General features: G+C 52.0%; 2 protein-coding genes across 2 annotated transcripts; both read right to left on the bottom strand.

Annotated features, from left to right (window-relative positions):
- Window positions 1-42,663: 42,663 nt before the first annotated feature.
- On the bottom strand, window positions 42,664-48,930 carry LOC147650276 (maestro heat-like repeat-containing protein family member 7). The gene is made up of 15 exons (XM_086853490.1): window positions 47,729-48,930; window positions 47,398-47,462; window positions 47,140-47,289; window positions 46,818-46,966; window positions 46,386-46,533; window positions 45,956-46,143; window positions 45,729-45,866; window positions 45,343-45,457; window positions 45,052-45,189; window positions 44,673-44,849; window positions 44,393-44,548; window positions 44,133-44,234; window positions 43,638-43,740; window positions 43,318-43,374; window positions 42,664-43,024 (listed from the first exon to the last, which is right to left on the bottom strand). The coding sequence occupies exons 1-15, from the start codon at window positions 47,865-47,867 to the stop codon at window positions 42,834-42,836; spliced, it is 2,016 nt and encodes a 671-aa protein (XP_086709616.1). The 5' UTR covers window positions 47,868-48,930; the 3' UTR covers window positions 42,664-42,833.
- A 4,985-nt stretch (window positions 48,931-53,915) lies between these two features.
- LOC147650275 (uncharacterized) lies at window positions 53,916-57,944 on the bottom strand. Its single transcript, XM_086853499.1, has 4 exons — window positions 56,918-57,944; window positions 56,362-56,555; window positions 54,958-55,086; window positions 53,916-54,779 (listed from the first exon to the last, which is right to left on the bottom strand). The coding sequence occupies exons 1-4, from the start codon at window positions 57,023-57,025 to the stop codon at window positions 54,563-54,565; spliced, it is 648 nt and encodes a 215-aa protein (XP_086709625.1). The 5' UTR covers window positions 57,026-57,944; the 3' UTR covers window positions 53,916-54,562.
- Window positions 57,945-69,444: the final 11,500 nt, after the last annotated feature.

Below are 69,444 nucleotides of genomic sequence, written 5' to 3'. Positions count from 1 at the left end.
TTCCTGCCTCAGAACATTCCAGCCCCCTTTTCTTGGTGACCCTGCTCTGCTCCCAGCCTTAGCAGCCAGCCCAGTTTCAGGGCCAGTAGCAGACTTTTCCAAAATCCTTCTGCTTTATTGAGCCAGCACCCCCAGGGTCCCCAGGGAAGGGCTGTGCCCAGGAATTCTGCTTCCACTTCAGTGTTTTGTCCTTGTGTGACCTTCTGGACCCTGGTGAGGCCTGATCTGAAGCTCCTGGATGAAGGAGGTGTCCATCCCCAGTGCGAGGGTCTCCAGTGCTAATCCCTGGCAGAAGCAGGCTTGGCTGCCAAAATTTTCTCTTCAGTGTCAGAGTGTGCTTCTGTTTTGCAAAGGAGTGAAATTTCCATGTGGGCAAAGTCCTGGGCTGATTTGGGTCCAGGACAAATCCCATTTGGACCATCCCACGTGAGCAGGTGAAGCTCCCTCAGTTCCCAGCAGGCTGTGTCCTGGAGGACAGGAGAGGTGCTGGGTGGCCAGGCTTTGAGGAGTGCTGGCCAGGAGGTGTGGGGAGACAATCCTGATGCACAGGACGTGCTCCAGGAAGAGCCCTGCGGCTGAAGGGGTCAGTAAGAGACAGCCAAGGCAGCTGGAGGGAGAATCAAACTGTGCTGCTCCCCCAGGGAAAGCACTTCACTCACGGCCAGGAGGGCTGGCAAACACAGGCTGGGCTTGGGGTCTCCTGCAGCTGGGAAAAACCTTTCCTTGGAGCAGGCAGACTCCAGCCCTGCTCACCTGTGGCTCGGAGCTGGGAGGTTGTGATGTGCTGCTGGTGCTGGGAATCAGCTGGGAAGAGTGGGGCACCCTGCACCTCAGCAGATGTGACCAGAGGTGCCCAAACCCTTCACTGGTGTCCTCCTGTGTGCCTGAGGAGCGCTTGACAGACCTCAGCTTAGCCAGAAGTGGCTCATGGCCCTGCTGGGATGGATCTCTAAAGTTTACATAGGTGGCAGGGGGTTCAGTATTTCCAGGGCCCTCTAGGCAGTACTGAATGTGACAAGCTAAAACTCCATTTTCATGCCTCAGTTACTCCACTTGTGCCCTTTCTTTCATCATTCCTGGTTGTTTTGAAGACTCCCTTGTTCTGTTTTTAGCTGTGGATCTTTTTCCAGAGACAGGAACAGGGAGAAAATGTGTGGGATTTTTGGTGGTGGTAGGTTTTTTAGCCTTTTGTAATAGAAATACACTTGTCTGACTCTGCACATGGTCATTTACCTGGGCAGGGATGGCACCAGCCCCCAGAGAGCCCATTTGTGCTGGTGTTGCTCTGCAGCCCCTGATTCCTGGTGGGATCTGTTCAGCCAGAGCACTTCAGCACGTCCTGTTCCACCTGGGGACACCTCTCCGTGTCAGTGCTGTGAGGAGGAGGAGGAGGAGGAGGAGGAGGCTGCAAGGAGCAGAAGAGCAGCTGTGACCTGCAGGGAGGCACAGGGTGAGGGGCAGGAACACAGATGGATACTCCAAGGCCCAGGAAAAGGGGATGTGCTGGTGCTGAAAGAGAAGGGAGCAGTTTGGGTGAACCCAGACAAGATCCTGCAGCCTCTGGCCCTGGCTTCTCCCAGGGCTGGGCTGGCATCTTGGGGACAACCCTGGGCTTGGTTTGGTGCCATGGAACCCTCAAAACTCTTCATTCTCAATCCCCAAACTCTTCAGGCCTGCAATTATCCTGTTAGATTAAGTCAAATCATCCTCTCTGTCCATGAAGGTCCATTTTTGCTGCTGACCCCATCCCCCAGCACAAAATGGTTCTGTTTTCATGCTCTGTCTAATTTGTAATTTTCATGGGTGTTTGAGCAGCCACTTCCACCTTTCTGGGTGCAGTGTGGAGTGCTGGAAGTCAGGAATGCCAGTGTGTATAACATTGTTAATTTTAGGCATTTCTCTAATCACTGCCTGCCTTTGCTGCTGCCGCCCCTCCAGAACCACAGCAAAAACATCTCTCAACATCCCTAAAGAGCAAACAAGATTTAAATTGTGCTTTGAATTCAGATATGTTCTCCTTCCAACACTCAGAGTGGCAGGGAAAGGGCTGATGAAACCCTGCAGCCACCCCTGCCACGTCCAGCCTCTTTCCTGGTGCTTCCTCAGTGTGTTGATCTGTGAGCTGCCAAATGTGGAGCAAGATTTGGGTGTAATCCTGATGGAAACCCCCAGCAATAACCAACTTTGGGGGTTTTACTGCTGCTTTGACACAGATGCTCAAACTGAAGCTGTGTCCTGTCCATGCCAACCCCCAGCTTATTCCAAGCTGCAGACTTACTTGGGAATCTTTGCCTTGGATTTGGCCCCTTGCTGGCTTCAGTGAATGAATCCCTTTGTGTGCTGGGTTCAGCTTCCAGCTGAAGCTGAGGCAGCTCCTGGGAGCAATTTGAATTATTTTTTATTTTGGCCACGACAGTGGAGAGAGGTGGTGACCCCAGAGGGCAGCAGGACTAATTTGGAGGTTGGAGAGAGCTCAGTGGTGTCCCCACAGCCCCCAGGAGCTCATGGGGACTGAGGGAGGTTGGGTGGGGAGAGGAAATCTGCATCATCCAACTTTGTGTACCTCCAGTGTCTGAGCAAGTTATTCAGGCTTTCTTTGGAGCTGAGAGAGAGACACTGATTTTTCTGGAGTGCCATTCACCAGCCTGGGTTTCAATATCTGAAATGAGTGAGAATGGGTGTCCTGGAAAAGCCTTTTTTTAAAACATGGAACCTGCAAAAGCTGGCTTGGACAGAGCAGTTAACTACAAGAGTAGTTAATATCTAAATTCAGGCAAATTTAAATGTTTCTTCCCTGCCCAGGTATTTCCACCCAGCTAAGGCAGACCCAAGCTCGCTGCTCTTTCCAGTTCTCTTTCCTCTGCCCCCAAACACGATGTGAAACACTGCTTTAGAATGTTTTACCCTGTAAAACAACATATTGCACTGTTCCCTGTTCACTTTCAATTTTATGCAACTTTCTCTGCTGGAATAGGCTCAGTGATCCCAGGAAATAATTGGTGAGCTTGTTAGACTAATGGGATTTTTTATTTTCAAGGCGATAGATCAAACAAGTATGCCTGAAAATTCATTATACATGCAGTGAGCACAAAATAATTATTCCTTCCCATGGAAGTGCCGGAGGAGAGACTGTGATAAGGTGGGGCTTTAAAAAAACCTGCTTGATTTATCATTTGAGGCAAAGTTCCTGTGAGATGCACGAATTCAGTATTGAGTGACAGTCACCTGGCTGGCCAGGGGGCAGGGGACAGCCTGGAAAGGATTTTGACTTTGCTTTTTTGACTTTATTTTTGGTCTGGAGCTAAGCAGCCCCTGAGTTGTGCTCGTCCTTTTCAGCAAACAGCCCCAGGTGTTGTTTGGAACAGCAGAATTTTGTGTTGCTCCCAGGTGGTGAAAAAGGGATGGTTTCCCACCTCCCTCTTCTCCAGGGCTTTGGTTTGCCATCTCCTTCCCCTCTGGGGAAGCCAAGGAAATCTCAGCCAGGAGAGAGGATTTGTTCAGTCCTGCAGGTGGACACGTGAGAAAGGGGATGTCAGCAGTGGAGGATCTAGGCCAGAATAAAATGCTGGATGTTGACTGAGATGTGGGCTGTGCTGCCTCATGTTCAGCCTCACCATCCCGAGCATTTTGGGTCTAAATTGCAGTGTCTGGGGTTGTCCTGGTTTGGGGCTGCTGGGATCTTGCCCACGAGCTCAGCCTGAGCAGTTCCATCAGTTGTGTCCCACGAGGAACCAGGAGGAGATGCTGGCAAGGGAACTGGAGCTCCTTCCCTGTGGGGACAGGCTGGGAAAGCTGAACCTGGAGAAGAGAAGGTTGTGAGGAGACCTCAGAGCTCCTTCCCAGGGTGTGAAGGGGCTGCAGGGAAGTGGGAGAGTGACTCTTCCTCAGGAGCTGCAGTGACAGGACAAGGGGGAATGGGATCAAACTGAAAGAGGGGAAATTTAAGTCAGAAATACACAAGAAATTCTCCCCTGTGAGGGTGGGCAGGCCCTGGCACAGGGTGCCCAGAGCAGCTGGGGCTGCCCCTGGATCCCTGGAAGTGGCCAAGGCCAGTCTGGACAGGGTTTGGAGCAGCCTGGGATAGTGGGAGGTGTCCCTGCCCATGGCTGGGGGAGGAATGAGATGATCTCTAAGGTCCCTTCCAACCCAACCCATTCTGGGGGGGAATTTTACCTTCAGTGTATTTGCAAATTGCAATTTATTTTTGCATCTTTGTTTGAAAATTAATTTGTCTTAAAGATATTTTGTGTGTTTCTTGAGTTGTCCACATATTGCTGCTCTTCAATCAAGTATTTTCCATTTGCAGAGCTGGCCAAAGAATTAATTGTTCACTGAGAAGTTCCATAGAAAACCCCTTTATAAAAAAGCACAAGTGGATACTGTCTTTGTGGGGAAAATTGGTGAATGTTTGGGATATGACAGGAGAGAGAAAAAAGGAAAAGAAGCAAAGACAAGTCATAAAAAGGCTCAAAAGCGCAAGCTGTGACATCTTGGAGAGAAAAATGCTTGCTATACCTTGGAAAAGCTCGAAAACAAATCTCCAACATAACTTAAAAATAGTTCTTCTCGTTCTGCAGGCACAAAGACTAATTGGAAGTGACACCATTTAAGAATGTCACTTCCAGTCTGTCTCATTGCCCTGGTGTTTGTGCCTCCCATCCTGTGCTGGGCTGGGATGGCTCCGTGAGCAGGGAGAGGGAATTTTGTCCCTCAGAAGAGACTGGGCTTGGTGGCCAGCTCCTTCTGGGCAAGCAGCTCCTGATCCCCATGGATGCACCCACAAGTGCAGGGATCTGGACTTGGCATCTCCAAGCCAGCATTTGCCTTTTTGATGGGCACCTCTCACAGCCAGTGTGGTTGGGAAGGTGGTGACCTGACTATCCATTCTCTGGTGGTGGTCAAAAACTTATAAATACTGAGAGAATAAAGGACTCTGTTGCACCACACCTCGAGCTGTGTCCCTGTGACTCATTTTGTGTCCAGCAGTGACACCCATCCTGGTGCACTGAGTGAGGGGAGGATGGACAGGCCAGCAGCAGTTCTGGCTGGAGGATTCCTGCTGGGCTGAGGGCAGTGGCTGCGCCCATTCACTCAGGAAACATCAGTGTGTGTCCAACACCTCCTGAGGGAGCCCCTTAGGCACAGCTTCTGCCCAAGTTTTGCCAACATCTCCCTGGGCAAAGCATCCAGGGCAGTTCTTGCAAAGGCAGCACCTTTGAGGAACCCACAGTTGACAGCAAATTGCACACAATTACTCTGCAGTGCATAAGCAGTAAGTAATCAAGCATGCTAATGACCAGCAGCGTTAATTACTGGCCACTTCCCCCAGCTGTTCCTCACCTCTGGTCCCAGCTGCAAAACCAGCTCACAGTGTGCAACAGCTGCATTTGGAGGCCCAGAACAGCCCTGGCCTTTGGCTGACTGTGTAAAAGTTGGATGACAATTTGTAGCTCCACGTGGGAATTTTGGAGCTTCCCCAATTAACCCCTGAGTGCTGTGGGATTCTCTGCTGGAGGATCTGAGTGTGACAAGCTGCTGATATTGCCTGAGTTGGTGTTGGGGCATCACAAAGGAGCCTGGACACCTTCCCCTATCCCAGGCTGCTCCAAGCCCCATCCAGCCTGGCCTTGGACATTTCCAGGCATCCAGGGGCAGCCACAGGAAACCTGTGCCAGGGCCTCAGCAGCCTCACAGGGAAGAATTGACATAATTAATGTAACTAACATAGTTCCTTCTGAAGGTCCAATGGTGAAAAGCATCCCTGTAGCTTCAGCTGATGAATTTCAACACTGAAAGGCACAAAAAACCCCAGAAGAAATGGAGCTCAAGCTGGCCAGGACGAACATTTCCTCTCCTGCTGCCAATTATGGGGCAAGGATTACATCACAGCGTGTTAGTAGAATTAAATATCTATTTGAACTTTGCTTCTCGTGTACTTTTTAATTTTAATATTATTTATTCTTTGACTTTCAATAATTCATCGAGATGCGTCCATATCGGTAATTAAAACATGTACAGTAAGAAACAGAGCTCACATAAATTATTCCACGGCATTCATTATTTATTTGGCCACTTACAGCTGTGCAAAATTTACAGAGAAAATATGTACATTAATTAACATGTACATTACAATTTCATGAGTGCACTTTTTCGGTGAGTAAAGATACTCAGATATGGGTGGGGGAGCAGCTAGAGAGGTCTTGCTTGTGCCTTTTAAATTATTTAGGTTTAAGAAGAGGTCTGTGGTTGGAATCCAGGAGGAGCTGCTCGGGGGAAGCCTTTCTGCTGGCCTTACACGTGTGGTGGCAAAGTGGTTTTTTCCAAAGCTGCCAGGATTCCTGAGCCAAGCTCAGGGATGGATGTTTGGCTGTGTTGTACAGCCACGGGCACTGAGTAGAGCAAGGGACAAGAGAAAATCTGATATTTCACACCCTCTGGTGTAATTTCCTGTGGTTGAGTCTATCAGGGAGTGCTGGTGCCATGGTGGTCCCACTGCATTTCTTGGCTTGTGTGTCCTGGAGGGTGAGGCTCAGGACAAGGCCCTGCAGAAGACTCTCAGAGGGGTTCTGGAGGCACCACTGTTGATTTTTACCCCCACAGATTCCAGCTGAGGCTGCTGCAAAGTGACTCCAGTTCTAAAACCAGCTCTGGAAAAGGTCCTGTGCATCAGCACTGAGGCACAGCTCAAACAACGAGGAGTTTCTTTGTGCCAAGCGGATTAAAAATACCCAAACCAACCCAACCAAACAACTCACGGATTCTATCGTCGTCTGAAAGGGAAAAGAAACATTTTTATTCAGTGCCACAAAATTTGCATCAATAACAAGTCCAGTAGCACACCAGGAAATTTCCACATGAGTAAACTCCACTCACTGCAAAAAGGCTTGCATCCACTCCTGGAATTTAATGGTTCAGCTGGCATGTGAAAGCTGTTATTTGGAGGTTTAATTATTACGATCAAATTAAATTTCAGCTATTGCAGCAATGAGCAGATGCCAGCTGAGGGATTCCTTGCTGGGGAATGCTGGAGAGGATTTTGGTGTATCCACATGGGAGCCTCCCTGCTAGGAGGATGCTCAGAAGGCATTGTGCCTTGGATAATGAACTATTCAGGAGTTCTGGGAGTCCCAGGGATGCCTTTTCCTGGTTATGAATTACTCCTGGTGAAATCTGGCAATGAACTGCCTCACGGTGACCTGTGGAGTTCCTGGTCAATGAGGGGCTGCTGGAATGAAGGGAATGCTCCACTTCATGGCTATGGAGCTTTTCCTTCCCCCAGCAGGAGCTCTGGCTGGGACTTGTAATGGAAAGTGTGAAGACTTGTGCAGATGAAGAGCAAAGAGAACAAAGACCCTCCAAAACTCACTCTGTCTTTCCAACCAACCCCACAGAATTTGTCTGTGAGCTTTCATAGTTTTTGAATTGCCAGCCACAAAAAACTTTTAATTCTTTTTGGCCAGGCTGTGAGTGCACTCAGAGGGTGGAGCAGATGAGGAGACACAGGTTTGGGGAAGCAGAACACAGAACTATTTGCTTTCTGGAAGGCTGGAGTGAGGTCTTGGGGAAAATCTGCCTCACACAGAGACTTGACAAGAGCCATGAGGCTCTGGATCATCCTCCCCTGGACTGCCCAGGCATGGGAACTCCATCCCTCTGTCCCACAGGGCCAAACTGCAGACCCCCCAGCCTTCCCCAAACACCTGCATCCAGGGCATTTAGGAGCTGATTCCCCAGGGCAGGGCTGCCCTTGCCTCCACCCTGCCATCATTATTAGTATTAGTATTAGTATTAGTATTAGTCATAGTATTAGTATTAGTATTAGTGTTATTATTATTAACTATTATAATATTATGTTTATGTTTATGATGTTTATTTTTACACCCAGGCAATTCACTGTTTTGCAGGAAATGTCAAGATTTTCCACACAGGCACCTCTTTCCCCTGTGCACCCATCTTGAGAGAGAGAAAATGGTCATGTGCCACTTGACCAAAGCAGGGGCTTTGCAAACACACCAAACACTGGAAGTTTGGTAGAAAGAAGCAGCAAATCTCTTTTTTATCTTAGTTTTATCTTCACCAAACCTTCTCTGAACAACTCTGCACCTCCTTCTGCATTCATTTCCTCAAGCTGGGTGTCATGGAGTTACTTTACCTTTAAGGGAGTTGGAGTTGCTGGGAACTGCCTGGAGTCTTTTCTCCTGACCAATTATCGGTCATTGCTGAGAATTGACAGCAGTTTAGGCCATTGAAAAGTGGGATCAACTTGTGAACCCTACCTTAAAGTGTAAAAGCAGAGCTCTCTGGGTTCTCTTTGTTTCCTGGCTGGAAGGGTGGCGGAGCTCCAGGCCTCCCGTTCCCTGCCCAGGCCATGCGGCCGGGCGGGGCCGGGGCCGGGCCTGCCGCGTCTCCTGCCCGGGAGATGGGGGGCCTGGGGAAGGTTTTCCTCGGGCCCGGGCCGGGCCAGGCCGATCTCTGGCTCGGCTGCAGGTTTTACTGTAACTAAATTCACTAGAAACTGCTGAGTGAAGAAGGAGAGAGGCTCTGGACCTGCAGCAAGCAGAGACAGCGACCACACTCTCCAGAGCAGCTATGAAGAACTTCCCATCGCAGACGGCTCCAGCTCCTGTTCGGCAGAGATCACCGAACCATCTACAAAAGCCTGGGCAAGATTTTAACTCTTTCATTACCCAGATGAGACTTGCGAATTAATCTTTTTATCCAGAGAGAGAAAAAGAGAGTGATCAACATGAAAAGAGACTTTATAAACTACCAGTGACAGGAAAGAAAAGAAGCTTCAGAAGAGGTAGAGAATTAAGAAGATGCTTTCATTAAGCTGAAATATCTTTCTGTTAAAACTATGGAGATGGACAATGAAGTCCTGAAAAGAACTCCTTTAATTCATGATACAGTATCTAGGGAGGAATAATAGGGTTCAAAGTGTAAATTGGAGTAAAAAGTAGAGTAATTATGGTATAGTGAAGTGCTGGGAGATTTGAAGCCTTGAGAGGCAATGAGAAAACTGTTTTCTAGTGAAGCTCACAGAAACAGATGAAGAAGACTTTTTTGCCTTTGAATAACTTATCCTTAAAAATGCTATCCCTAGACTCATGGCCCATACACACTTCAGAGTGATGTGAAAATGGGAGGAGTGAGCTCTAATAATAGCAGCTCTGGGCAGCTAACATTAGGGCAATGGAAAACTATAACAAAAATAGTTTTCTTGTGAGAAACTCCATAAATTAACAGGAAGAAACTTCTGTTTCTCTACTACGACTGGTGAAAAGACTGTAGCAAGAAATGGGACTGTTTTAACCATCAAAGTTCCAAAGTTTTTGTCTCTGTTGTCATGTGAACAAGGGAATAGTGGGTGAATAGGGGATGAAAAGGTTTTTCTGGAAGTTTATTCTGGTGTTCTTATTATTGTAGTTTGTCAAAAAACTTTTTTTTTTTTTTCCTTTTAAGTTTTATGCCTGTTATGCTCTTGTTCTAATCCATATCTCACAACAAGAAATAAGTAATTTTCATAGTAATTGGATTAAAACCACGACATAGGACTTTTGTGGGCACAGGGAGGGTGTCAGAAATGTTGACAAGGATGAGAAAAATCTATTTAACGACTCATCTGGACTTCATTTCTGAAGAGGAACCCAGAGATGTCTTCTGGGCTGTGTTTTAAGTCACTTCCTGGGCAGCTGTGGCTCCCCGGGGCAGACAGTGGCCCAGGGGAGCAGCAGCCAAGTGCTCTGAGGGCGTGTGAGCCCATCCGTCTTTGCCTCTTGCCACACAGATGTTGCAGGCAAGTGTGAAACCCTCTGCTCTTTGCTTCTGTGCAGGTGCTGCAGGAAGAGCAGAATGAGAAGAGGGCTTTAACAGAGACACTGCTCCAAACTCGGGGACAGCTCAGCCAAGCGTGCCAGCAGGTCCAGCAGCTCAGGCAGGAGGTGAAAGAGCAGCAAGAGAAGGGACAGGTAAGTCTGAGTAGGCAGGGAATGGAGTGCAGGGCAGGGACAAGGGCACAAAAGGCAGCTCCTGGGAGTGAGGAGGCAAGGGCTGCCTCAGGCTGTTGGAGCACAGAGCCTGGTAAGCTCCAGAGCTCAGGCCAGGAAGGAGGGCTTGCAGTGCAAGCAGAGCTGCGTTGAGAAGCCACAAGAAGTGGCTGAAGGAATGGGATTTGGAGACAGCAAGTGCAAAAATCTGAGCCTGAGGGCAGGTCCCAGGAAGTCACTCTGCATTTTGTTGCCAGACCATCAAGGCAAAGCTGCAGGCTGAGCTGCAGGAAGCTCGCAATGAAATGCTGGCAGTGTAGAGGAGGCACAGGAAGAACTTCAGGGCATCAGAGAGAGGAGATGAATGTCCTCCTTGAGCAGAGGGATGCTCTACAAAAGCAGGTGAGTGAAACAGCAGTGGCACTGCAGTCACCCAGGGAGGACTCTGTGGCCTTCTTGCTTTTCCATGGCAGAGCAGCAGCTGATGGAGTGATCCCTGGGGCTGCCTCATGCTCTGGGGGCTCCATGGCAGCTGCTCTGAAGGACACTCAGTGCTCTGCTGAATCTCAGCTGCTGCCCCCTGGACAGCTGGGCCAGTCCTCTGGGCTGTTGGCCAGCAACCATCAGCATGGACTCCTGCTGGCCTCTTCTTGCTAGCCTTGGTTTGGGAGGTGCTTTTTCAGGTGGGCCACTTAGAGACTTAACCTTAAGTTGTCCATCTCTATTGGGAATCTGCCAGTCCCAGGACAGGGAGAAAGGGAAAGTTTTCCTTTCTCATTCCTAAGTGCCTCTACTGTGGCTGACAGAGGCAGGCTGTGGCTGTCGCCTCTGACTGCTTTGTTCTGTTTGACTGGAGGTGGAAGAGTTGACATCTCAGCTGGCAGCCTCCCGAGAGTTCCTGGAAAGCAGAGTCCAGAGAGCCCAGCAAGATGTGAGCGAGGCCCAGGCACAGTCAAGGCAGAAGCAATTGGAGGCTGAACACATCCAGAAGAGGCTGGAGGAGGCAGAACATCAGAAGAAGGAGCTCCAAGTGAAGCTGCAGAAACTGGAGAGGGAATGGAGTGAATGCAAAGAAGTGGCACTGGAAAATTTTGAATTGTAGGCTTCCGTGAATGTCCTAGAGAGGGAAAGAGACAGGTAAATGAAAGCCTGTGGGACTCTGCAATGTGGTGAATGCATTCCCTCTTTGCCATCTTTGCACCTACCTGGGGCTCTGGCAGCTTTTCCTAAGTGGCAGATTCTGAACTCTCCATGAAGACACATCTCATTATCTGTATGTTGTGTTCATTCTCTAATATTTTAAGTCTTCAGTTGGAGTTTTTTGAAGACAAAGGCTTTTGGGGTAGCTCTTTCCCTCTAGGGAGTGTTGTGCTGTTAGGTTAGGTTAGGTTAGGTTAGGTTAGGTTAAGTTAGGTTAGGTTAGGTTAGGTTAGGTGGGTGTGTTAACAGTGCTGGAGCTGCAGTGTAAGGAGCTGGATACATCCATCAGCTCCACCTTGGCTGCTGTAACTTGAAGCCTTTGGGATCTGATCAGCCTGGCATCTGATGCCTTTGCTGGGCAGAACCTTCTTAAGGCCCTGAGTGCTGATCAAGCCCAGATTGCCCTGGGAGGCACCCAAGAAACAAGAATATTTCTTGAAAGAAATTGGCCAGGAGACAAGACTCCTGTTTGTTGCCTTTAATTAGGATTCAGCTCTTGGGGTGGGGGGCCCGAGGGCTTGTTTGCACCATGGCCGTTCCCACACTGGCAGCTCCAAGGAGGAGGCACAATTCAGCTTTGCAGCACACACTGCAGAGCTGGGGCTTCCGTCCTCATGAGAGTAGCCAGAAGGCCTGTTGTTCTGGCTCGTTGTCTAGGGGTGTCAGTCCTTTCCAGTCCTCTTAGGTCATGGTGATGCAGGAAGATGGTTTCTAAGCAGCCTTAGGTGATGCAGGGAGATGATCTTAGCTTGCTAGAATATGTTTCCTTGTCCTTTTATTCCTCTGTTAGCTCATTGTTTTGGTGTCTTGCATGCCTTAGTTTGCGTATTACTTGGTTGCACAGCTTCCTGGGAGTTTCTTTGTTCTAGTGTGGCACAGCAACCATGGGAGTTGTCTCCTTCTGTGGCATACCTTTCTAATGGGTTGCTTTTGTTAGTTTAATTTAGCCCCCATGGGAGCAGCTCTGTTACAGTAGTAGCAGGGAAGGAAGGGAAAGGTACAGGAATATCTCATAAGAACCTTTAAAACACTTCAGAAGCTGGTACGTAATTAACATTACTAATAACCATCGGAGTAAACAAGGGGTACAAGGTTTACAAATGGGATAAGAACGTTAACTGTACGTAACTAAACACAGTATTTTAACTGGGGTGGATTTCTTGAGAGATTTTATTCATGATATCTCTGGTGCATTGCTCCTGAAATAATGCACCCCACCCCCCCCCCGCCCCGGTGCCTGGAGGGGCTCAAGCAGGGTCCCTGCCACCCTCCACACTCACAGGTGTTACTGACTGTGCAAAGAATGCAAGAAACCAGAGCAGGGTTAGGGGGGCTCCTCCAGCTGATCAAGTCAAGCCAGTCTTCAGTGCCACAGGATTCTTCTTCCAAGAAGACAAAGGAAAGGCAGAGCACTCTTGCTTGCCTGGAGGTTTCTGCATCTTCCATCAGCTTGAGCTCCAAGCCTCTGTTGCCACTTCTGCCTTGGGCCTTTGTTCCTCCAGCTGAAAGTAGGATGGGTGCTGGTAAATCTCAGGGAACTTGCCAGACGACCCCTGGCTGTAGGGTGCTGCTCCTCCCACCTGGACATACAAGATGGGGGAAGGAAATGTCTCTTCCATGTTGACCAAACCTCTTCCCCTTGGAGCCTGGTTAGTCAGAAGAAAATTCTTCCTCTTCCCTAATGTCTTCATTGCAGGACTTTGTTAGGTTTGTATTCACTTTCCCAGCTCAAATAGAAGCTAGGCCATGAAGGCAGGAACTCCCTGTTCATTCAGGAACAAAAGCAGAGTGGGCACATTCTGGGCTGTGACTGCAGGGGGAACAAACAGCCAAGTTGTTTAGACAATCCTCATCGGACAGAGCTGTTTTCTCAGAGGTGGTTCAAGTCCTAGGAGTTTATAAAATGTGATACCATTAGTAATGAGTTGCATGCTTCCTTTCTAGGCTGATTCTGTCTCTGGAGGAAAAGAGCATGGATCTCAGAATGCTGGAACAAAGGAACCAGGTGCTGAACAATGAGCTGTCTCAGTTTCATTCTGCTCTTCAGCAGGCCGAACAACTCTCTTCAATTTGTGCAGGACAACTGAAGCAGCTCAACACCCAGGTAAGCTGGGCACTCCATCCTCTTCTCCAGGGACAGATAACACCACCTTTGGCATGCTAGTCCCAACCTCTTTCCCCTCCCAGCAGCATCCACATGTTCTTCCCAGGCCTGCTGCTGCTGCTGCACCCTCAGGCCAAGGCTGGATCTGGTGTCTGCTGCCAAAGTTTTCCCCCATTCTTTCCTGGGTCCCAGCAGGAAATGTGGGAGGAGAAGCAGCAGCACACTCCTCTGGAGCTTCTCTGTCCCTCTGTTAGCAGTGCTGTCCCTGACAGGATTGGTGCCTGTGCCAGGCACTGAGCAATGTGGGGACACAGACGTGGCTATGGCAGGCTGGGCAGGGCACTTCCACCACAGCCAGTTCAGCCTGTGTTCAGAGCTGCAGCCTCAAGGGTGCCCCTTGCCTCCCTTTCCCTGTTTTCTCTACCTTTGTCTCCACTGGAATCCTTGGTTCCACTGGAATGCCCTGGAATCCTGCACAGGCATCCCAGCTGCTTTGTCTCTCTTGGATTGCTCACTCTGCACAAGGCCAAGAGCAAACACACTTTGCTATTCCTCCGAACCTTGCCCCTGCCATTCCTGCTTTTTTCTCTGCTTGGAAGATTCCTTCACTTCTGTCAGCTTTGGAAGATTTTGTGGGCTTAAGACCAGGCAAACCCAGTCAGGCAGAGAAGACAGTGCTGTTGTCACTTTGCAGAGCCTCCCTCATCTCAAGGAGGACATTCATCTCCTCTCTGATGCCTTGGAGTTCTTCCTTGTGCCTTCTATGCACTGTAAGCATTTCATTGTGAGCTTCCTGCAGCTCAGCTTGCAGCTTTGCCTTGATGGTCTGGCTACAAAATGCAGAGTGACTTCCTGGGACCTGCCCTCAGGCTCAGATTTTTGCACTTGCTGTCTCCAAATCCCATTCCTTCAGCCACTTCTTGTGGCTTCTCAATGCAGCTCTGCTTGCACTGCAAGCCCTCCTTCCTGTGGCTGAGCTCTGGAGCTTACCAGGCTCTGTGCTCCCACAGCCTGAGGCAGCCCTTGCCTCCTCACTCCCAGGAGCTGCCTTTTGTGCCCTTGTCCCTGCCCTGCACTCCATCCCCTGCCTACTCAGACTTACCTGTCCCTTCTCTTGCTGCTCTTTCACCGCCTGCCTGAGCTGCTGGACCTGCTGGCACGCTTGGCTGAGCTGTCCCCGAGTTTGGAGCAGTGTCTCTGTTAAAGCCCTCTTCTCATTCTGCTCTTCCTGCAGCACCTGCACAGAAGCAAGGAGCAGAGGGTTTCACACTTGTCTGCAACATCTGTGTGGCAAGAGGCAAAGACGGATGGGCTCACGCGCCCTCAGAACACTTGGCTGCTGCTCCCCTGGGCCACTGTCTGCCCCGGGGAGCCACAGCTGCCCAGGAAGTGACTTAAAACACAGCCCAGAAGACATCTCTGGGTTCCTCTTCAGAAATACTCCAGATGAGTCGTTAAATAGATTTTTCTCATCCTTGTCAGCATTTCTGCTTCACACTCCCTGTGCCCACAAAAGTCCTATGTCGTGGTTTTAATCCAATTACTAAGAAAATTACTTATTTCTTGCTGTGAGATATGGATTAGAACAAGAGCAAAACAGGCATAAAACTTAAAAGGAAAAAAAAAAAAAACGTTTATTGACAAACTACAATAATAAGAACACCAGAATAAACTTCCAGAAAAACCTTTTCATCCCCTATTCACCCACTATTCCCTTGTTCACATGACAACAGAGACAAAAACTTTGGAACTTTGATGGTTAAAACAGTCCCAATTCTTGCTACAGTCTTTTCACCAGTCGTAGTAGAGAAACAGAAGTTTCTTCCTGTTAATTTATGGAATTTCTCACAAGAAAACTATTTTTGTTATAGTTTTCCATTGCCCTAATGTTAGCTGCCCAGAGCTGCTATTATTAGAGTTCACTCCTCCCATTTTCACATCACTCTGAAGTGTGTATGGGCCATGAGTCTAGGGATAGCATTTTTAAGGATAAGTTATTCAAAGGCAAAAAAGTCTTCTTCATCTGTTTCTGTGAGCTTCACTAGAAAACAGTTTTCTCATTGCCTCTCAAGGCTTCAAATCTCCCAGCACTTCACTATACCATAATTACTCTACTTTTTACTCCAATTTACACTTTGAACCCTATTATTCCTCCCTAGATACTGTATCATGAATTAAAGGAGTTCTTTTCAGGACTTCATTGTCCATCTCCATAGTTTTAACAGAAAGATATTTCAGCTTAATGAAAGCATCTTCTTAATTCTCTACCTCTTCTGAAGCTTCTTTTCTTTCCTGTCACTGGTAGTTTATAAAGTCTCTTTTCATGTTGATCACTCTCTTTTTCTCTCTCTGGATAAAAAGATTAATCCGCAAGTCTCATCTGGGTAATGAAAGAGTTAAAATCTTGCCCAGGCTTTTGTAGATGGTTCGATGATCTCTGCCGAACAGGAGCTGGAGCCGTCTGCGATGGGAAGTTCTTCATAGCTGCTCTGGAGAGTGTGGTCGCTGTCTCTGCTTGCTGCAGGTCCAAAGCCTCTCTCCTTCTTCACTCAGCAGTTTCTAGTGAATTTAGTTACAGCAAAACCTGCAGCCGAGCCAGAGATCGGCCTGGCCCGGCCCGGGCCCGAGGAAAACCTTCCCCAGGCCCCCCCATCTCCCGGGCAGGAGACGCGGCAGGCCCGGCCCCGGCCCCGCCCGGCCGCATGGCCTGGGCAGGGAACGGGAGGCCTGGAGCTCCGCCACCCTTCCAGCCAGGAAACAAAGAGAGCCCAGAGAGCTCTGCTTTTACACTTTAAGGTAGGGTTCACAAGTTGATCCCACTTTTCAATGGCCTAAACTGCTGTCAATTCTCAGCAATGACCGATAATTGGTCAGGAGAAAAGACTCCAGGCAGTTCCCAGCAACTCCAACTCCCTTAAAGGTAAAGTAACTCCATGACACCCAGCTTGAGGAAATGAATGCAGAAGGAGGTGCAGAGTTGTTCAGAGAAGGTTTGGTGAAGATAAAACTAAGATAAAAAAGAGATTTGCTGCTTCTTTCTACCAAACTTCCAGTGTTTGGTGTGTTTGCAAAGCCCCTGCTTTGGTCAAGTGGCACATGACCATTTTCTCTCTCTCAAGATGGGTGCACAGGGGAAAGAGGTGCCTGTGTGGAAAATCTTGACATTTCCTGCAAAACAGTGAATTGCCTGGGTGTAAAAATAAACATCATAAACATAAACATAATATTATAATAGTTAATAATAATAACACTAATACTAATACTAATACTAATACTATGACTAATACTAATACTAATACTAATAATGATGGCAGGGTGGAGGCAAGGGCAGCCCTGCCCTGGGGAATCAGCTCCTAAATGCCCTGGATGCAGGTGTTTGGGGAAGGCTGGGGGGTCTGCAGTTTGGCCCTGTGGGACAGAGGGATGGAGTTCCCATGCCTGGGCAGTCCAGGGGAGGATGATCCAGAGCCTCATGGCTCTTGTCAAGTCTCTGTGTGAGGCAGATTTCCCCCAAGACCTCACTCCAGCCTTCCAGAACGCAAATAGTTCTGTGTTCTGCTTCCCCAAACCTGTGTCTCCTCATCTGCTCCACCCTCTGAGTGCACTCACAGCCTGGCCAAAAAGAATTAAAAGTTTTTTGTGGCTGGCAATTCAAAAACTATGAAAGCTCACAGACAAATTCTGTGGGGTTGGTTGGAAAGACAGAGTGAGTTTTGGAGGGTCTTTGTTCTCTTTGCTCTTCATCTGCACAAGTCTTCACACTTTCCATTACAAGTCCCAGCCAGAGCTCCTGCTGGGGGAAGGAAAAGCTCCATAGCCATGAAGTGGAGCATTCCCTTCATTCCAGCAGCCCCTCATTGACCAGGAACTCCACAGGTCACCGTGAGGCAGTTCATTGCCAGATTTCACCAGGAGTAATTCATAACCAGGAAAAGGCATCCCTGGGACTCCCAGAACTCCTGAATAGTTCATTATCCAAGGCACAATGCCTTCTGAGCATCCTCCTAGCAGGGAGGCTCCCATGTGGATACACCAAAATCCTCTCCAGCATTCCCCAGCAAGGAATCCCTCAGCTGGCATCTGCTCATTGCTGCAATAGCTGAAATTTAATTTGATCGTAATAATTAAACCTCCAAATAACAGCTTTCACATGCCAGCTGAACCATTAAATTCCAGGAGTGGATACAAGCCTTTTTGCAGTGAGTGGAGTTTACTCATGTGGAAATTTCCTGGTGTGCTACTGGACTTGTTATTGATGCAAATTTTGTGGCACTGAATAAAAATGTTTCTTTTCCCTTTCAGACGACGATAGAATCCGTGAGTTGTTTGGTTGGGTTGGTTTGGGTATTTTTAATGCACTTGGCACAAAGAAACTCCTCGTTGTTTGAGCTGTGCCTCAGTGCTGATGCACAGGACCTTTTCCAGAGCTGGTTTTAGAACTGGAGTCACTTTGCAGCAGCCTCAGCTGGAATCTGTGGGGGTAAAAATCAACAGTGGTGCCTCCAGAACCCCTCTGAGAGTCTTCTGCAGGGCCTTGTCCTGAGCCTCACCCTCCAGGACACACAAGCCAAGAAATGCAGTGGGACCACCATGGCACCAGCACTCCCTGATAGACTCAACCACAGGAAATTACACCAGAGGGTGTGAAATATCAGATTTTCTCTTGTCCCTTGCTCTACTCAGTGCCCGTGGCTGTACAACACAGCCAAACATCCATCCCTGAGCTTGGCTCAGGAATCCTGGCAGCTTTGGAAAAAACCACTTTGCCACCACACGTGTAAGGCCAGCAGAAAGGCTTCCCCCGAGCAGCTCCTCCTGGATTCCAACCACAGACCTCTTCTTAAACCTAAATAATTTAAAAGGCACAAGCAAGACCTCTCTAGCTGCTCCCCCACCCATATCTGAGTATCTTTACTCACCGAAAAAGTGCACTCATGAAATTGTAATGTACATGTTAATTAATGTACATATTTTCTCTGTAAATTTTGCACAGCTGTAAGTGGCCAAATAAATAATGAATGTCGTGGAATAATTTATGTGAGCTCTGTTTCTTACTGTACATGTTTTAATTACCGATATGGACGCATCTCGATGAATTATTGAAAGTCAAAGAATAAATAATATTAAAATTAAAAAGTACACGAGAAGCAAAGTTCAAATAGATATTTAATTCTACTAACACGTTGTGATGTAATCCTTGCCCCATAATTGGCAGCAGGAGAGGAAATGTTCCTCCTGGCCAGCTTGAGCTCCATTTCTTCTGGGGTTTTTTGTGCCTTTCAGTGTTGAAATTCATCAGCTGAAGCTACAGAGATGCTTTTCACCATTGGACCTTCAGAAGGAACTATGTTAGTTACATTAATTATGTCAATTCTTCCCTGTGAGGCTGCTGAGGCCCTGGCACAGGTTTCCTGTGGCTGCCCCTGGATGCCTGGAAATGTCCAAGGCCAGGCTGGATGGGGCTTGGAGCAGCCTGGGATAGGGGAAGGTGTCCAGGCTCCTTTGTGATGCCCCTGCACCAACTCAGGCAATATCAGCAGCTTGTCACACTCAGATCCTCCAGCAGAGAATCCCACAGCACTCAGGGGTTAATTGGGGAAGCTCCAAAATTCCCACGTGGAGCTACAAATTGTCATCCAACTTTTACACAGTCAGCCAAAGGCCAGGGCTGTTCTGGGCCTCCAAATGCAGCTGTTGCACACTGTGAGCTGGTTTTGCAGCTGGGACCAGAGGTGAGGAACAGCTGGGGGAAGTGGCCAGTAATTAACGCTGCTGGTCATTAGCATGCTTGATTACTTACTGCTTATGCACTGCAGAGTAATTGTGTGCAATTTGCTGTCAACTGTGGGTTCCTCAAAGGTGCTGCCTTTGCAAGAACTGCCCTGGATGCTTTGCCCAGGGAGATGTTGGCAAAACTTGGGCAGAAGCTGTGCCTAAGGGGCTCCCTCAGGAGGTGTTGGACACACACTGATGTTTCCTGAGTGGATGGGCGCAGCCACTGCCCTCAGCCCAGCAGGAATCCTCCAGCCAGAACTGCTGCTGGCCTGTCCATCCTCCCCTCACTCAGTGCACCAGGATGGGTGTCACTGCTGGACACAAAATGAGTCACAGGGACACAGCTCGAGGTGTGGTGCAACAGAGTCCTTTATTCTCTCAGTATTTATAAGTTTTTGACCACCACCAGAGAATGGATAGTCAGGTCACCACCTTCCCAACCACACTGGCTGTGAGAGGTGTCCATCAAAAAGGCAAATGCTGGCTTGGAGATGCCAAGTCCAGATCCCTGCACTTGTGGGTGCATCCATGGGGATCAGGAGCTGCTTGCCCAGAAGGAGCTGGCCACCAAGCCCAGTCTCTTCTGAGGGACAAAATTCCCTCTCCCTGCTCACGGAGCCATCCCAGCCCAGCACAGGATGGGAGGCACAAACACCAGGGCAATGAGACAGACTGGAAGTGACATTCTTAAATGGTGTCACTTCCAATTAGTCTTTGTGCCTGCAGAACGAGAAGAACTATTTTTAAGTTATGTTGGAGATTTGTTTTCGAGCTTTTCCAAGGTATAGCAAGCATTTTTCTCTCCAAGATGTCACAGCTTGCGCTTTTGATCCTTTTTATGACTTGTCTTTGCTTCTTTTCCTTTTTTCTCTCTCCTGTCATATCCCAAACATTCACCAATTTTCCCCACAAAGACAGTATCCACTTGTGCTTTTTTATAAAGGGGTTTTCTATGGAACTTCTCAGTGAACAATTAATTCTTTGGCCAGCTCTGCAAATGGAAAATACTTGATTGAAGAGCAGCAATATGTGGACAACTCAAGAAACACACAAAATATCTTTAAGACAAATTAATTTTCAAACAAAGATGCAAAAATAAATTGCAATTTGCAAATACACTGAAGGTAAAATTCCCCCCCAGAATGGGTTGGGTTGGAAGGGACCTTAGAGATCATCTCATTCCTCCCCCAGCCATGGGCAGGGACACCTCCCACTATCCCAGGCTGCTCCAAACCCTGTCCAGACTGGCCTTGGCCACTTCCAGGGATCCAGGGGCAGCCCCAGCTGCTCTGGGCACCCTGTGCCAGGGCCTGCCCACCCTCACAGGGGAGAATTTCTTGTGTATTTCTGACTTAAATTTCCCCTCTTTCAGTTTGATCCCATTCCCCCTTGTCCTGTCACTGCAGCTCCTGAGGAAGGGTCACTCTCCCACTTCCCTGCAGCCCCTTCACACCCTGGGAAGGAGCTCTGAGGTCTCCTCACAACCTTCTCTTCTCCAGGTTCAGCTTTCCCAGCCTGTCCCCACAGGGAAGGAGCTCCAGTTCCCTTGCCAGCATCTCCTCCTGGTTCCTCGTGGGACACAACTGATGGAACTGCTCAGGCTGAGCTCGTGGGCAAGATCCCAGCAGCCCCAAACCAGGACAACCCCAGACACTGCAATTTAGACCCAAAATGCTCGGGATGGTGAGGCTGAACATGAGGCAGCACAGCCCACATCTCAGTCAATATCCAGCATTTTATTCTGGCCTAGATCCTCCACTGCTGACATCCCCTTTCTCACGTGTCCACCTGCAGGACTGAACAAATCCTCTCTCCTGGCTGAGATTTCCTTGGCTTCCCCAGAGGGGAAGGAGATGGAAAACCAAAGCCCTGGAGAAGAGGGAGGTGGGAAACCATCCCTTTTTCACCACCTGGGAGCAACACAAAATTCTGCTGTTCCAAACAACACCTGGGGCTGTTTGCTGAAAAGGACGAGCACAACTCAGGGGCTGCTTAGCTCCAGACCAAAAATAAAGTCAAAAAAGCAAAGTCAAAATCCTTTCCAGGCTGTCCCCTGCCCCCTGGCCAGCCAGGTGACTGTCACTCAATACTGAATTTGTGCATCTCACAGGAACTTTGCCTCAAATGATAAATCAAGCAGGTTTTTTTAAAGCCCCACCTTATCACAGTCTCTCCTCCGGCACTTCCATGGGAAGGAATAATTATTTTGTGCTCACTGCATGTATAATGAATTTTCAGGCATACTTGTTTGATCTATCGCCTTGAAAATAAAAAATCCCATTAGTCTAACAAGCTCACCAATTATTTCCTGGGATCACTGAGCCTATTCCAGCAGAGAAAGTTGCATAAAATTGAAAGTGAACAGGGAACAGTGCAATATGTTGTTTTACAGGGTAAAACATTCTAAAGCAGTGTTTCACATTGTGTTTGGGGGCAGAGGAAAGAGAACTAGAAAGAGCAGCGAGCTTGGGTCTGCCTTAGCTGCGTGGAAATACCTGGGCAGGGAAGAAACATTTAAAGTTGCCTGAATTTAGATATTAACTACTCTTGTAGTTAACTGCTCTGTCCAAGCCAGCTTTTGCAGGTTCCATGTTTTAAAAAAAGGCTTTTCCAGGACACCCATTCTCACTCATTTCAGATATTGAAACCCAGGCTGGTGAATGGCACTCCAGAAAAATCAGTTTCTCTCTCTCAGCTCCAAAGAAAGCCTGAATAACTTGCTCAGACACTGGAGGTACACAAAGTTGGATGATGCAGATTTCCTCTCCCCACCCAACCTCCCTCAGTCCCCATGAGCTCCTGGGGGCTGTGGGGACACCACTGAGCTCTCTCCAACCTCCAAATTAGTCCTGCTGCCCTCTGGGGTCACCACCTCTCTCCACTGCCGTGGCCAAAATAAAAAATAATTCAAATTGCTCCCAGGAGCTGCCTCAGCTTCAGCTGGAAGCTGAACCCAGCACACAAAGGGATTCATTCACTGAAGCCAGCAAGGGGCCAAATCCAAGGCAAAGATTCCCAAGTAAGTCTGCAGCTTGGAATAAGCTGGGGGTTGGCATGGACAGGACACAGCTTCAGTTTGAGCATCTGTGTCAAAGCAGCAGTAAAACCCCCAAAGTTGGTTATTGCTGGGGGTTTCCATCAGGATTACACCCAAATCTTGCTCCACATTTGGCAGCTCACAGATCAACACACTGAGGAAGCACCAGGAAAGAGGCTGGACGTGGCAGGGGTGGCTGCAGGGTTTCATCAGCCCTTTCCCTGCCACTCTGAGTGTTGGAAGGAGAACATATCTGAATTCAAAGCACAATTTAAATCTTGTTTGCTCTTTAGGGATGTTGAGAGATGTTTTTGCTGTGGTTCTGGAGGGGCGGCAGCAGCAAAGGCAGGCAGTGATTAGAGAAATGCCTAAAATTAACAATGTTATACACACTGGCATTCCTGACTTCCAGCACTCCACACTGCACCCAGAAAGGTGGAAGTGGCTGCTCAAACACCCATGAAAATTACAAATTAGACAGAGCATGAAAACAGAACCATTTTGTGCTGGGGGATGGGGTCAGCAGCAAAAATGGACCTTCATGGACAGAGAGGATGATTTGACTTAATCTAACAGGATAATTGCAGGCCTGAAGAGTTTGGGGACTGAGAATGAAGAGTTTTGAGGGTTCCATGGCACCAAACCAAGCCCAGGGTTGTCCCCAAGATGCCAGCCCAGCCCTGGGAGAAGCCAGGGCCAGAGGCTGCAGGATCTTGTCTGGGTTCACCCAAACTGCTCCCTTCTCTTTCAGCACCAGCACATCCCCTTTTCCTGGGCCTTGGAGTATCCATCTGTGTTCCTGCCCCTCACCCTGTGCCTCCCTGCAGGTCACAGCTGCTCTTCTGCTCCTTGCAGCCTCCTCCTCCTCCTCCTCCTCCTCCTCACAGCACTGACACGGAGAGGTGTCCCCAGGTGGAACAGGACGTGCTGAAGTGCTCTGGCTGAACAGATCCCACCAGGAATCAGGGGCTGCAGAGCAACACCAGCACAAATGGGCTCTCTGGGGGCTGGTGCCATCCCTGCCCAGGTAAATGACCATGTGCAGAGTCAGACAAGTGTATTTCTATTACAAAAGGCTAAAAAACCTACCACCACCAAAAATCCCACACATTTTCTCCCTGTTCCTGTCTCTGGAAAAAGATCCACAGCTAAAAACAGAACAAGGGAGTCTTCAAAACAACCAGGAATGATGAAAGAAAGGGCACAAGTGGAGTAACTGAGGCATGAAAATGGAGTTTTAGCTTGTCACATTCAGTACTGCCTAGAGGGCCCTGGAAATACTGAACCCCCTGTCACCTATGTAAACTTTAGAGATCCATCCCAGCAGGGCCATGAGCCACTTCTGGCTAAGCTGAGGTCTGTCAAGCGCTCCTCAGGCACACAGGAGGACACCAGTGAAGGGTTTGGGCACCTCTGGTCACATCTGCTGAGGTGCAGGGTGCCCCACTCTTCCCAGCTGATTCCCAGCACCAGCAGCACATCACAACCTCCCAGCTCCGAGCCACAGGTGAGCAGGGCTGGAGTCTGCCTGCTCCAAGGAAAGGTTTTTCCCAGCTGCAGGAGACCCCAAGCCCAGCCTGTGTTTGCCAGCCCTCCTGGCCGTGAGTGAAGTGCTTTCCCTGGGGGAGCAGCACAGTTTGATTCTCCCTCCAGCTGCCTTGGCTGTCTCTTACTGACCCCTTCAGCCGCAGGGCTCTTCCTGGAGCACGTCCTGTGCATCAGGATTGTCTCCCCACACCTCCTGGCCAGCACTCCTCAAAGCCTGGCCACCCAGCACCTCTCCTGTCCTCCAGGACACAGCCTGCTGGGAACTGAGGGAGCTTCACCTGCTCACGTGGGATGGTCCAAATGGGATTTGTCCTGGACCCAAATCAGCCCAGGACTTTGCCCACATGGAAATTTCACTCCTTTGCAAAACAGAAGCACACTCTGACACTGAAGAGAAAATTTTGGCAGCCAAGCCTGCTTCTGCCAGGGATTAGCACTGGAGACCCTCGCACTGGGGATGGACACCTCCTTCATCCAGGAGCTTCAGATCAGGCCTCACCAGGGTCCAGAAGGTCACACAAGGACAAAACACTGAAGTGGAAGCAGAATTCCTGGGCACAGCCCTTCCCTGGGGACCCTGGGGGTGCTGGCTCAATAAAGCAGAAGGATTTTGGAAAAGTCTGCTACTGGCCCTGAAACTGGGCTGGCTGCTAAGGCTGGGAGCAGAGCAGGGTCACCAAGAAAAGGGGGCTGGAATGTTCTGAGGCAGGAAACTGCTCAGTGAAGCTGGGACAGGGAGGTGGGACACAGCCTGACACAGCCTGACACAGCCACGCAGCTCCTCTGCCCCAGGCAAGGGCTACACAGGGAATTTGGGAATTGCACACCGTGTGATCCCGCTGTGATGCTCCCAGGAGCCTCAGCCTGGGCTCCAAAGGAAAACTGCTGCTCCTGAGGAGCTCTTCAAGGACAGTCAGCAGTGGATGAAGGAGGCTCAGAGAACAGAGGGCAGCTGAGAGGCAGGGCCAGGGCTGGGGCTCATGGTGTGTCCTCAGAAAAAAAGGGAGACAAGATTTTCTCTCAGAGCTCAGGACCACTGGGAGCCTCTAAGGCATCACTTTTTAGGGACATCACAGAGAAGGAAAGGAACAGAGCTCTGGAAATTGGTCCACTTGGTCTTCACTTAAAAAAACAACACTGACAATAACTGGGGCTGAAGAGGAAAAATTATCACAGAAATGTTTGGGGTGGAAGGGACCTTAAAGTTCGTATTGTTCCTCCCCCAGCCATGGCAGGGACACCTTCCACTGTCCCAGGCTGCTCCAAGCCCCGTCCAGCCTGGCCTTGGACACTTCCAGGGATCCAGGGGCAGCCCCAGCTGCTCTGGGCACCCTGTGCCAGGGCCTGCCCACCCTGCCAAGGAACAATTCCTGCCCAATACCCCATCCAACCCACTCTCTGGCACTGGGAGCCATTCCCTGTGTCCTGTCCCTCCATCCCTTGTCCCCAGTCCCTCTCCAGCTCTCCTGGAGCCCCTTTAAGCACTGGAAGGGGCTCTGAGCTCTCCCTGGATCCTTCTCTTCATTTCTCCTGGCCCAAGCAGTTGCTCTGCCCACAGAAACTCCCAGAGCTCCTGCCTGGTCTCCAAGAAACACAGCTTTTCACCTTTCTTTCCCCTTTCAAAGCCTGTTTATCATTTGCTGTCTATTAGGCTGTCTTCCATCATCCAGCTTTATTCCTGCCTGTGAGTCCAGCTGGAAATCTCCACATTTACTCTTGCCCACCCAAGACCAGAACCCCAAAACCAGAGAGCCCAGCCCAGCCCTCCCGAGCTCTGCAGCAGACTTGGTTTAAATGCCAAGGTGAGGCTGTTGAATTCCGTCCCAGTTTCAGATATATTATCCCAAACCCAAAAGGTTTCTTGAATAAAACATGAAAATCCAGAATGCCATCTGTGCAATATCATTGGGCTAATTAAGTTGATATTAAATACAATTTGTTTTACCCAACTCCTACATTTTTCATTTTAAGCGAGTTACAGAATATTCTGGGTGAAATAAGTGTTAGAGAAACTGGTACTGGAAGCTCCAGCAGCTGAGCTGGAAACACCTGGGCTGCACATGAAGGGGGAGTCTCAGCAGAATCTTCCTGGAGCTCTTGTTAGCAAAAGAAAAATGACAAAGCATCCCTGGTAAAAGTGACCCTGCCCCCGTGGGGCTCTGTTTGGGAAGAGCCCTTTGGAGCCAAAAGAAAATGATGTTTTTCCAGGAGCAGCCCTGGGGTCTGACTGAGGGAAAGCTGCCTCAGCATTCCCACCAGCCTGTCCAGCCTCTGCCACTTTCCTGGGGGAAAAAATAAATAAATCTTGTAATCCAGAGGCAGAGCAAGCAGCCCTGGGCAGGTGACCCCAGCAGCTCTGCCCTGTGCCTTGCAAACCTCAATGAGAAACATCTCCATGGGCTGCCCAGCCACCCCCCAGCCCCATGGGGAGAGGTGCCAGCCCCCAAATCCACGCTGTCCCCAGATCCACGCTGTCCCCAGATCCACGCTGTCCCCAGATCCATGCTGTCCCCAGATCCACGCTGTCCCCAGATCCATGCTGTCCCCAGATCCATGCTGTCCCCAGATCCATGCTGCCCTGGGGAATTCCGTGCCAGGAGGGCACCAAGGGATGGCTGGGAGCTGCTGAGAGGGGACAGGACTGGTGGAATAACAATCTGTTGGTTTAAGGACCTGCACACATACCCAGAGCTGTGCAAAGGCAATTCCTACAGCCTGGGCCAGCAGCAGGAGGTCTGAGTGCCCCCAGGTCACCTTTCCAGGGCCAGCCAGCCCATCCAGACACCAGCTGCCCTTTCAGGAGAGGGAATATATCAATCATGCCCTTTGCTCTGACACAGGGGATGTGACATTCCTGCAAAGCACTCGCAGGTGAAGAGACTCTGGAAGCAACAGGCTGGAAAATCCTGCTTCTGCCAGAGACACCAACCCCTGCCCCTCTCACAGCTCTCTGGGGGACAGAGATCTGCACCTCTCCATCAGCAGGGACACATGGAACACCTGCCCTAGCAGTCTCCATCCTCCCACTTCCCAGCCTGCATCCACAGGACTCATTGAAACACGTGCAGGAGATGCAGCAGTGCAACTGCCTGCTGCTTAACTTGAGGTGAGCAGTGGGATTTGCATCAAATGTATCCCAGTAAACCCCTGCCACAGGCTAAGGCTGCAGGCAGCCCTGAGCAGATGGTGATTTTCCCAGTGCCACCTCTGTATCCCAAGGGCCACACAATGGGTGTATCACATATCCCAAGGGTATCACAATGGATGTGCTCAGTGCAGGGAATGCCTGCAGGATGCAGCTCTCCTGCTAAAATCCAGGACAGCTCTAGGAAATACTGGACAAGCCAGAGTGCTGTGCTCTCACAACTTCATGGGAGGATGGAATTTTCCATGGTTTTGGACAAACACTGAAAATGATGAGAACTCAATATTCCCCACCTAAAAAAAACCCAACCAAACAAAAACCCCTCACCCAAAAACAACAACAACAACAACAACAACAACAACAACAACAATTCAGCTCTGCAGAACAAGTTGATTTGTTACAGCAATGGCAATTACTGTACACATTCCTGTGCACAGGCAGGTTCTGAGCAGGGTGAGTTTAACCTGCAGTGCTGCAGGACCTGCAGGAAAAGCCTCCCTGGTTATGCAGGGCTGGGACACACCTCCTCACCTTTTCCTTGTGGATCTAACAGGATTCAGGCTCCCAGCTGCCATCCCAGCCCCAGCTCTGTGTGCTGAGCCCATCCCAAGGATCCAGCCGGGATGTGATGGAGCCCAGCAGAGCCAGGAGGCAGCAGCACCTCTGGAGGCAGCGCCAGCTGTGCTGCCCTGCACGTGTCCCCAGGCTGTGCCCGGCTCCAGGGCACACAGCAGAGCTCCTGGAGCCACCACAGCTCCGTGGCACCGGTGTCTGCCCGGCTCTGCCGCGTGGGATCGCTGACAGGGACAGCAGGAAGGGTCCCTGCTCCTCGGCCACCACCCCTGCACAGTGGCTGGGAAGGGACCTGGGCTGCTGGACACGAGCCCAGGTGGGCAAGGAGAACAATCCTGGCTTGTATCCAAAACAGAGTGAGCAGGAGCAGCAGGACAGTGATTGTCCCCTGTGCTGGCACTGCTGGGGCACCCCCAGAGCTGGGCCCAGTTCTGGGCCCCTCACGAGAAAGGCACCGAGGGGCTGGAATGTCCAGAGGTGGGAATGGAGCTGGGGAAGGGTCTGGAGCCCCAGGAGGGGCTGAGGGAGCTGGAAAGGGACTCAGCCTGGAGCAAAGGAGGCTCAGGGGGCCCTTCTGGCTCTGCACAATCCCTGCCAGGAGGGGACAGCCGGGGAGGTCGGGCTCTGCTCCCAGGGAACAGCGACAGGAGGAGAGGGAATGGCCTCAGGCTGGGCCAGGGGAGGCTCAGGGGGGAGATCTGGAAGGATTTCTTCATGGAAGAAATTGATTTCTTCATTGTCAGGCACTGGCAGGGGCTGCCCAGGGCAGTGGTGGAGTCCCCATCCCTGGAGGTGTCCAAGGAAGTTCTGGATGTGGCACTCAGAGCTCTGGGCTGGGGACAAGGTGGGCATTGGGCACAGGTTGGGCTCAGTGACCTTGGGGATCTTTTCCAGCCTCAGTGATCCTGGGATTCTGTGAAGGGGTGCTCACGTCAGGTACCTCAAACACAACCAGTGTTGGTTTCACCTGTGCTTTCCCTCCCTCCCAACACACCTCTGCTCCGGTGGCCTCTGGGAAGAGCAGGGATGTGCCTCAACTCCAGCAAATCCCAGCTGTCAAATGGATCTGGGGCAGCAGGGAGGCGGCACAAAGAGAACCCCAAGTCCAGCCACTCACAGCCAGGCCTGCCATGACTGCAGCTGGTGAGATGGGCACTCCTGGACACACAGCAGCCACTGGGACACTCCTCACCCCTCCATCCTACACAGAACTCCAAGTTCTTGCTGTCAAAGGGCTTTCTTTGCTATGGATAGAGGGGAAAAATGCAGAAAAACAATAAAAGAATAAAAGCCAACCTGAGGATGTCCAAGCAAGGGTTGATCTGACTGAGGCTCAGGACACTCTTGTCCCCCATGATTCCTCCCAAAACCTGCTGAGCTTTAAAAAGGACACTGAAATAGGCTCAGTTTTGTGCCAAAGTCTCTCACAGCCTCTCCAGCACCAAGTTTTAGTGGATCAGCCATCAGGATCCCCACCAGGCTGAGTGAGAACTCCTGCATTCCCTGGCACCCTGAATTCCAAGGCCAAAGCCAAACAAAACAAGCAGAGCAAACCCTGCTCCTTCCCCTTCCCCCTCCCAGCCAGGTGGGCAAGGCAAACCATTCCTGCTGAAATACAGCTCTCAATTGGAAAGGGCTCCAAGATTGATGTGTCCCCTGAACGAGAAAGCTGACAAGAGGGGGAAAATATTATTAAAAATAAAATACATCAATCACTCCACAAATTATACTCCAATATGTCCTTCAGGCAGGAAGGTCCCTGCTTGGTGCTGTATTCTCTTTCTTTGGGATTTGCTTTCTTTAGGGAACACATGGATTGCAGCAGCTGAGTGGATCATTTAAGTGGATCCTGCATATAACAGACACAAAATGTGTGTGGGGCATCGCTGTGAGGTGTTCTGGGAGGGATGGGATCGTTCCAGAGCATCTCTGGGCTCATTTCTGCAGCACAACACACTGAGAACACCAGCAAGGGCTGGGGAGCACTGGGAGAAACCCCTGAGCCACTTTCCTTCCTCCTCCCTCCCTGCAGAGGATGCTCCTTCCTCATCCTCTGAGCCACAGGGCTTTTCCCTCCATTGTCATTCCTTCTCTTCAGCTGCATCCCAGTGCTTGTGTTTGGATTTGATACTGGGAATGAAAAATCAAAGCTTTCCTGGTGTTCCAGGAAAGGGATCCTCACAGGGATCAGCCAGGTCTGACACAGCATCCTCGAGTTAAAGCTCCAAATAAGATCTGTTCTTACCTCTTGTCGTGGTTTTAAACCACTAACTAAGAAAATTACTTACTTCTTGCTGTGAGATATGGATTAGAATAAGAGCAAAACAGGCATACAACTTAAAAGGGGGAAAAAAAAAAGAAAGTTTATTGACAAACCACAATAATAAGAACACCAGAATAAACTTCCAGAAAAACCTTTCCATCCCCTATCTACCCACTATTCCCTTGTTCACATGACAACAGAGACAAAAACTCTGGAACTCTGATGGTTAAAACAGTCCCAATTCTTGCTAGTCTTTTTACCAATCTTTATAGAGAAACAGAAGTTTCTTCCTGTTAATTTATGGAGTTTCTCACAAGAAAACTATTTTTGTTATAGTTTTCTATTGCCCTAATGTTAGCTGTCCAGAGATGCTATTATTAGAGTTCACTCCTCCCATTCTCACATCACTCTGAGGTGTGTATGGGCTATGCGTCTAGAGATAGCATTTTTAAGGATAAGTTATTCAAAGGCAAAAAAAGAAAAAAAAAGTCTTCTTCATCTGTTTCTGTGAGCTTCACCAGAAAACAGTTTTCTCATGGCCTCTCAGGGCTTCAAATCTCTCAACAGTTTTCTCATGGCCTCTCAAGGCTTTTAATCTCCCAGTACTTCACTATACTATAATTACTCTTTACTCAAATTTACACTTTGAACACTATTCCTCTCTAGATCCTATATCATGAATTAAAGGAGTTCTTTTCAGGACTTCATTGTCCATCTCCATAGTTTTAACAGGGAGATATTTCAGCTTAATTAAAGCATCTTCTTAATTCTCTACCTTCCTTGAAGCTTCTTTTCTTTCCTGTCACTGGTAGTTTATAAAGTCTCTTTTCATGTTGATCACTCTCTTTTTCTCTCTCTGGATAAAAAGATTAATCCGCAAGTCTCATCTGGGTAATGAAAGAGTTAAAATCTTGCCCAGGCTTTTGTAGATGGTTCGGTGATCTCTGCCGAACAGGAGCTGGAGCCGTCTGCGATGGGAAGTTCTTCATAGCTGCTCTGGAGAGTGTGGTCGCTGTCTCTGCTTGCTGCAGGTCCAGAGCCTCTCTCCTTCTTCACTCAGCAGTTTCTAGTGAATTTAGTTACAGCAAAACCTGCAGCCGAGCCAGAGATCGGCCTGGCCCGGCCCGGGCCCGAGGAAAACCTTCCCCAGGCCCCCCATCTCCCGGGCAGGAGACGCGGCAGGCCCGGCCCCGGCCCCGCCCGGCCGCATGGCCTGGGCAGGGACGGGAGGCCTGGAGCTCCGCCACCCTTCCAGCCAGGAAACAAAGAGAACCCAGAGAGCTCTGCTTTTACACTTTAAGGTAGGGTTCACAAGTTGATCCCACTTTTCAATGGCCTAAACTGCTGTCATTCCCAGCAATGACCGATAATTGGTCAGGAGAAAAGACTCCAAACACTTCCCAGCAACTCCAACTCCCTTAAAGGTAAAGTAACTCCATGACACCTCTGCTTTTCACATCCAGGTAACTTTTCCTTTTCCATTTCCAACTTTTACTATTTAAAGGTGAAACCTTCTGTGGTTTGTGTCTGCCTGAACTGTTTGAGAAGGAAAATGGTTTGAAGAATATTGTGTCTTTTTTGGGGTTTTTTTGGGAATTGAAAGATGCTTTCCCCAGTGATTTGAAAGCTAAATAAGCATAGATGCATTTTTCAGAACTGGAATAACACCAGTTTAAAAAAAAAACCAAAAAAAGCACAATCAACAGTTTCAAGTGAAACACTTGAAAATCAGATTAATAAATCAGGTCACTTCTGAGCAGGAGCAGCTGATCTCTGTCCCTTCAGTCAGCTTCTGTGTGATGCTTTTCTTTGCTTCTTTCTGTAGAGGAGCCAAACTAATTCCTTTCCCCTCCACTCCCCTTCTGGCACCGGTGGAAAATCTTCTCCCATCCCTGCTGGAGTGCTCTGCAGGAGGCTGGTGTGGCTTTGTCAGGGGTAAAAGCAGTCTGAGGAAGGTGCAAAGTGGGAGCCTGGGAAAGGATGGAAGGTCTGCAGCCTCTGTGCTGTGTAAAATGCTGCAAAAACTGCCCTGAAGACTGACCAAAGCCCCCCTCCCCTCTGTTAAACACAGATTTCTGTCAGGAATGAGGGCTCTGCCCTCAGCTCAGCACTTGGGGACTCCCCATGGAGCCACCCCAAGCATGCAGAGGGCACTGGCACTCCATGGGATGAGGTTTGTGTGGATACAGACCCCAACAACAGCAACCAGAGCTCCCTTCTTGGGTTCCATAAAGCAGATTTAGCTCCTAACCCATCTCTAATATGTCTGCTCCTCGTAGCCAGATGAATAAGGAACAAATATAAATCACAAGGAATTTATCTGATGATGGCAAGGAGAGAAAGGGATGAATAATTTATTTGACGGATATTATTCATCCATCCATGGAGCCAGCCAAGTAATGAAAACATTTATTCACAAATCACTCTGTTGACAATCGAAAACTTTGTACAAGAAGTAATTCATATGTATGATTTGACTCCTGGAAAACCCAAACTAGAGAGCTGACCTTGCTGAGGAGCAGGAAGTGCTAAAGCTGGGCTTATCTTAGACCCACCCCACGATTTCCATCTCTTTCCCACCTCTGGGACTACACAAAACAGATTTCCAGCTCTGAACTATGGAAAACCTGACTTTCACCCACAGCCGCCACCAAAAATCATTAAAACATGGCACATGACTTTCCCATGAAGGCAGAGATGCTCTTCCCACCAACCAAGCCCCACTCCAGAGTGCAGGAGCTCCCTCCATAAATAAACCACTAGAAAAGCCTAAAAATAACTGTTTCTTTTTCTTCCAGAGGACATTCAGCTGCTTTCCAAGCTCTGGGCAGTTTATTCCATTATCAGAACTCCTTCCTCCATCCCATCTTAGAGCTTCCAGACTGTTTAAATAACCCAAAGTGTTCATATTCCCTCTAAGTAACAGGAACAACAGTCAAGCCAAGTCAGAGCTGCTACAGATGGAAATATGCTATTTATGGCCCCCTGAATTTCAGTCACTAGTATATGGCCTCAGCTCCTCTAAAAAGGATCACAAATCTACACAAAGTCCCCACGTGCAGCTCTGTGCTTTTGGGTCCTCCAAGATATTTAAAATCCCGTGGAGATGGAGTGCTCCCTATTGACCATCCAAACACAAAGAAACACACATTATCCCAACATGACTATGGAATAAATCACCATCTGCTTCCAAGAAGGTGAGGAGGAAGAATTCCTGCAGCCACAGCTCTGGAGCTGGTGAAGCAGAAAACTCGTCATGGTTCAATTAATCTCACAAAAAGAATCAAAATCATGGCTGCCTCTCTGAAATAGATGCAAATCTCCATTCCCCTCTGGTGAGTGAGGCAGGGCTGGCAATCCTGTCTGAGCAGGTTGCTTACGAGATTTTAGTGCTTGTGGGAAAGCACAAGGGCACAATCCTGGGCATCTGGCATTTGCAAGGTGCTGTCTCCTCCCAGCTGAGGGCAGGAGAATGAACAGAAAAGCTCAGGCAGGGCAGACAGCTGGGGGCTCTTTGTAACAGACCCTGAAGACCTAAATTTGGGGGGAGAAAGGTGGGAGGGATTAGAGAAGCCTAGGATGATTTAGGACACAGAACCAAGCTTCACACTTAATTCCCAGCAAAAGCTCAATAAAGGCAGATGTGCTCACAATTAAGAAACTGCTCTTGGAATCTCAGACTGGTTTGGGTTGGGAGGGACCTTAAAGGTCACCCAGTCCCACCCCTGCCATGGCAGGGACACCTTCCACTGTCCCAGCTGCTCCAAGCCCTGTCCAGACTGGCCTTGGACACTTCCAGGGATCCAGGGGCAGCCCCAGCTGCTCTGGGCACCCTGTGCCAGGGCCTGCCCACCCAGAGTAAAAGATTTCTTTGCCATTATCCAATCTAAGTTTGTCCTCCTTCAGTTTAGAACCATTCCCCTTGTCCTGACACTGTCTGCCCATATGAAAAGCCTCTCTTCCTCTGTTTCATAGGCCACTTCAGGCATGGGAAGTGGCTCTGAGGACTCCCCAAAACCTTCTCTTCTCCAGGCTGAACCTCCCCAGCTCTCCAGGTCTGTCTCTACACATCAGAGGTGCTCCAGCCCTCCCTCATCCCTACCTCCACCTGCAGCAGGATGGGATCTGAGCAGCAGGACCTCAGCCAAAGTCCCAGCCCAGGCACTCAGCTTTTGGTCCAAATTCAAAAACCCCTCTGTCTCTTGCTCCCCAGCAGCCAAAGGGAGATCACCCGGAGGGACCATCCCCTGCTCAGAGCCAGCTCCAGGGGTGACCAGCCCTCACCCCAAAGAGCAGCTCCCTCCTCCCCCATCCTCAGCCAGGGCATAGTTCCCATGAAAGTTTTCAGTGGCCCACAAAAACAGCCACAAAATCAGCAAAGTTTCATCTAAAAAATAACCCAGAGCTGGGCTTGGAGCCTTCCCTGGAAGCAGAGCTTTGGTTGAGACACAATTCCCTGTGGAATTCCCATGGGGAGTCTCTGATCAATTAGAGAACAAAAGCTGCTTTATCCAGCCCTGCTCTCCTGCTGAGGGGCCATACTGAATACCAGACAGTATCTCCTTAAACCAGAGAGATTCCCCATTCCAGCAGCAGATATCTGGGCAGCCTCTGTACAGCGCAACACCTTTCCCTAATATATCATGCTTCCATTTCTAGAGCCCTTCAGTAGCACTGTACTCAGAAGAGCTACAAAAATAATCACAGTCAATATTCTGGAGTCTTAACAGAGGCTTTAGTACCATTTATAAGTGGAATTTGTAGTAAACCACTCCTGCCTGGAGAGCAGGATCTCACTGAGAGCCCAAGAACTTCAGAAGTATTGAAAAGCTCCACCACAACCATTCACCTGCTGCATTTTAAATTTTGAATTTTCATTCATTCTCCCCTAATTACCAAACCCAGCCCTTCCTCTTAGCTCCAATTAAACCTCCATAGGCGTCTTCTAAGCCAGATTTAAGGGAAATTTGAACCACAAGAATTTGCCAGCAAATTTTATTTAAAGAAGCAGAGAAGTCTCTACCCTCAAGTAAATGTCTCCAGATTCAGCCAGCAGCAGGAGAGCTGAGGGCAAGGTCTGCTAGCACTTCTCTGTCCTCATTCCCAGGAGGATGGGATGGGATGCTCCTGCCTCAAGCATGGGGCTGACCAAAGGGATGGAAGAGGAAAAGAGGAGTTGGTATTTCACATTTTTGAGACTTTTTTTTTTGTTTGTTTTGCAGGCAGCCAAGCCAGCCTGGAGGCACCAAACAACATCAGCTAAAGGCATCCTGAGGGTTTTGCTGGGATGGGCAGGGTGGTCACTGATGTGCAGGTCACGTCCAGCAGCTCCCTGTGTCCAGTGCTGGGCAGGAGCAGGAGCTGGGCACTGAGGAGAGCCAGCTGTCCTGGAGCTCCATCTAGTGCAAGGCACCCTGGATTTATCCTGTCTCCACAACTGGGGAAGCTCCTGGAGCCACAGGATTTCCAGAGACTTTGCGCTTCACGATTCCCCCCATTTGCAGCTGTTGCTGCTGCTGGTGACACCATAAAAACACAGTTCAGGTGCATTTACAGCCAGGAAGGTACCAAAAGGACAGGGATTCTCTCTTCTTTTAAATCCTCTGGTTAGTTTTCAACTTGGAAGTACTTGGGGCTGCAAAAAGTGTTGTTCACAAGCTCTGCAACCTCTGAAAGAGCAGAGCAGCAGCAGGGCTCAGGTGGCTCAAACACAGCTCTGGTTTTCAGAAGGATTCCGACTTTTCACGTCTTGACTCCTCCATTGTCTTTGAAAGCCTCCACCACACCAGAAGGGCTCAGAGCTTCAGAAAAAGGTGGTTTCCCCTGAAAATCTTGCTGGGAGCTGCCGGCAAACAGGGAACCACACCATGAGCGTGAGAGGGTGAGCTCCTGGTTTTATTTTAAACACCAGTATCAAAAAGGGGGGAGAAAACATAAAAATAAAGAGGCCTATTTGGAAAAACAGAAATGTTAATTTTCAAAGGAATTACAGAAAAAATGGGGTAAGATCCTTCTCATTGCTTTTTCGCCAGATACACTGAGCTGGACACAGAGACTGAGGATTTCTCTCCCCAGTGAAAATCCTTTTCCTAAAGCCCCTCTGCCATCCATGGCCACCACAACAGCCCCAGATCCCAGTGTTCCCTCCTCCTGCACAGCTGCTCCTCAGGGAAGCCAAGACTTTGTGCACCTCATTATATTTTTAACCACACCCGCTATTCAGGCACTTTCAACTCCTGAGAGGGAGGGGAGATTTAAACAAAGAGAGATGTGTAAATACCTGAATAAAGACATGAATGATTAAGAGAAATAACTGTCAATAACTGTTAATTGTTTCCATGCCAATTGCCAAGATGCAGTAGAGGCTACAAGGGATTTCCAGCTATTAACAGGTGAGGAGGCAGTGGTGTTCAATGAAGGTCAAAGAGTGATTTATACAATGTGCTACAACACTTCTGCTCACTTTTTTATTAAATGTCTCTGCAGTGCTATTCCCTGGGAATTCCTGTTTTACACAACTTAAAACTGCTCAGCTTTCCATGAAATCACAGGATCATTAAGGTTGGAAAAGCCCTCTAAGATCATCAAGTCCAATTTTTAACCAAACACCAGCATTCCCACTAAACTGTATTGCCACGTGCCACGAATACTTGGCTTTTGAACACTTCCAGGGATGGTGACAACAACATCTGTGGCCAAAATGTGATGGTTTGGAGCCAACAGTGGGATATCCCCTAATGCACAACTCCTGCTGGAGAAATCTCAGGGAAACTCCATGCTGCCAGGCTTGGGAGTTTGAAAACTCTCAAAACCAAAAAAGAAATCAAAGCACAAATGTGTTTGTTCCTTGGAATAAAATACCTGTGGTTTCCCATGCTGGCTGCAGCCCCCCAATCCCAGGGGATTCTCCGTTTTGTGTGGGCCCATCAGCTGCTGGTTTAATTTGGCCGTGAGTTCCACATGTCTCACAAAACCCTCTTTAAACAACTTCCAGAAATGCTTTTATTCCGAGGATGTTCTGACTTGAATGCATCTGATTCATCCCCCACCCCCGAAAATGACCCTTTTACAGCACAGCCTGAGCAGCTGAAGGGAAGCAGAGTTGTTCTCTCCCTGCTATCACAATCAAGTTGTTTGGTATAAAATGTGGCTGAGGAGTGAATCCATAATGTTCCTGGCCATGTAAGGAAACTGCTATTACCAGGAGGAAAATGCAGGTAGTAACTCTGCGGGTTTTTCTCCACTGGAACTGTAATTAATGTGGATGCTGTGCACTAAGTACAGGGAGAAATACAGACTTCAGAGCAGTGAAAATGCATCTCATTAACACCGGAACTACTGTATCGTCCAAATGCATTATGTTCAGCAAGGAAAAGCTGGGTAATTGAATTCCCACCAAAGCACAGTTCATCTGCATCAAACAGCACCATGCTCATCGTGCAGCTCCTTCGGGCTGCTGCTGGAAATGAGGATTAATTAGGATACCTGCTCGTTACTCACAGAGCAGGCACACACACTGTGGTCAGGCTTGGGGCTGTAGTGAGAGGCTCTGCTCAAACCCCAGCCAGGCAGAGCAAGGCAACTCCAAAACTTTGGATCTTCTTGCACTCAAGATGCACCAAGAGTCAACATTTTTTTTTTGTCCGTGAAGAAAAAGCTGGCAAAAAACCCCAACAATTCACAGGAAGACACCTCTGCTGCATAAATATTTCAGTAATAACTAATAAGTGATTTATGGAATTGGTTTTGAATTATTCTAGGCTGGATTGGCTTGAGTGGCAGGGATGTGCATAAATCATTCCATGCACAGCACCTCCCAATCCCAACATGCGGCTAATGAACCCTCCGGAGCCAAACACACTCCTCCTTCAGGAAGAACCCACTGATCTGCAGCATTTTAATGGGTAAATTATTATTAATTTAAATAAATACATGAAAAACTCCCAAATACATCAGAGGAGAGAGTTTGGGAAGGGGAAGGAGGCATCCAGACAGAAACAGCAGAGAGGGTTTGGAGGTTTGGAGCTGGAAATCTGTGCTTTGAGCAGTCTTTCAGTCAGATCCAAGTGGGACTAATCCATCCCTTTGCTGCAGAACCTCCCATCCATGAGCCCCAGCACTGGGGTGTGTAAGGGCAGCAGGAGCTCGTTAAATGCATTTTAACTCATTATCATCATGTATTCTCCCTTTTCCTCCCCTGTCACATGTTCACCAGAGCCCCAGCACACGGCTCTCTGGTATCCCACCGACACAACTTCCAGGCTGAGAAACCCCTGCAAAGCCAAACCCCAGAGTTATTCTGGGCACAGGCATCTTGGGCTAAAGCAGCACACGGAGAGGAGGTCACCCCATCTCATCTTGGGGTCCTGGTATGATTTTCCTCCACATTCACCCCAGACCCTGATCCCCCCCAAAGCCCCCCACAGTGAGAAGGGGCCAGCCCCCTCAGCATGCCCTTTGGGTGTCATTTTGGGCTGTAGGGGAGGCAGTGGGAGCAATCCATCACCCTCAACCTTTGGAAAACCAGTGACTGCTGGGATATCATTTTAAGCTGCCACTTGGGTGAATTTTACTCCCTAGAGGTGCAAAGGATGCTGAGCTCTGGCTCATTCTGGCTCCCTAAGGTGGGACATGATCCCATCACTCCCAAGACCTCACTGTGCTCACCAGTGCCTCAGCTCCCATGCAGCCTGGCACACCCCATTACTTCAGTGCTTCAAATCCCATTATTCAGCTCTAAGGAGGAAATCATTTTAATTAAGGAAATTAAAAATGTATTTGCTTTGGAATTTTAAGTAGGTGTTAATTTGAAGGGATGAAAAAGAGCCGTGCAGCCTGCTTGTGTGAGGAGCAGCAGGGGATGGGGATGGAGGAGGGGAAGGGCCCTCTGCAGCACCTGGGGTCCCTGGGGAGCAGGGGCAGGGCACTAAGGCAGGAGCAGCAAAAGGCAGAGCCACCTCCCAGCTAAGGAGGGCTCCTGCTGATTCCATTCCTGCAGGAGAGTGGAGCCAGGTGGGAGTCAGGCTTTTCTCCCAACAAGTGACAAAAGGAGTAGGGCCTCCAGTTACACCAGGGGAAGTTTAGGTTGGATGTTAGGGAAAATTTCTTCATGGAAAGGGCTGTCAAACACTGGAACAGCTGCCCAGGGCAGTGGTGGATCCTCCATCCCTGGAGGAATTTCAAACCCCTGTTGATGTGGCACTTGGGAACATGGTTTAGTTTAGCAGTGCTGGGAGAACAGCTGGCAGTCAATGATCATAGAGCACTTTTCCAACCTTAATGATTCCACAGATCTATGAAATACTGTAGGAGACGCTTTCTGGGGACAGTCAGAGACACGGCAAAGACCTCTATAATCGAGTTAAGTGTTAGAAGTTTATTTCAGGGCGTGGGGTAGAGAGAGAGAGAGAGAGCCTGCTATGAGCCAACAGATAGAGCTCAAGGCGGGCTCAGGGAGAGCAATACAAAAGAGGGTAAGATACGAATACATGAGTTTAAGACTAAAGATTTCTACGAAAGAGAGTTACAGAACATAACAGAAGTGAGAGAGCCAGAAAAAGAGAGAGCGCGAGAGAGCGCGAGAGAGAGCGAGAGAGAGAGAGAGCGAGAGAGAGAGAGAGAGAGAGAGAGAGAGAGAGAGAGAGAGAAAGCGAGCTCTTCTATACCACTACTTATATAACCTATACCTTTGAATATTCTATTCCTTTACTAACCAATCTTTCTAAGTATACTAATATAGTAACATTTGTGTACAACCTATAGAAATCGCTATTTTTGCATATTTTTAGTTATCTCAGGGTCCTTCAGACCTTTCCTTATAAGGCTGGGATGAGGGGTCTCAGCTTGGTTTTATTGCAGGAAAGAATGTGTTCTGGCATACCAGCCCGGTTTCTTTGAATTATTCAAATCGTGCTATCATTTGTATTTCTTCCTTAGCCTTTCTGGCTACAAAGCCATATTTATAATTTCTTTCTAATTCTACCTTCCCAACAAAATACAGCAAAAAAGGTGTTGGAAAATCCTTCAGAGAAGCTCTGAAGCCGTGAGGCCACAAGGAGGGACAAGAATATTGCCAAGCTGGCCCTGGTCCCTGTTACCGCTGAAGATCAATAGATCACGCGGACACAGGTTGAGGTGTGGTGAAGAAAGAGCAGAGTTTATTTTTCCTCCCAGGATTTATAGGCTTCTTACCATGGCCAGGCATTGGATGCTCAGGATAACACTTTCTCACTGCACTGGCCATGAGAAATGCCCATCAGAAGACGTGTAACAGAAAGAATGTACACATATCTATGTTTACAGTTACTGTCCTGGGAAAGTCCTTAGAAAACTATGTTAGCAAGCTCAGAAGCTGAGTTTTCAGGGCGACAGGTCCCCATGGGCTGCAGTGTCCTCTCATGTCCCCTGGTCCCCAAGGGCTGAGGTTCACCTGGAGGTGCCAGGTCCTGCTTCCATTCCCTCCTTCACTTGTTGCTAGTCTCCAACACCACAAGACTCCATCAGTAGTGTCCCAGGCTTTCCACAGGTGCCACCAACCCACTGGGAGCTCAGCTGAGTGCCAGTGCCACGGGGGGGCGGGGGGTGGCTTTTGGCCAGAAGGAAGGAGATGCTTCTCACTTTGTGTCCTTGCAGCAGAGACAGCCCAGAGAAGGCTGCAATGCAAGGCTCAGCTTAATGCAGCAGGGTAAGAGTCCTACCAAAAACAGCAGCTAATAAGTTAAGTAATACCCAGTGTTATTAATGCTGCAGCTCTGCCATCACCCATGTATTTATAATAACAGTGTTCCCACTGTACTAGCATTAATCATAATGGATTTACTAAGAAATTAAGGGGGAAGGGATATTATCTCTCTCGGGAACGGCACTTGACAGCAGCCCTATTTACTGTGTGGATTTGGATTGGTTTAATTCTCAATGTCTCGCTCATTAATCTGCTTTTCCAACAGCCCCTCACAAACACCCCTCTGGGAGCACAACCACAGGAGGAGGGAGGCAGGACAAGCACAGCCAGCTGAGGGGGGCTCAGGCAGAGCAGCCCCAGGGAATCCTGGCACAGGGTCAGCACAACCACCAGGGCTGTCTCATGGGGTGTGAGGGCACGGTCCTCTCCTGCCTTGGTGGGCAGTGTGCACGTCTGGGCATCACCCTCTTCTCCAGCCAATCTGCTATTCTCAGCTCCATGCTTAAAAACTCCTTAGCTTTACCTGGTGAGCAAGGAATAGTCAGCATCTCTTCCCAACATTTATAACAAGAGCTCAAAGGTTTTATTGAAACTTGTTTTCCCATATGCCTTTCTCTTCATCAGGCTTCTGGCTCGGGACACTTGGACCAAGAGCAGCTTGTCCAAGCCAGGGAATGCAGTGAGACACCCACAAAGCTCAGGCCCACCAGCCTAACCAGAACCCATTGAGCTTTCACCAATGGGTTTTTACCAATCAGACAGCTTTTCACTGTCTGATGAAAATGAAAGATTAATGTATGTCCTGAAAGTCAGATGATCTGAGTAAAATTAAATCCTGATGAAAATCAAAGCTTGGTAAAAATTAAAGCCTGAAGTCCAAAGTGATCCAGTGATTTTTACCAGGAGTACGGCTTTCCTTGGTTGGTTTATAGCTGTGAGGAAAGACAGAGACATTTTATCACAGCTTGCATTAAACCCCTCTGATGCCTTGCCTGGGAGAGTGGAAGTGGCCTGGAAGCTGTGCACCTGTCAGCAGGAAAACAAGCTGGAGGAAAAAGGCTCCCAAATCCCAGAAAGCCCTGGAGCCTCCTGGGCTGGTGTCCCCATCAGGGGCAGCTGGCTGTCCTCAGCCAAGGAAACACTGGGATTCCACTGGATTTATTGTACCTATCCATTGCATCACACAAAGGATCTGAGGACACCTGGCTAATTTTTTCACCCCAAGTTCTTGATACACAAATAAACACACTTCCCCCTTTTCTTTGTCCATTTAATATTTTTTTCTTTCTATTTTCTGCTTGAGGAGAGGGCTGGGCTGAGATTCATGAGTGTTCAGGAACACCCCCATGTCCAGCCCCCAGCCAGGGAGGCCGCAGTGAAGCCTCCTCAAGGTCTTCTCTCCTCCTGGCTGAGCAGCCCCAGCTCTCTCAGCCTTTCCTCAGAGCAGAGGGGCTCCAGCCTGCGGCATCTCTGGGGCCTCCACTGCCTTGCCTCCAACAGCTCCAGCTCCTTCTGTGCTCAGGACCCCAGAGCTGGGGCAGGGGTGAGCCCGGGAGGGGCTGCAGCTTCATGGGCACCAGCAGGGAATTATGTGTTATCCCTGGAGAGGAACTAAATGCACTCTGGTGTTGAGGGATAAAATGAAAGGAATCAAGCCTGCCCTGGGCAGGGTTGCCACCAGCACCAGCATTTCCTTGTGCAGTCTGAAGGGATCTGTCAGGGGCAGATCCCAGGGCTCCCCTTGCTCCGGCCCCCAGCCCAAAGCAGCTGCAAGGATGGCAGGGCTGGGCTGCGGGTCCGTGCCCAGCTCAGTTCGGAGCTCCCTGTGCCACCACAAGCACAGGCTCCAAAGCAAACCCTGCCCATGGGGACACTGCAGCCGTGCAACACTGGCACCCTGCAGCTGAGGCCGAGCCTGCAGCACCTTGGGGTACCCACACAGCCCAGACTGTCCCCAAGGCTTCCTGGAGCCTGAGCCCAGGCTCAGAGGCCCCAGGGCTCCCTTCTGGGGAGCTCCGGAGGAAACGAATAGAGAGAGCCTCGGAGCCCTCAGCAATCCCGCCAGGAACCCACAGGCTGCAGGACACAGACGGCGCTTCCTGCCTGGGAGAAGCCTCGTGCCCATCTCCAGGCACCACAATCACAGCGATCCCCACAGCTCCAGCCCCTGCCCAGCTCCTCTGTGGGCAGTGTTAAGGCTTCAGGAGAAGCACCAAAGGCCGAGGGCCTTCTGGCCATTTTCCCTTCCCCACTGCACGCCTGGGCAGCTTGCTGAGCACAAGCACCCTTTTCCCCTCTCCCCCTATGCCCTGCGCACACTGGGCACCAGAGAAAGCACCTGAGACACTGGGTATGAGAACACATTCTATATTTCTATATATAATTCTGTATCTATATTCTATATATTTCTAATTCTATATTTCTATATTAAAGAAGAACAAAGAAGAAGGAAAAAAAAAACCATCTTAAAGAAAATTCCTGCCCGGCTCAGATGGCCCCGGCAGACAGAGAGCCTCTCAATTTAGCTCTCCTCAGAGCTCCAGCAGCACAGCCAGCCACGGGCCCACAGACAAGGGCGGTTCTTGCGTGCCCTGCGGAATCCATCTTGCCACTTCTGCAAGATGGAGCCTGGAGCTGCCCGGAGGACAAAGGCTGTTTCCAGAGCCAGCCTTCTGATGGCAGGGCTGATGTCCTGTGCCTTGTCATCAAGGGCTGCAAGAGAGAGGAACAGATCTCCATGGTCAGATCTGGATCTGCAGGGACCCAAGGAGAGCCCCGTGCAAGGGCCAACCCAGGTGGCTCTGGCCATGGCCAGGAGGGAGCAGGGACCAAAGGGATCAGCCCAAAGCCACTGGACACTATTGGCACTCGTGCCCCTGAAATCTCTGTGTGTGCCCTGGCCACACCAGGCCTGGTCCGCACAGGGAGCAGAGCCCTCGGCAGCCGGGGCAGGGATTGCAGCTCCCCTTGGCAGCCGGGGCTGGCAGCCCGCTGCCCTCACTCACCCTGACAGATGCTCTGGAGCTCTCGTTTGTTCCCCCGGAGGTGCCACCCGGCCATCCCTGGGAACACAGAGCCTGTCAGGGTCCCAGCAGCACAGCTCCCTGCCAGCGGCGCTGCCAGCCCTGGGGCCACACGGCCTCCTGCCCCGGCAGGGCTCAGCCCCGGCCCTTGCCGCATCCTGACTCAGCCCAAGGGCCCGGCTGCCAGAGGCCGGCAGCAGCAGCCCCGAGGGCAGCCGGGGCTCCAGGGCCGGGGCAGCAGCCGGAGTTGGGGCCGAGCTGCGGCAGGGCAGGGAGGGAGCCCAGCCCGGTTCGTGGCTCACCAATGAACCTGATGGCCGCCGCTCGCAGGGACTCCTGTGGGCTGTCCAGGTACAGCAGGGCCCGGTGCAGGTGCTCAGCCGCTCGGCTCCTGTCCTGTGCCAGCTGCAGAGAGCGGCGGGAGGGAAGGGTTGGTGCGGGCTCTGCCCCTCGGCCGGGCACTGCTGCCTGCGGCCAGCCCCGGCCTCCCGTGCCCGCCCAGCCCTGAGGCACCGGGCAGCAGCCGCTGGCGCCGGGCTCTGGAGGGGGCAGAGGGCCGGCTGCTGCCCGGGGAGCCGCGCTGCTGCCCTGCCCGACACAGCAGCTGTGCCGGGGCTCCATGGGCACACGGCTCGGGGCCACAGGGGGCTGGAGTAGAGCCCGCGGGGCCCAGGGAAGGGAGCAGCGTGTGGGGCACAGGCTGGCGGCCCTGGGTGCGGCACTGGGCACGGCACAGCTGCCAGCCGCACACACTGAGCTTCTCCAGCCTGGGGCTGGGGCTTCCAGCCCGCCCTTACCAAGCCCTCGCCGAACCTCCAGGTCTGATCCACCCGCAGCATCTGCTGGAGATCCTTCCTCTTCAGGAATCGGGCGGAACAGAGCAGCGTTTCCCGGGAGGCCTGGAGAGCAGCAGAGACCCAGAGATGGCACCACAGCCCAGGGCACAGGACCCACGTCCCTGGACCAAGACCGGGAGGGAGCTGCAGCCTGCGAGGCAGCAGAGCAGGAGGCAGCCGAGCGCCCTGCCAGGGAGCCACGGCAGCTGCCGAGTCCTCACATCAACCACGCGCTGGTTCTCGTCATGGCAGTGCAAGGAGAGTGGGAGCAGGCTCTGCTGCACGTGGGACTTCAGGGCCTTTTTCCCCTCCTTTGGTACTAAATCCATCATCTCTTGGAAGATGAACATGGAGCACAGCTGCACCTGGCTATCGTCCTGTACGAAAGGAAGAAATAAAGACCTCAGCATCAGCTGCTTCAGGCCCACCTGGGCACAGGCCTGCAAATGCCCAGGGCACAATGCCCAGGCAGCAGCCATGGCTGGAGACACAGAGCCTTACATTGTCAAAGAGCGGCAGGAGCGCCTCAGCCAGCTGCAGGCCGAGGGGGATGGTTATCGGGCCACCATTGTACAGGAACAAACGGCTGAGGAGAGCGATGCTCATCCCAAGCACATGGCTGTCATTTTCCCACAGGAGCTCCACGAGCCTTTCATGCAGGCTCCACATTCTTTTGGCCTGTGTGGAACACAAGTATGTGAAATGCCACCCTGCTGCCACAGGGCCCAGAGGCCAAAGGCCTGTGCCAAAGGCCTGGGGCAGGAGGCAAGAGGCAGGAGGCAGGAGAGCTGGCAGCAGCTGCCTCAGTGCCCAAAGGCCAGCCAAGCGCAAGCCACTGCCTTCCCCAGCCCCATGCCGGCAGCCGCTGCCCCCTTCTCACCATGGAGGAATTCTTGCCGAGCACCACAAGGCCTCTGAGTGCCAAGCGACGCCTCTCCCTGCACTCGCTCTGCAGTTTGCTTGATGCGATCTCCAGGACGCTGTCACGGTATTCACTCGAGTCCAGGCACTCCAACATCTGAAGGGCATAGGCCGGTGATGGGGCAGCAGCGCACAGGGCTGGGCCCAGGCAGCAGCACAGGGCGTGGGCACCGTCCCGGGCGGCTGCGGCACCGAGAGGGCAGAGAGCTGGGAGACAGCTCAGCGAGACAGCGCTGCCCTTCAGGCTCACCTCCACAAGGAACGCCATGGCGGCCAAATCCCCGTGTGCCGTGTCTTTGCTGAGCAGCCCGAGCAGGTAGAATGCAATCGCAGAACACAAGGGCAGGGACACGTGACGCATTGCTCTGACGGGAGGAAAAAGGAACCAAGACCCTGAGCCAGCGGGACAAACCTCTCCATGGACTGACTCCCAGGAGGAGCTTGGCCCTTCTCCACCACCCTGCAAGGGGACCCAGGCCCTTTGGGAAGCAGCTGCTCTTGGGCACCCTCCTCTCCCAGGCTTGTGCAGTGTCCTTGGCCATCCCTTGGTGACAATGCCCTCTGGGGCCCATGACCACGGGGACTGTGTGGGGCACCCCAGGCACGGGGCACAAGCGCTGTTTGGTGGCAGCTCACCTGGCCAGCACACCCACAGCACAGTGGTGCGTGCCAGCACACAGCAGCGTGTCCCAGCCACACTCGTCTTCCACTGCCGCCACCACATCCTCATAGTGCAGTCGGCAGAGCAGGGCCTTCAGGGTCTGCACTGCAAACCTGTGTGCACAGCAAAGCCCAGGTGATGCTGGGAGCACGGGCTGCTGCCCTGGGGACATGGCAGGGACAGGAGGACTGGCATGGAGCACCTGTTGGGGCTGATGGCAAGGCCGTGTTGCTGCTGGCATCTCTTCCAGAAGGTATCGACCTTCTCTGGCAGATCCAATGTGCTGAAGAGCACTTGCAAGAGCAGATGCACCAAGAGGCGGGGGAAATACACTGTCACTGCATGTGGGACACAGGGCAGCTGGAGTATCTTCCATATCACCACAGTTGCCTGCGAAGGACAGAGCAGCCTGAGTCAGTGCTCAGTGCTCAGGTGTCCATGTGGCAGGGCCCGAGCGTGGCAGGGAGAGGCCAGTGGAGATGTAGGGACAGCAGCCGGCCTGGTGGCCCTGGAGCTGCTCCTAGGCCAGGTTTGAGCCCAGTGCCTGAGGCAGGGAGATGCCATGGGAGGAGGGAGGATGGAGACCTGAGGGAGAGGTCACCTTGGGTCAAAGGTCAGTTGCAGAAACTCACAGCCAGGGCAAGGACAGCCGTGTGGTCCCCGTCGGAGGTGCACATGCTGAGCTCTGGCCAGGTGCCCAGCACATCCAGGAGTATCAGCATGGCCGGCTCTGCAGCCCTGCACGAGCACATGATGCTCTTCCACATGGTGGTAGCAGCTCTGTGGGGACAGAGTTCTGTGTCAGGGGGGTCTGGGACACATCCCCGTGGCCTGGGCAGCAGCAGGGAGCTGAGCTGGCTGCCAGCCCTGCCTCTGCCCACTGCCCCTCTGTGGCAGCCCAGCCCTGTGGGGACTGGCCCCTGAGGGCAGCAGGCTCAGGGGCTGCTGTGCCAGGGCTGACAAAGGGAGGAGCCACAGGGCCCTGGAATCCTCTGTTTGTCAGACACCTGGGCCAGGCTGTGCAGGGGGATGCCCTGAGCCCTCTGGGCACGTGGGCCCTGTACCTGTCACACCATGGGGCCACACGCAGGAGAGCCATCACCACGTCAGCAGGCTGTGCCTCTGTCAGATCCAGAAGGGGCCTGCACAGATTGTACTCAGGAAACTCATTAGCCTTGAGCCACTGGTGGATGAACCTCACCATGGGGAGCACCTGGAGAAGGCACAGGGAAACTTGGAAAGCTGCCAGCAGGAGTAATGTGCCCAGCTTCCCAGAGAAGTGCTTCCCTTCCCACCGCACTGCCACGGCCTCAAAGGCTCGCAGTGAGCAGCTGGCGTGGCCAAGCAATTCCTGGGAGGATCGAAGCCAGGCCACAGGCTGCTTACTTGCTTTGGATTGGAAGGACCCTCCTCCACAAGCATGTCCAGCAGGGCAGCACTGGCCTTGGTTTTGAAGATGGGAGAGTATGCTCTGACCACAGTGCCCATGGCACTGGTCTCTTCCTCCCGAATTCTCTTCATGAATTTGCAAATCATCTGCAGCAGAAGGGCAAGAAATGAGGGACATTGTATGGATGCTCCAAGCGTGGTGCTGGGCTGAGCAGGGACAGCAGGCCCAGCCCAGGGGGGGATGGCTGCAGGTACCTGCGCTGTTGTGCGGAAGAGGCCACGGCTGCGTTCCTGCTCTCGAGTGCGCTCCATGGCTGCTCCTGGCAAAGAGCGAGCGCAGCTTGAGCTGAGGGGCTGCGGGAGAGGCCGGAGAACACAGCCCAGCCCTGCACTCCCCAGGCAGGGACAGCCCCAGGAGGCCCCAGGGCACAGAGTACAGCTCCAGGGCGTCTGCCCCAGCCCCACTTCTGTCCTGTCCATGGGCGTGTCCCCGGGGGATGGGATGGGATGGGATGGGATGGGATGGGATGGGATGGGATGGGATGGGGCAAGGCCAAGCTCCTGCAGGCCCAGGTCTGCCGCTCACCCTGCTGCGGTGGCTGGAATTGCTCCAGCTCTCCATGCTGCTGTGCTGGGGCAGTCCCAGGGCCTTCTTTCTCCTCCTTCACCCAGGTCATCTTGGGGACACTCGGAGGTCTCTGCTCAACATCACTGCCTGGATTCATGGCTACTTGCAGCAGAGGTGGCTCAGAAAAGGTCTGAGTTGGCAAGTCCTGCAGCTGTGCCTGGAAGGCACCTGCAGGAGTGAAGTCTTGGCAAGGCTGCAGGACAGCCAGTCCTGCACTTGGGTCTCAGGGGCTCGTGCCACAAGGACAGGAGACTCGTCGTCAAGGACCGTGGTGAGGAAATGCCACGGTCTGGGCTCGAGCACACCTGAGAAGTGTGGTGCTTCACCTCACCAGAAGTGAAGCCTCGGGAAGGCTGCAGGTCACCGAGTGCTGTGGTCTGGCCTCGAGGTGACCTGCAGGAGTAACGCCTCAGAAAGGCTCTGGGTCAGCAAGGAATGAGTGCGCCGTGCGGGGGCTCCTCACAGCACCACTCTGTCCCGTCCTGCCCTGTCACGTGCACCAGGCACTGTGGTGTGGCTGTGTCACCGCCAACACTAATGTCACCCCATGTCACAAAGGGCCCTTGGACACCCTGTCCCGTTCCATTCCACGGTTACCATGCTGCACCGTGTCACCAAGGGCCGTTGCACACGCTGCCCCCTGCCCTGGGGCTCCACCCAGCCCGGCCAAAGTGGCCCAGCTTGGAAGCAATGCCTTGGCCCAAGTGTCTCAGACAGCCCAACAGGATCTTTAGGAACAGCTCAAACCATCAGCAAAGGCTGCCCTGCTCTGTGGGCTCAGGGCAGCAGAAGGAGCCCCCTGGGCTGCCGAGGCAGCCGTGGCGGGAAGGGCGCGGGGCCCTCCACAGAAGCTGTCACGGCCTCCTTGGGACATGTCCCGCCTGGTGGCCATCCTAAACGTGGCGGTGTGACACAGACCAGGAACGTGTGGGCCAGGGCCCGAGTGCTGTTCTGACCCCACTGAAATCAGCAGGGGTGTCAGAATCCTTGCCAAAGCAGGCCTGCCACCCCCCGAGCCCTGGCAGCGCTGGTGCCCATCTCCTGCCCCAGAGACCTGTGCCCTGGGGGGGCTTCTGTGCCAGAGGGCAGCCAAAGCCAACGTGCATTGGGGGCTCTGCTCCATCCTACAGGGACTGTTGGCCAGAGCACCTGGAACAACTGGTGGCAACACTTGGGATGTGTCAGATGATGTTGCTCCTTCCTGGAATGTTGTTTTTCATGGAAGGGATTAGCAGTAGCACAAAAACACCAACAGCTACTGAATTTCGCTGGACAAAGAGACTCCACAGAGATGCTGTCTTGTATCCTTGTGCCTTTCTGTCTTTCTTGCATTTTGGAAGAAAAAGAATTGGCCCAGCCTCTGCTGCAGTTGCTGTGTGTCTGCCTGTGGCAGCTCATGTGCAAACACAGCTGGCGGCCTGCTGAGCACGGCAATGGACGGCCACAAACAGGGAGGTCCCCAGTGAACATCGAGGCAGACACCTGGGGAAGTGCAGAGCATAGGGATAACTGTGGGAACAGAAGCTGGTCTGTGTCTCTGATCATGGTGCTGATGCCCTAAAGCTGGGCAAGAAAACAGTACTCCATGGTATAAAGGCCTATAGAGCAGGTATTTATTTATTTGATGCCGGGAGGGAGTGGCATAGCTTCAGCACAAACTCACTCCTCCATTCTTCACACAGTACTACCTTTTATACATTTTTTTAACTTAATGTTCACATTATACTTTCCAAACCTTCATATTGCAACCTATTTCATAATCACATGCTAAATTTGCTGATTTCCAAAAAATTCTGCATTCACATACCCTTTTACAAAGTAATTAATTCTTTCTGCATCCAGCTTTTTGCATAGCTGAAGCATTATCTCACTGCCTCGGCACCAGCGTGCCTGGTGTCCAGCCTAGTGTCAAACTAGGACACTGCAATAAAATGGAACAAGGCAGTGTTGGTACCTCCAACACAACAGTGGCAGTAGAAAGCAGGGCTGTTGTTATCTCAAGCCAACCATTTGTGTATCCACTGGAGTCACAGAAGCACCTGGGCATTTCTGCAGCTCATTTAGGATCCAACTGGGAGGCTCCAACCAAAGCAGCAGGGCTGCAGTTGATTTGTGCCCTGCGCTAGGAACATGTGAAGCCACGGATGGCTGCTGAGGAGACGGGGCTGTGATGCTCGCGTGCAGCCAAGAGAGCAAGAGCAGCACCTTTCCAGGGTGTGAAGGGGCTACAGAGAAGTGGGAGAGTGACTCTTTGTCAGGAACTGTAGTGACAGGACAAGGGGAAATGGGTTCCAATGGGGAATAGGAGTGGATTTGATGTTAGGAAAATATTCTTTGGTGTCAGGGGGGTGAGGCCCTGGCCAGGCTGTGCAGAGAGGCATTAAAGGACAGGCTGAACAGGGCCCTGAGCAACCTGGGGAGGTGGGAGGTTACTCAGGGCTGAACAAGAGGACCTATAGGGTCCCACCCAAGCCAAACCATTCCAGGATTCCATCATTCCAGGCCCTAATGGAAGTGGTCCCAGGACTCCTGTAACATCACTGCCCCCAGAGTTGTGATGTCTCAGCCCGTGTTCCAGCAGCAGAAACGCAAGCAGGGCAGGATCCCCTCGCTTGGCTTTTGTCTCTTGAACAATCTGAGCACTGGCAATGCAAAGCAGAGGAGGGCCAGAGCTTTTGGGGGCTCCAAGCCCTTAATATCAGCCCCTGCAGCTGAAAAAGCTGCTCCCCAGATGCTGGCTCCAGCAATTCCCAAGGCCATAAAGGCCTTCAGAGCCTGAATGTGGATTTTGCATCCGTGTAGCTTGGTGCCAGCTCTCAGCCCAGGAGTTCCTGTGGCTGCAGCAGGAAGGGTGGCAGAAGGTTTCCTGCCTGCTTTGCATTGCTGCAGGGGCTGCTCCTGTCAGAGCCCCCTCTCTGCTGGTGACAGCTTTGCTCTTGGGGACACCGCTCTGCAGCAGCCCAGGAACACGAGCGGTGCCCAGTGCCGGGAGCGCCACCAGTGGTTCCCCCCTGTGCACGGGGACCCCAGCCCCAAGGTGGCTGTGCCAGCACCCCCAGGGACCTCCAGCCTCAGGAACCCAGGGCAAGGGGAAACCACAGCTGTGCAAATGCTGCCTGTGCCCAAAGCAAATGCAAAGACAGACAGCCTGTGACAAACAAGGACAATTTATTTACACAACAGCACCACCACCACCAATGAACTACAGAATGTATTTACGTTATAAGAATCTTCATAGCAACAATCTATAAAATGTATTTACAATGAAAGGACCTCTATAGCAATTGCAATCTAAGAAATGTATTTACATTAGAACCTAACTGCAGCCTATAGAACATATATACTGAAGGGACTGTGTCCATCATCTCTGTTATTCCTGCAAGAGAAGGAGGCATCTTGGCCACTCCAGCCCAGCCCTGAGGGCTGTTCCTGTGCACGCTCTGGTGCAGTTTCTGCTCTGTCCAGAGCCGATTCAGCAGCAGCGACTCAGCAGCGCTGCTCTAGAGACATCACCACCCTCCCCATGGAGGCAGAAGCTGTGCAGACACAGAGCTCTGTGTCAGGGGAGCCTCGGTCTCAGCACCGTGGCCTGGGCAGGCGCGGGGGCCCGGGCTGGCCGCCAGCCCTGCCTCTGCCCGCTGCCCTGGCAGCACCCAGTGGCTGTGCCCTGCCAGGGCCTCCTTGCCCTCCTTGTCCCCAGCCAGCCCAGCCTGGGCACCTCGGGGCTGCTGAGGCCCAGCCTCGAGGGCTTCTGCTGCAGGCATGGCAGTCTCTCAGGGGAAGCACCAGAGCAGCGGGTGACAGGAACAAGGTGACTGCCCGGGGGCTGCTCGTGGCCTCTGACACCCAATTCCTCAGTGCTTCCACCACCCCGGCCCCTCAGGGGCCTCCTGTGCCCTTGGAGCCTCCTGCCACCTCCTCCCTCACACCTGCCCCTTGTGCCTTCCCACTGCCTTGTCCCATCAAGGCCTCTGTAGCACCGCATTCCTTCCAGGCGTCCCTCCACCCCAGCCCCTCTGGTCTCCCCCAGCCCGGCCAACCTGCCCGGCAGCGGCGCAGCCCCGATGGAGCTCCAGAGGAACCGGATTGAGAGAGCCTCAGAGCCCTCAGCAATCCCGCCAGCAACCCACGGGCTGCAGGACACAGACGGCGCTTCCTGGCTGGGAGAAGCCTCGTGCCCATCTCCAGGCACCACAATCACAGCGATCCCCACAGCTCCAGCCCCTGCCCAGCTCCTCTGTGGGCAGCGTTAAGGCTTCAGCAGAAGCACCAAAGGCCGAGGGCCTTCTGGCCATTTTCCCTTCTCCACTGCACTCCTGGGCAGCTTGCTGAGCACAAGCACCCTTTTCCCCTCTCCCCCTATGCCCTGCGCACACTGGGCACCAGAGAAAGCACCTGAGACACTGGGTATGAGAGCACATTCTATATTTCTATATATAATTCTATATCTATATTCTATGTATTTCTATATTTCTATATTTCTATATTAAAGAAGAACTAAGAAAAAGGAAAAAGAAACCATCTTAAAGAAAAATCCTGCCCGGCTCAGATGGCCCCGGCAGACAGAGAGCCTTTCAATTCAGCTCTCCTCAGAGCTCCAGCAGCACAGCCAGCCACGGGCCCACAGACAAGGGCGGTTCTTGCGTGCCCTGCGGAATCCATCTTGCCACTTCTGCAAGATGGAGCCTGGAGCTGCCCGGAGGACAAAGGCTGTTTCCAGAGCCAGCCTTCTGATGGCAGGGCTGATGTCCTGTGCCTTGTCATCAAGGGCTGCAAGAGAGAGGAACAGAGCCATGGTCAGATCTGGATCTGCAGGGACCCAAGGAGAGCCCCGTGCAAGGGCCAACGCAGGTGGCTCTGGCCATGGCCAGGAGGGAGCAGGGACCAAAGGGATCAGCCCAAAGCCACTGGACACTATTGGCACTCGTGCCCCTGAAATCTCTGTGTGTGCCCTGGCCACACCAGGCCTGGTCCGCACAGGGAGCAGAGCCCTCGGCAGCCGGGGCAGGGATTGCACCTCCCCTTGGCAGCCGGGGCTGGCAGCCCGCTGCCCTCACTCACCCTGACAGATGCTCTGGAGCTCTCGTTTGTTCCCCCGGAGGTGCCACCCGGCCATCCCTGGGAACACAGAGCCTGTCAGGGTCCCAGCAGCACAGCTCCCTGCCAGCGGCGCTGCCAGCCCTGGGGCCACACGGCCTCCTGCCCCGGCAGGGCTCAGCCCCGGCCCTTGCCGCATCCTGACTCAGCCCAAGGGCCCGGCTGCCAGAGGCCGGCAGCAGCAGCCCCGAGGGCAGCCGGGGCTCCAGGGCCGGGGCAGCAGCCGGGGCTGGGGCCGAGCTGCGGCGGGGCAGGGAGGGAGCCCAGCCCGGTTCGTGGCTCACCAATGAACCTGATGGCCGCCGTTCGCAGGGACTCCTGTGGGCTGTCCAGGTACAGCAGGGCCCGGTGCAGGTGCTCAGCCGCTCGGCTCCTGTCCTGTGCCAGCTGCAGAGAGCGGCGGGAGGGAAGGGTTGGTGCGGGCTCTGCCCCTCGGCCGGGCACTGCTGCCTGCGGCCAGCCCCGGCCTCCCGTGCCCGCCCAGCCCTGAGGCACCGGGCAGCAGCCGCTGGCGCCGGGCTCTGGAGGGGGCAGAGGGCCGGCTGCTGCCCGGGGAGCCGCGCTGCTGCCCTGCCCGACACAGCAGCTGTGCCGGGGCTCCATGGGCACACGGCTCGGGGCCACAGGGGGCTGGAGTAGAGCCCGCGGGGCCCAGGGAAGGGAGCAGCGTGTGGGGCACAGGCTGGCGGCCCTGGGTGCGGCACTAGGCAGGGCACAGCTGCCAGCCGCACACACTGAGCTTCTCCAGCCTGGGGCTGGGGCTTCCAGCCCGCCCTTACCAAGCCCTCGCCGAACCTCCAGGTCTGATCCACCCGCAGCATCTGCTGGAGATCCTTCCTCTTCAGGAATCGGGCGGAACAGAGCAGCGTTTCCCGGGAGGCCTGGAGAGCAGCAGAGACCCAGAGATGGCACCACAGCCCAGGGCACAGGACCCACGTCCCTGGACCAAGACCAGGAGGGAGCTGCAGCCTGCGAGGCAGCAGAGCAGGAGGCAGCCGAGCGCCCTGCCAGGGAGCCACGGCAGCTGCCGAGTCCTCACATCAACCACGCGCTGGTTCTCGTCATGGCAGTGCAAGGAGAGTGGGAGCCATCTCTTGTAACTCTGCATGGTGTCTTTCTTCAAAAAAGGTTTTTTGAAGAGGGGAGAACAATTTTCAAGATGAAGTTGCAGGGAAGCTCCCTGCTGAAAAATGTGAAGCTTCATCCATCCCACAAACCCCAGCTTCAAAAGACAACAGCACTGGCTTTCTGCACTCCAGAAACCATGTCCTGTCTGGGAATTTAAGAGGAGGCTCAGCAGCTGCAAGAATCACAGCCTCATGGAATCATTTCTGTTGGGAAAAACCTTCACAAGCATTGAGCCCAAGCACTCACAAAAGGAGGTGTCACCTTCCCCTCCCTGATGCCCCAGCCACAAGCACTGAAGGACCAGGGGCCTGTTCCATTGGCTTCCAGCCCAAACCTAATCCCTGTGTCAATCATGGAAGCACAGCAAGAAAGGACCCAAGTTCCCGCTCCTGCAGCCAGCGGCACTGATGGCATCTGCTCCATGTTGGCATCTGCTGCATGATGGCATCTGCTCCGTGGCAGGAGGGACTCAGGGATGATCCTGCCCTGGGCTGTCACACTTTGGGTGGGCACTGCCCAACCTGCTCTGGAACTCCTCTTGCACCCTCACTGGAGCCATGGCTGCATTTACTGTCCCAGCACCAGCCTGAATTCAGAAGCATATTGTCCCCTACCAGGTCTTGCAGGAGCTTGTTTATTTCCCTTTGCTTTGCGGTTCCTGGAAGCCTGAGCATTTCTTGACTCTGCTTTTCTGCCTGCATGAGCTGCTGAGCTGTCTCTTCCAGTTCCTTTCTCCTGAGAGCTCCCTCTGCTTCCAGCTCTTGTTGCAGGAATTTCACTTGTCCTGCAAACATCACCAACAGCAGGAGTCAGAGTCTTTGCTGACTTTACTGACCTCAGGCCCTTTCAGGACCTCCAGCCCCACCACTCCTCAGAAGCCCTGTGGACAGAGGTGGCTTTACAGGGTGCTTAGCTTTTCTCGGCAGGGGCGGCACCACAAACAAAGCACACGAGGTCCTCACCTTCTACCACTGCCTTGGCCTGCGTGACTCTGAGCACTTGAGCCTCCAGATGGTTCCTGCTCATCTCCAGCTGAGATATCTGCTGCTGAGCAGCAGACAGGCTGGATTCCAGGCTCTCCTTTTGCTGACCTACAAATTGCAAATACAGAGAGACATGAGCTGCTTGCTCCTGACACCCACAGCTGGTTATTCCAGGACAACGAGGCTCAAGATCCCCACACATCAGTATGGAAAATGGATCACATGGAAACTCTTCCAGAGAAGGCACTTTTGTGCCATTTCCATAGCAAAGCAGGGCCCTCTGAGGGAGTGCCCTGGCCTTCCTTATGGCCTGGCACAGCACACACAGCCCAGCCCAACTTGACCTCAACAGCCAAAGCTTCACTTGCTGTTCCTGATCTATGACACTGGGGAGCTGTGCCCGGACAGGATGGGCTGATGAGCAAAGTCTCAGCCTCTGCTCACAGCCCTTCTGTCATCAGCACTTGCAAGCTGCTCTGCAGGGGGACAGGACAGACTCTTGTCCTGCCCAACTCCTGACATTTTAATACTCTTGAAAATGGACAGAAAGGTACATCATTTTCCAGACACCGTGTATTTAAGAGACTTCAGAACTACTTGGCATGATGCAGAAAAATCTCAAGGTCGTGGTAGCACTTGTGAAAAATACCAACACCCTAAATGCAGAGACTGCTGTTTAAACTCTTGCAAGGTCAAGGAGTAGGCTTGCCACCATTATTTTAGTATTGTTGGCTAAACAGGCAGTAGCCCAATTGGCTTGTCCTTCTTTACAGAGTGAGAGGGACTGTGTAAATGGACTTTGATTGGCTTGGCAGGTGGATGCCCATCAACAATTAGAAAGAATCCCCAGAGGTCGTTGAGGATTCCAAAGGGCTTTCCCTGCTGCTTTCTAACCAGCCCTAGCACCTGGCCCACACTTCTCAAGAGTAGGCTTGGAAGCAGAAAGCCTCAAGATTTTCAGCAGGAGCCTCTGGCTTCACCCAGAATCGCAGTGCACTACTCCCAACATCCCCAGGTAAGAGCCTGGAATGCTCAAGATGGAGCTTCAGTTCTGAAGATCAAGATCATGTCAAGCTACTTGGTAACAAACGAGGGATGTTCAATGCCCAGCATAAGGAACCAAACCTAAGAGAAACTTGAGGTTTCACTCAACCTCTGCATGCTTTAACTACTACTCAATTCAGGGCTGGGTGGCTTGCTTTTGACTTCCCACAGGAATGTGCTTGGCAGCACAAACAGGAGCCCAAGGCTGACGAGAGCTTTATTGGCTTTAGATGTCAGAAAAATAACCTTCATATTGTGACTTTTTTTTTTTTTGAGACACTACCATTTTATGTCCGTGGAATGTAAAAACATCTGAAAGGCTCTGCTCCCTGCCTTTACCTGGTCTCTGCCATCTGCTTGCAAAGCTCTTGCCTCTGCTGCTCCATAGCTGCCAGTCGTCCCTTAAAGACAGCCTTCTCCTGGCCCAGCAGCTCCTTCTCTCTGTGCACCTGGGCCAGTGGTTGCCCTTGGCCAGAGGATTGCTGGCACAGCTGCTCCAGGGCCCTGCTCAATGACTCTTGCTCCTGGGAAACCTGGAAACAGGACAAGGTACACCTTGAGCCCTTCCTCAATGATGGTGTGTGCCATTTTGAGGCAGCTGTCCACAGCAGTGTCCCTGTCTTCTTCTGCCAGAAACAGCATCTGGGCTGATGTGGCTGGCACAACTCCCACTCCCACAGGTGCTGCCTAGCAATGAGGTGTCCAGAGCCATGGTGACATCATCCCTCCTTTGCTCCAGCAGATCCCTCTGAAGCTGCAATTCCTCCAGTGTCTGCCTCTTGACTTCCAGCTTGCTCTGCAATGAGGGGTCTTCTCCCTCCAGTGCAGCCTCCACTGTACAAGAAGGGCCAAGACAAGTTTTCAAGGGAAAGCCAGTCTCATTTCCAAAACCAACCTCCATCCTGTCCTGCTGCTGGGCCTTTTCCACCTGGGGTGACGTTTCCTTCTGCTGCTCGGTGTTCCTTTGACGCAGCCACAAGGCTCCTGGCTCTGGGATTCCCATGCATTGCTGCAGCTTTTCCCGGGACTTCTAAATGTTTTCACAGCAACTGCAGAGACAAGGCTCAGTCAGAAGAACAAAGAGGCCTCAAGAGTCACCGATCCCATTTCTAGCACTCCAGGCTGGAGCAGGGGGCAGTGGGCTAAGGAAGACCTTGCTCTTTCCCTCCCTAGGAAATCCTCCAGAGGCAAAGGGAAAGGAAGGCAGGATTTTGCCTTCCTTCAGTGAGAAGCAGTGACTGGGCAGGGGCACGCAAAGAACAGAATTCAGGGAAGCGGTATGGTGAGAAGAAGGAGTCTTCTATTCCAACATGGCTGTGCATCTCCCACACAGCCTTAGGAGTCACAGTAGAGCATGAAAAACTCTGACAGGACGATGCTCAAGAGCCACACATGGTAGGGCAGGTGATTTCTTCACCCAGGAACCTCTGAACTCCCAGACCTGGAAGCAGATTGCATCTGGAATGCAAGAGAAGGAGGAGGAGGAGGAGGAGGAAATGTTCACCCTCTGATTTCTTCTATCAGATCCTCCATCTGCTGATAGCGGCTTGTGACCGTTTGGGTTTCCTCGTCCATTTGACCAATATGTTCCTGCAAGCGCCCACAATTCCCTGAGACTTCCCGAAGCAATGCAAAGGGATCCTGTTTATCCGTGGATGTCAGAGTTGAGAGGATGCTGCCAGGATTGTCAGTGCAGACGATGGAATGGGCCATGCTGTCACTGTCGTCTGTCAGTGCCTGAAAGCCCACATCCAGCTGTTAGTCAGGCATTCTCTTCCTATTCCAAAGGACCACTGAGATGCCTCTTCTGATCCCACAAGAACCAGTGTCCATTCAGTTTCAAAATCCCAGCCAGCTCAGCACAGTTTACTCACCTCAGGGGCTCGGGACGATTGTCCCTGGTGAGAAAGACCTCGAGCTCCCTGGAAGAGCACAGGGAAGAGCACACTCAGACTTCCCTGGGCATCCTATGCCAGGGCCCCAGCACCCTGACAGGGCAGAATTCCCTGCAAATATCCCATCCATCCCTGCCCTGTCTTAGTGGGAAGCCATTTTCCCTCATCCTGTCCTTGCAGGCCCCTGCCTTAAGTCGCTGTCCAGCTCTCTTGCAGGCCCTTCCTTCATGCATTGATAGGGGCTCTAAGATCACCCTGGAACCTTCTCCCACCTGGACAACCCCAACTCTTGCCTCCTTTGCCCTTGGCACAGGTGCTCCAGCCCTTGGAGCATCTTCCTGTTATCCCCATGGCCTCCCCTAGGCCACTGGGGATCATCTCAGAAATGTCTGAGAGAAACCCCGGTTTGCCTCTGGGAAGCGCTGAGGCTGCACTGTAAATTAGGCTGAGGGGAAGGTGATGACCCTTGTTTGTGCCCATGGCCCCTCCGGTTGGACAAGGATGGAGGAGGAGATGTGGCTGTGCTCTGGGATGGCCAGGTGCCCCCCATTCCCTCCCAGGCCTGTCCCCACAGCAAGCACCAAAGCTGCTGGAGCTCTGGAACAGCAACTGTTAAACCCTTGCTATTCCCAGAGGGAAGCCTTCCCTGAGGCACAGCCCAGGCCCACCCAGGCCCCTGCAGGGCTTGGCACAAGGAGAGCAGTGGCTTTCTCACTCATCCGTCGCGTGTCCATCCGCTCCTTGGCACAAACAGTGTCCAAAGTGCAGTGTCCAAAGGCCCTTGGCCTTCGCAGGGTTTAACCCCAGTGTCCAAAGGCCCTTGGCCTTTGCCGGGTCCTAACCCAAATATTCAAACGTTCTTGGCCTTTGCAGGGTCACTAGCACACGATCAAAGTGCTGTTGGCCGTCACAAGGTCCAAGCCCAAGCTGGGCAGCTGGGCAGGGACCTGGCTCATAACATGAGTTCCAAGTTGCTGCTCCAGGCAGCACCAGTTTTAAGGCTCAGCATTCTCAAGGCCCACATGCTCTTCTGGGATGCGATTAGTTCCTGAGTCACAGGAATTCTCCTGTCTTCTCTGACCAAGGGGAGATGTAAGAAAAATCCTAAAAAGGTTCTTGGTGTTTATAAATATTCATGGAAAGTGAAGCTTTGCCTTTAGGACAGCCACCTGAGGAGGAAAAATGGTGTTTCAGGGACTTTTCAAATTCCTACACAGAAATGCCTAGAGCTGCAGTGTTTAAGGCTCACTGTTGTAGTATGTTTATTCAGTTCTGTTAAAATTGTTAGTATTTCATCTGTTTGATATGTTCCTGGTTGTCTCCCATTTACTGCTTTGGTTGGTTCCATTTGTCTGTTATGTAAACCCCTCCCAGTTTTTCTGAATGTTCCCTGTCAATCACCTTTACCCTGCCCCAGCTCCCCATCCATCCCTGTAAACCCCACCTCTCCTTCCAGCTCCTTCCATGTATGTCATCCCTTCCTCAAAACACTATTGGTTGTTATGTTGTATTCCCGCCTTCTTTGTATCCCCATTGGTCCCTGGTATTGTAACCTCCTCCCCTTACCCCTCCCTCCGCGAGCTCCCATTGGACCCTGGGCACTGTGGAGCCAGCCCAGAGCTCCGGGGCGGCCAAGAGCAGCGTCAGCTCATAAAATGGATTAAGAATCCTGAGACAGCCACAAGTGCATGTTTTTCCTGCTCTGCTTTCTGTTTGCGCATATATTACTAGGTCTTCTAGGCAGAAGAAAAGCCCTGCTGCTTACATCAAAGATTCCTCACTAGGAACAGACCTTCAAGAACCAAATGGGTCTGCTTGGAAGAGCTTTGGCAGGTGTTTTTTGCCCTCATCTTTGATAGTGTTTGTCTGTGTCCTAGGGAGGATTTCTGTGCCCCAGTTGACAGGAACTGCCTTCTGAGCAGGGCACAAATCCTCTGTGCACAAGAGCTGCACCTGCCTTCTCCAGGGCCTGTCTCTCCAGAGACTGATGGCCCAAGGATGTCCCTGCCAAGTTAAGATTCAGAGACTGATGCAGCTTCAAGTCTCTGCTTCCACAAGAGCAGCTTTGGGCTCCTTGAGCACAGCTGCAAAGGAGCAGGACAGCTCCTGGTGAAGGTCTGACAGCTCCTGGCTGGTCCTTGAACAGCTCTCAATGTAGTTCTGCTGGTGGTGCTGTCGGTCTCGGGCCAGCTGTGACTGCAGCAGGGACACCTGAAAGAGGCACAAGGCCCGGCTCAGACAAGCCCACGCTGGCAGCAGCATCCACAGCCCCACGGTACCGGCTGTCAGGGCAGACACAGCCTCCAACTGCAGCCCTCACCAACACTCTGCCCTCGGGGAAGGGGAAAGGAACAGGCTCCCAGACTGGCCCTGAACAGAGCTCAGATGATCAACAAGTCCAGTCCAAGGCTGCCAAACCCTTCCCACGTACATCCCTCAGCCCCCACAGGTCTAGCAGAGCGAGTTCCAACAGCAGTGAGGAACCCAACTCTCATTTCCAAAGGACACATTTGGGCCACTGACCCCTTGCTCCACAGACTGTGCATCAGCAGGAGGGCTACTGCTGCTCCCCTGAGCTGCTGGAGCTTCTTTCAGAAGTTGACCTATTTTGCTGCTCGGACTTGGAAACACTGAACGTAAAGGACTCTGGGGGGAACACTCTCCTAAAAGTTCTGATTCTTCTTCCTTCACGTTCCACCTGCACATTGGATGGGAGAAAGGTCACAGAAACCTGTCAGCAAACATGGAGCAAAAGAACCTCTGGACATCAATGCAAGATCTCTGCTCTGAGAGCCTGAATTGCACCAGACAACACTGGGGGCAAAAAGCTCTCGCTGGGGGCTGCGCAAGAGAGGCCAGGGTGTGTCCAGGGACACGGGGCCAGGGAGGGAGACAGTGCAGTGAAGGCACCTTTGAGAAAGCCATGGGCTGCCGCAAGAGACAGAACAAACAAAAGGCTGTGCCTGCAGCAGGGACAGGGAGAGGCAAGGAAACAAGCAGGGCACTGCAAAGCACTGCCTGGGCAAACGTGCTGTGCTCCAGAGGAGCCTGAGGCTCCGTGGAGGCACAGAAAGCCCATTTTACGTGCTCAAAAGTTCTCCTGGGCTCAGTGGTTCATTCAGGCATCATCTACTGATGCAAGCGGTTGCTGAGGTTCCAGCCTGCTCTGTGAGACAAGTAACAGCTGCTCCTCTTGTGCTCCAACAGCCTGCTGGGGATTCAGAGGGGAGATGATTGCCTTATTTCAAACACCACAAGAGCTGTCCCTCAGAAATCTCCATCTTGGCAAGCATCCTCGAGGCACCAGCAGTGCAGCTGCTGCTGCTCAGATCTCTTGGTACAAAACTCTGCTGGGTTTAGTCCATCGCCCTGCTCACCTGCTCCATTCCTTCCCACACCAAATCCAAATCCCCACGTGTTGCCATGATCTTGTGTGAGCACAGGAGAAGCAGCTCCCCATGCCCAGCATTTGGCCTGCAGCTGATCTGAACAGCAAACTCCAGAGCTGTAGCAGTCATTCTGGGCATGCCAGGAAACAATCTGCCAGTCAATGGTCTCTGGCTGGGGCCAGGCAGACAGACAAGGCTGCCTGCCGCAGCCTGGGCTGCTTTGGCCAAGCAGGCCTGGACTCACAGGGATATAGAGTCCCACTTCTTTATGGGAAATATCACTGGAATCCTTCAGGGACATTGGAGTGGACTGAAGGTCAGTGCCTGTGCCTACCTGGAGATGAGACTGGCCCATGCAGTTGTCAGGAGATTTTCTCTGCAGGATTACAAAGTTTTTCTTCAGGGTCCCTTTGGCCATTTCGCTCTTCCTCAGTGCAGCACTCAGGAGTTGAGCATTCTCTGTCCCTTTGATTTCTTCTCTTCCTCTCTTCTTCAAGGCAGCAGCAGTCCCATGGTCCAACTCTTCTTGCATGTCTTCCCTCTCCACTTCCAATTCCTGGGTTATCTTCTTCCCTCTTTGGATGTCAGGTGCACCCATGTCCTTTTCCAGGTCTCTCAGCTGCTGGTGGTACAATTCCCGTTCATGCTGCCAAAACAGGGAGAAGAAGACTCACTCATTGCCTCCCTTGGTTTGCTTCTCATACCAGATCTGGACTCCTGCTGCAGGGGCAGGCACGTGCTGCCCCCCTCTCTCTCTGCCTCTCGGGCTGCTGCAGACCTTGGCTGGGCCCCCCTTGACGCTGCCTCTTTCCCAGCTCGCTCAGCCCATCCCAGCTTCCTTTCTGCCCGTCCCCGACCTCTGGCAGCTCCACTCCCGTGTTCCTTTGGGCACGAGCTGCCAGAACTGCAGCCAGGATTTCAAGTCAATGCTAAGCAGGATTTAGGCAGTGCCATGAGGATGTGCTCTCCATCAGGAAGGAGGAGCAAACACCCTCAGCATTTCATTCCAAGGCCTTGGGGCAACAGGAGTGGTTTTCCAACACTCCTGTGTAAAGTTTCCATGGCAGCATCCCCGAGAGACCCACCGCCCTCTCTTGCAGCACCAATGGCCAGATCAGTCATTCCCTGCTGCCACTCAGGACGAGTTCTCCCCTTGCAGGCACACGTCCTGATCTTCATCAGCACCTGGCTTTCCTCTCTTCTCTCCCCACTGCCTGCTCTCACACGGCCAAGGCCAAACACCTTTCAATTAACAGCAACCTAGGTCTTCTCATCCCTCCTGCCAGCTCCAGATATTTAGAAATCTGAACATGGATTTGGACACCAGAAATTGCCCAAACCATGCAATGTCAATGGAGACAGTGTGGACATGGAGAACTAAAGCTTCCAGGGCACAGAACTCCAGCATGGAGGAAAATCAGCAGCCTCAGTGCTAACTGGCTTTGGCATGACTACAACATCATTTCCTCCTTGTTCAGAAGAATGCAATTAGGAAAGTTAAACTGGAAAAAGGTGCTCCTTAGAACTGGTAACACAAGGTGCAAACATAGCTAGGAAATGGCCCTTTGTGGCATCTGCCATTCTCACCAGCACATCCTGCCTTTCCTTCTCCTGACTCTCCAGTTTCCTCTGCAGTGATGCCACCTCTGACGAACAGTCACAGCCTCTTCCTTCAAGGCAGTTTCTAGAGAGGTCTTCTGCTGTTCTGCCCTCCATATTGCTGCAGGAGGGAAGGGGAAAGAGAAGGGAGAAAGCAAAGCAAAGTAAACTGATGGGCACCCTGCAGAGACAACAGCACTGTCTTCTCTGCCTGCTGTGGTTTGCCAGGCCTTAAGCCCACAAGAGCTTCCAAAAGTGAGAGAAATGAAGGAAATTTCCAGGCAGAGAAAAAAGCAGGAATGGCAGGGGCAAGGTTCAGAGGAATAGCAAAGTGTGTTTGCTCTTGGCCTTGTGCTGAGTGAGCAATCCAAGAGAGACAAAGCAGCTGGGATGCCTGTGCAGCCCTGCTCCAGAGAGGCCAATAGCCTGGAGGCTTTGACAGGGCCTGAAATTTGGGGGAATTGAGCTGAGGCATCCAGCTTCAGCTGCTTAGCACAGACACAGCACCTGAAAGGCACCAGCTGTGTATGGGATCAGCCACAGCAGAGCCAGTTGGCACCGCCAGCCACAGCATCATCCTTGAGATAAACTTTGACTGGCGCCTGGATGGATAAGTCTCGTGCTGGTTGTTTTTCCTGTCTGCCATCTCTGGGCAAAGGCCTTTACCTCTGCATGGGATCAGAGATCCCCGCTGGTGGAACAGGATGGGGCAATGGATGGGAGAGAAGTTGTACCTTGCTGAGTTTCCTCCAACAGTGTCTGCAGCTCCTGATTGCAGGCCTTGATTTGGTTGTTGTCAGCCTGAGCCATCCTCAGCTCCATCTCCATGGCCTCACAGTGTGTGGCCATGGCCTCTGCTCTTTCCTCAGAGCTCTGGAGCCTCAGACGCAGCTCAGACATCTCAACCTGCAGCACATGCACAGCGTCCCTCAAGCTCTGTTCTCCTGCTTGGGACTTTGCCAGCTCCTGCAGCAGCTCCTTCTCTTGAGTGTCCTGCTGAGCTGCCTTCTCTGTCACTGCATCCTGCAGGGCCTGGATCTGGAAGATGGATGCAGAGAGCCTCAGGGACTGGGCTGCTCCTGAGGCAGCAGAGCGGGCAGTAGGGAGAGCATTGAAGGAGAAATGACTTCAGGTAGAAATACACCAGAAACAGAAGGTGCAGAACCAGGAATCCAGTAGAGACAAAGGTAGAGAAAACAGGGGAAGGGAGGCAAGGGGCACCCTTGAGGCTGCAGCTCTGAACACGGGCTGAACTGGCTGTGGTGGAAGTGCCCTGCCCAGCCTGCCATAGCCACGTCTGTGTCCCCACATTGCTCAGTGCCTGGCACAGGCACCAATCCTGTCAGGGACAGCACTGCTAACAGAGGGACAGAGAAGCTCCAGAGGAGTGTGCTGCTGCTTCTGCTCCCAGATTTCCTGCTGGGACCCAGGAAAGAATGGGGGAAAACTTTGGCAGCAGACACCAGATCCAGCCTTGGCCTGAGGGTGCAGCAGCAGCAGCAGGCCTGGGAAGAACATGTGGATGCTGCTGGGAGGGGAAAGAGGTTGGGACTAGCATGCCAAAGGTGGTGTTGTGTGTCCCTGGAGAAGAGGATGGAGTGCACAGCTTACCTGGGTGTTGAGCTGCTGCAGTTGTCCTGCACAAATTGAAGAGAGTTGTTCGGCCTGCTGAAGAGCAGAATGAAACTGAGACAGCTCATTGTTCAGCACCTGGTTCCTTTGTTCCAGCATTCTGAGATCCATGCTCTTTTCCTCCAGAGACAGAATCAGCCTAGATAGGAAGCATGCAACTCATTACTATATGCGATCACATTTTATAAATTCTTAAGATTTGCTCCACCTCGGAGAAAACTGCTCTGTCCGATGAGGCTCTGCAAACTGATGCTGCCTGGTGCAGGAACTTGGAACTCATGAGCTGGGTCCCTGCCCAGCTGCCCAGCAGGGTTGTGGGGACATGGGGGAGGCAGGGCTGGTGCCTGGGCCAGCAGGGAGCAGGGATGAGGCGAGAGCCGGGGAGGGCCTCTCCAACAGTCCCTGCAATGTTGGGACTCAGACCGTGGCAACCGTCAACAGTCCATGAAATGTTGGGGATTGCACCCTGGAAACAATCAACAGCTCTTGGCTATTTGGGTTTGGACCATGGAGCTGTCAACAGCTTGTGACCATTGGGGCTTGGACCTTGCAACGGCCAACAGCACTTTGATCGTGTTTGATCGCTATTGACCCTGCAAAGGCCAAGAACCTTTGGAGATTGGGGTTTGGACCCTGCAAAGGACAAGGGCCTTTAGATACTGGGGCTTGGACCCTGCAAAGTCAAACTCCATTGGACACTGAGGTTTAGAATTTGCAAATGCCAAGGCCCTTTAGGCACTGAGCGTTAAACCCTGAGAAGGCCAAGGTTGTTTGAACATAAAGGGTTAAACCCTGCGAAGGCCAAGGGCCTTTGGACACTGCACTTTGGACACTGTTTGTGCCAAGGAGCGGATGGACACGCGACGGGTGAGTGAGAAAGCCACTGCTCTCCTTGTGCCAAGCCCTGCAGGGGCCTGGGTGGGCCTGGGCTGTGCCTCAGGGAAGGCTTCCCTCTGGGAATAGCAAGGGTTTAACAGTTGCTGTTCCAGAGCTCCAGCAGCTTTGGTGCTTGCTGTGGGGACAGGCCTGGGAGGGAATGGGGGGCACCTGGCCATCCCAGAGCACAGCCACATCTCCTCCTCCATCCTTGTCCAACGGGAGGGGCCATGGGCACAAACAAGGGTCATCACCTTCCCCTCAGCCTAATTTACAGTGCAGCCTCAGCGCTTCCCAGAGGCAAACCGGGGTTTCTCTCAGACATTTCTGAGATGATCCCCAGTGGCCTAGGGGAGGCCATGGGGATAACAGGAAGATGCTCCAAGGGCTGGAGCACCTGTGCCAAGGGCAAAGGAGGCAAGAGTTGGGGTTGTCCAGGTGGGAGAAGGTTCCAGGGTGATCTTAGAGCCCCTATCAATGCATGAAGGAAGGGCCTGCAAGAGAGCTGGACAGCGACTTAAGGCAGGGGCCTGCAAGGACAGGACGAGGGAAAATGGCTTCCCACTGAGACAGGGCAGGGATGGATGGGCTATTTGCAGGGAATTCTGCCCTGTCAGGGTGCTGGGGACCTGGGGCCCTGGCATAGGATGCCCAGGGAAGCTGTGGCTGCCACTGGATCCCTGGGAGTGTTCAAGGCCAGGTTGGATGGGTCTCTGGGCAACTCCTGTTTTGGTGTCCTTAGAAATGATGAGACACATTCCAGCATGTTTGTTTGTGCTGCTGTCAAACTAGTGGGCTGAAAATATTCCCAAGGAGGGGAGGAAGAGCTCAGCTGGAATTGCTGCGCTCTGGGACAGGCTGGGAAGCACTTAGATGCGACTGGGCAGGCATGCAGTCTGAGTGTGCTCTTCCCTGTGCTCTTCCAGGGAGCTCGAGGTCTTTCTCACCAGGGACAGTCTTCCCGAGCCCCTGAGGTGAGTAAACTGTGCTGAGCTGGCTGGGATTTTGAAACTGAATGGACACTGGTTCTTGTGGGATCAGAAGAGGCATCTCAGTGGTCCTTTGGAATAGGAAGAGAATGCCTGACTAACAGCTGGATGTGGGCTTTCAGGCACTGACAGACGACAGTGACAGCATGGCCCATTCCATCGTCTGCACTGACAATCCTGGCAGCATCCTCTCAACTCTGACATCCACGGATAAACAGGATCCCTTTGCATTGCTTTGGGAAGTCTCAGGGAATTGTGGGCACTTGCAGGAACATATTGGTCAAATGGACGAGGAAACTCAAACAGTCACAAGCCGCTATCAGCAGATGGAGGATCTGATAGAAGAAATCAGAGGGTGAACATTTCCTCCTCCTCCTCCTCTTGCATTCCAGATGCAATCTGCTTCCAGGTCTGGGAGTTCAGAGGTTCCTGGGTGAAGAAATCACCTGCCCTACCTTGAGCATCGTCCTGTCAGAGTTTTTCATGCTCTACTGTGACTCCTAAGGCTGTGTGGGAGATGCACAGCCATGTTGGAATAGAAGACTCCTTCTTCTCACCATACCACTTCCCTGAATTCTGTTCTTTGCGTGCCTCTGCCCAGCCACGGCTTCTCACTGAAGGAAGGCAAAATCCTGCCTTCCTTTCCCTTTGCCTCTGGAGGATTTCCTTGGTAGGGAAAGAGCAAGGTCTTCCTTAGCCCACTGCCCCCTGCTCCAGCCTGGAGTGCTGGAAATGGGATTGGTGACTCTTGAGGCCTCTTTGTTCTTCTGACTGAGCCTTGTCTCTGCAGTTGCTGCAAAAATGTTGAGAAGTCCAGGGAAAAGCTGCAGCAATGCATGGGAATCCCAGAGCCAGGAGCCTTGTGGCTGCATCAAAGGAACACCGAGCAGCAGAAGGAAACGTCACCCCAGGTGGAAAAGGACCAGTAGCAGGACAGGACGGAGGTTGGTTTTGGAAATGAGACTGGTTTTCCCTTGAAAACTTGTCTTGGCCCTTCTTGTACAGTGGAGGCTGCACTGGAGGGAGAAGACCCCTCATTGCAGAGCGAGCTGGAAGTCAAGAGGCAGACACTGGAGGAATTGCAGCTTCAGAGGGATCTGCTGGAGCAAAAGAGGGATGATGTCACCATGGCTCTGGACACCTCATTGCTAGGCAGCACCTGTGGGAGTGGGAGTTGTGCCAGCCAGATCAGCCCAGATGCTGTTTCTGGCAGAAGAAGACAGGGACACTGCTGTGGACAGCTGCCTCAAAATGGCATACGCATTTTTTAGCCAGGGATATGGGTGTTTGTCAGCAATGTGTTGCATGCTTCTGCAAAATTTGTTGCTTTGGGCAGCCACAGAGCCTCTAAAACAGGGAATGGAGCTGGGGAAAGGTCTGGAGCACAGGTTTGACAAGGAGCAGCTGAGGGAGCTGGTGGGGCTCAGCCTGGAGAAAAGGAGGCTCAGGGGGCACCTTCTTGCTCTCTACAGCTTCCTGTGACAGGAAGGTGCAGCAGCTGAGGGTTGGGCTCTGCTCCCAGGGAGCAAGGGACAGGACACGAGGAAACGGCTCCAAGCTGTGCCAGGAGAGGTTTGGATTGGGCGTTACAGGATAGCTGCAAGAGAAGGGTTTGTTTCTGATGGTCCCTCTCAGACAGTCTCCGTTCTGGGGTATGTGGTAGGTTTAGCAAATACACAGCAGAGATTTTGCTTTTGAAGAAAAGAGCTCAAAAACACGGTTTGGTCATCTGGCTTGACTAGCAGCAAGGGCCATTAGACACCTTCTTTGTGTAAGACAAGTCAGTGGTATTGTTGGTGTGAATTGCTGCACCAAGACATCTGCATTGGCCACATCAGCCAGACTTCCATCAGTCACTAAATGTCTGCTCACCACAAGAGCCATTTCCCTGCCAAGCATCCCCTCGTTGCAGAGAGCTGCTCTGAACATGTGGAGAGGTGACACTTTGATGGGGGTTTTGTTCTAGAAGAGGAAGTCCTGTGTATTTTCCCTTCCTTCAGGGAGCAAAATTGCTTTCCCCAACCTTCCTGAAAATATCCAGGGCTTCAAAAGATCCTGATAGAAATTTTGTTTGCCAAGTGTCATTTGAGGAAGATGCAGTGTTTTTGGGTGACAACATGGAGTTTGGAGTAGGGATGTTTGTTGGCAAGGAGCTGTCAAGTCCCAGGCAAGGCAGCAGGGCCTGACACAGCAGCTCCAAGGTAACAGTGGCAGAGGCTTTTGCAGCCCAGGGTATCAGAGCTGCATAGGGCAGTGCTGTGAACCTTGGAGGCCAGAGCACAGGTGCTCCTTGTCCTCTGGCTGCCTGCGAGGTGGCACTGGCTGGCTCTGCACAGGGCTCCTGAGGAAGGGCTCAAGCTGTACCTTGTCCTGTTTCCAGGTTTCCCAGGAGCAAGAGTCATCGAGCAGGGCTCTGGAGCAGCTGCGCCAGCAATCCTCTGGCCAAGGGCACGCACTGGCCCAGGTGTGCAGAGAGAAGGAGCTGCTGGGCCAGGAGAAGGCTGCCCTTAAGGGAGGAATGGATAACATGGAATGGCACCGACAAGAGCTTTGCAAGCAGCTGGCAGAGACCAGGTAATGGCAGGGAGCAGAGCCTTTCAGATGTTTTTACATTCCATGGAAAGAAAATGGAAATGTCTCCAAAAAAAGAGAAATATGCCACAATGTGAAGGTTATTTTTCTGACATCTAAAGCCAATAAAGCTCTCATGAGCCTTGGGCTCCTGTTTGTGCTGCCAAGCACATTCCTGTGGGAAGTCAAAAGCAAGCCACCTAGTCCTGAATTGAGTAGTAGTTAAAGCATGCAGAGGTTGAGTGAAACCTCAAGTTTCTCTTGCGTTTGGTTCCTTTTTGTGAGCATCCCTGGTTCACTGAACATCCCTCATTCCTTACCAAGTACCTTCACAAGATCCTGATCTTCAGAACTGAAGCTGCATCTTCAGCATTCCAGGCTCTTACCTGGGGACATTGGGAGTGTTTTGTTCTAGAAGGGGAAGTCCTGTATGTTTTCCCTTGTTGCTTGCTGCCATTGTGGGTGAAGCCA

The sequence above is a fragment of the Cyanistes caeruleus genome, chromosome 16 (assembly GCF_971803275.1).
Source record: "Cyanistes caeruleus chromosome 16, bCyaCae1.hap1.1, whole genome shotgun sequence".
NCBI lineage: Eukaryota > Metazoa > Chordata > Aves > Passeriformes > Paridae > Cyanistes > Cyanistes caeruleus.
Note: the sequence above shows the minus strand (reverse complement) of the source record. Positions and strands in the feature narration are given on the sequence as shown.

What these genes read in the sequence shown, in the direction of transcription:
- LOC147650276 (XM_086853490.1), bottom strand. Translation starts at nt 47,867, where the DNA reads ATGAATCCAGGCAGTGATGTTGAGCAGAGACCTCCGAGTGTCCCCAAG. An exon ending in CGGCTGTCCTTGCCCTGGCT is followed by an intron (nt 46,144 to 46,385) that starts GTGAGTTTCTGC and finishes TGTCCTTCGCAG; the next exon opens with GCAACTGTGGTGATATGGAA. An exon ending in GGAGGTTCGGCGAGGGCTTG is followed by an intron (nt 43,741 to 44,132) that starts GTAAGGGCGGGC and finishes CGCTCTCTGCAG; the next exon opens with CTGGCACAGGACAGGAGCCG.
- LOC147650275 (XM_086853499.1), bottom strand. Translation starts at nt 57,025, where the DNA reads ATGGGAATCCCAGAGCCAGGAGCCTTGTGGCTGCGTCAAAGGAACACC. An exon ending in AAGCAGATGGCAGAGACCAG is followed by an intron (nt 55,087 to 56,361) that starts GTAAAGGCAGGG and finishes TGCAATTTGTAG; the next exon opens with GTCAGCAAAAGGAGAGCCTG. An exon ending in GGCCAAGGCAGTGGTAGAAG is followed by an intron (nt 54,780 to 54,957) that starts GTGAGGACCTCG and finishes TGATGTTTGCAG; the next exon opens with GACAAGTGAAATTCCTGCAA.